Here is a 72,089-nt window from a genome sequence, read left to right on the forward strand (position 1 = left end):
TACATATACATATATATGTGTGTATATATATTTGTATAGATATATAGATATATACACACACACACATACATCTTTAGAAATGACTATATTAGTAATTGAGACCCTTATTCCTTTTTGGTATATTAGGAATCTTTCTTTTAGTCAAAGACTGCTTTGGAGTATATGCCTAGCAGAGGATTCTCTGGGTAAGGTGTAAACCATCATAGTTTATTTGAAGAATTCCAAATTGCTTGCAAAAGGGTTGTGCGAATTCACACATGTACAATAATGCACCAATATATCTATCTTTCACAATCCCTCCAACACTGACTTTTCCTATCTTCAGCTATGTTGGCTCATTTGCCAGGCATGAAGTAAAATGTCAGGGTTGTTTAGATATGGATTTTTTCTTTCATTGTGTTAATAATTTGTAAATCTTTTTTTGAGACTTCTGTTTTTACCTCTAAAGTTAACAGAGAAGGTTCTCCTTGGTTTCCCCAATTATTGCTTCATAGATAAGTGTCCACCTGGGCTCAAACAGCTGTTCGAATCATAGATAAGATCCTTCATTCCTCTCAGCCAAACTTGAGTAAACTGGAAAACATTCCAAACATATAGCCTCATCCCCCTCGACCAGTTTCCATGCTTAAAAAATCCTCAAGTCTAGCTCATTGAAACAAAGATCATAGATAACATTTTTCTTCCTACTCATCAAAGTCATACCTTCTGAAATAGTAACATTTCAGTACTTTAAGAATCTTGACATTTTATCCATGTGGACCTTCCTTTACTGACAACAAATTATACTCTAGATTTTCTTAAATAGGTTTATGAACTACTGTGAGGGAAATTATCTATCAAGTTTTCAAATGATGAGCCTCTTCAACTTATGTAGTTGAGGTTTTGATGACAGTCTACTGATGAACCCATAGTGAAAACTTTTCCAGTTTGATAGGATTCATAAGAATCTGCTTAGATTTTACTTACATGACTATTGAGAGCCCGCCATAACACAAGGAGACATTATGGGAGGACTTTTAATTGAGAATTAATAATACTAATGATTTGTACTAGTAAAATACTTTCATATTTACTGTCATTTAAGTTCATAGATATTATCTGGGTCATAGGGATCTCAAAAATCAACTGATTTAAGCTCATTTTATAAATTAATAATAATATCTAGCATCTATATAACATTTTATACCTTACAAAGTCTTTTGCATATTTATGTCATTTTAAGAGGGGAAATGAAGAAAGTGAACACAAAGAAATGATTTGTCCCAGAGCAAATTAAAATCTAAGAGGATATGAATATTGGGCCTGAATTTCAATAGATTTAGGGTAGAAAGAGCCATCCACACACAGAGAGACTGAATGCAGATCAAAGTTAGCATTTTTACCTTTTTTGTTGTTGCTGTTGTTTGCTTGTTGGTTTTTTTCCCGAAGTTCAAAGGGGTAAATTCCCCTTAAAGGTGTGAACTAGAGAATTGTTAAGTACTGACTTAGCACTTAGTGAGAACCTAACACCCTTTCTCCTGTTTTTTCCCTTTTGATCTGATTTTTCTTGCATAGCATGTTAAATATGGAAATATGTTTAGAAGAATTGCACATTTAACCTACATTGGATTGCTGGCTGCCTTGGGGAGAAAGGAAAGGGGAAGATAGGGAGAAAAAATTGGAACACAAGTTCTTGGTTTTTTGGGAGTTTTTTATAGCTTTTTATTTACAAGATATATGCATGGGTAATTTTTCAAGAGAACACAAGTTCCTATGAAAGTGAATGTTGAAAACTATATTTGCATATATTTGCAAAAAGAAAATGCCATTTTAAAAAAACATTTAAAAATGCCCAGGCCTGGAATTAGGTAGACAAGTTCAAATATAGCTTCAGCCACTGGGTGAATTCTGGGCAAGTTATCTAACCTGTCTGCCTCAATTTCTCTAAATGTGAAAAGGAAATAATAAAAGAACCTACCTCCTATTTTTGTTGAAAAAAATCAAATGAGATAATATTTGTAAAGCACATAGCCCAGTATATGGCACAAAATAGGTGCTAATAAATGCTTGTTCTTTTCAAACCTTGGAACTCAAATGATCTGGTTCCATATTCAGTGTTCCTTCCATACACATCTCTGGAATTTCCTTATTTAATCCTAATAACTCCATGAGGTCATTGGTTAATAAGCAGCTAGGTGGCACATCAGATAGAGCATCTCAATGGTTCCTTCCCAGAAGCAAGACTAAAACAAAAGAGAGAAGGAGGTGAAGCTCAGACCTCAACATTCATTACATGGCAGCTATACTTGGTGTCTGGAAGATGGAGAGGGGAACAGCCCAAAAAACTAAACTGCAAAAGGATGGTTAGTCTTTGGCATCTCTTCAATTTCTTTCTTTCTTTTTTTTTTTTTTTCATCACTCCTTTATGGAGTCTGTCTGGTGCAGGGAAAAGAATGTTAAATTTAGAGTAAAACTGGGTTCATATCCCAGCACTGTCATCTACCTGTGTGACCCTATGTCATTTACCTGGGTAATCCTTAACCCCTTTGGGCTTTTCATCTACATAAGGAGGGAAAGAAGGTGTTGATTGAATTAGATGACTTCTTATGATCAAGAACTATTATTTTCATCTTTGTAGCTGGAATCATTTCATAAATGGTGAACTGAACTGAATGCTATTCAATCACAAACTGGTGGGTGCTAAAGGGTTACAAAATATTGATTGATAATATAATGTCATGAATTGCGTGCGCACACACACACACACACACACACACCCCTCGCACCCCTCCATTTCTTTTTTGCTTATGGCTTCTGGATTTGGATCATGTCGTTTGTACTGATCTGTGGTTTGGGAATTGAGACAGCTATGGTTTGGATAGTTGAACAGAACTGGAAGGGACCTCATCATCATCACTGAGATCATCTATTCAACCCCATTATTTTACACATAAGAGAAAACTCAGGTCCAAAAAAGGGGTTCTTGATTAAGTTCAAGTGACTGGTAAGATATAAATAAAATAATAATAGTGCTTTTATATAGTATCTACTATATAGTACTTTGACATATTTTATATATAGCCGCTATTATATAGCACTTATATATCTATTATGCATAATATCTACTATATAGCACTTAAAATATTTTATATAACATCTATTATATAGTGCTTATATATATATTTATATATAGCATCTACTATATAGCACTTATATAGATACATATTTTTATATGGCATCTACTACATGCCAAGCACTGGGTTAAGTGCTTTATAAATATTATCTCATGTGATTCTCACAACAACCTGGGAGAATAGGTGTTATTACATCTATTTCATAGATGATCTGAGGTCAATTGAAATTGTGAGTTATACAAAGTTATATAGCTAGTGTAATGCCAGAGAAACTGAGCAAGATAGAGATGAGAGTATTCAATACAAAATTTATTAAATGGAGACATTTACTGGGACCAAATGGATCCATGGTTTGGTCCCAGGGCTGAACAAGACTGTTGTCTCCAAGAATCCAGCCCTGAATGTCTGATAACAAGATTCTTTTATAGGGTAACAAGAACAATGACATAATGGGGAAGGTACCTGGGTAGAGATGACCTAATGGGGGGAAGAACTTAGAATGAGGATGACATAATAGAGGCAGGCATAATGGAGGGAGATACTGGAGAGGCTCCTGATGGTCTAATGATATCTAAAATGGATAAAGACCTTTATCCCATCAAACATTAAGAAAGAATGATTATAGCCTGAGGCAGAGTAACTGAATAGGACAATTAGGGAAACTGGGTCAGGACATTAAAAGAAAACTGTGGCACAATACTAGTTTAAGGGAAGATTTGCACTCAGATCTTCTTGACTCCAAGCCTAGAGCTCTATCCATTGTACTACTTAAATGAAAGATGATATAATATAGAGCTCTGATTTATTAGACGACTGGAGTACTGATCCTGGATGTGCTATCCATGGGACACTGGATCTTTCTGAGTTAACTCAGTTAGCTTCTATAAATACAGGGATTGAGATAGATTATAATAAAACACTAACAAAAGAAGAGATCAATATAATAACTCATCTATATAGCATTTTTGAAGAATTGTCCTCATACTGAAGCTCTACAAACTTAAATGACGTGATTGTGGTCATACAGCTAGTAAGTGTTTGAGGTGGGAACTGAACTCAGAAAATCTCCAGGAAGTAGAGGGAACACACTCCCTCCTGAGGCAGCCCATTCCATCCAGGGACAGCACCAGGGGCTTACACCTTCTCACTTACACCCAACTGACATCTCCCAAGTTCTCTCTTCTAAGAGCAAACAGTACATCTCATCCCTCTTCCACCAGACAGTCTTTCACGCATTCAAAGAGAGTTATTGGTCATCTGCTAAGTGTGGGGACCCCTTTTTTCAGGCTCTATTACAATCATCTGAGTTCACATTTGAAAAATATTTACTCACATTAGCACAAAACATCATGTGCAGCTGTGTCTTAGTGCAGGCTGAAAGCTGAAGCCACCATACTAGTCCAGCTGCAGTTCTTTATGGAAGATGGGGAGGGGGCAATCGAATTCACAAATATTCTAAGTCTTGACCTCAGCCAAAGTTTATGTAAACCAAACTTTCCATTCTCATTTCCCTTCTTTGATTTTACTGCCTTAGGCTTTTACTTGATTCCTACTTGGTTTTTATCTTATCTTTTATCTTCCTATAACAGGAGTGGAGTGATTCTACAACACTGATTTATGTTCCTTTTATGTCAGAATAGAACCCTTCTGACACATGATTGTCACCGAATAATAATAACTAGCATTTCTATAGTGCTTCAAGATTTACAAAGCACTTTATAAATAATATTTAATTTTATCCTCTCAACAGTCCTGGGATGGGAGTGACATCTATTATAATTCCCATTTTACAGTTGAGGGGACTGAAGTAAAAGTGAGTTGTGCAAAATTACACAACTCCACAACTCTGAGAGCAGATTGGAATTCGGCTCTTCCTGATTCTCAGTTGAACACTATCCATTGCTCCACCTAGAGTGGAATGATTGGAGAGCTGATCCACCAGTTGCTCTCCTTTCCTAATAACTAATTGAGTCTCCTGACATTATCAATGGGAAGCATACTAGATTTGGAGAACCCAAATGAAATTAGGGTTTCTGGTGGTCAGGGAGTTAAATGAAGTGAAGTGGCAGGTTCAGGGTTCAGGGTAGGTTTGGCTCCCCTGCACCCCCTTGGAATTCGACACAAGGATAGGGAATTTTGGGGAACCCCCTTCTGGTGGTGCAGAAGTTCCCTGTAAAGGAATTTACAGATCTGAAAACCTAGATTGATAATAGAGATTTATTATGGGGATTGGAAGTATAAAGTCTGGTTAAGGAAATAGGTGAGGATAAAGAGAGGATAGCACTGGAAAAGAGTATTCCAGTGGGCAGAGGCTCCTTGGGATGCCAAGCATGGCATAGCTAGCATGTTTGGAACCTATGCAAAGAGAGGGCTTTAGTTTGGCTCTTTTTATAATGAGAGATTTAGCTAAAGGGGGCCCATAGGTGGAGTCCCAAGTTGGCTCAGATCCCATGGAGGCTGAGACACTCCTGGATCTCCTATTGGAATTCAAAGGGATGCTTTTGACCAGGATTTGTAAATCAAAGGTCCTAGCTTCCTGGACTGATAATGCGTCAGCCAGGAGGGAATCTGAAAGGAATCACAGATCAATCTGAAAGAAATCACACATGCAGTTTCTTAAAGGGACCACAACCTACTTAAAATCTATAAACATTTATTGTTCTATTACAATCAAGGTATAGTGCTAAGGGCTGGGCTTACATAGAAAAACAAAAGATAATTCCTGTCCTTGGGAACTCACAATCTAATGGGGAAAATAAGGTGGATATCTCTCTTGAATAGACATCCCCCTCCCACTCCTTCTCTCTCTCTCTCCTCTCTCTCTCTCTCTCTCTCTCTCTCTCTCTCTCTCTCTCTCTCTCTCTCTCTCTCTCTCTCTTTCTCTCTCTGTCCTTCTCTCTCTGTCCTTCTCTCTCTCTCTCTCTCTCTCTCTCTCTCTCTCTGTCTCTCTCTCTCTCTCTCTCTCTCTCTTTCTCTCTCTGTCCTTCTCTCTCTGTCCTTCTCTCTCTCTCTCTCTCTCTCTCTCTCTCTTTCTCTCTCTCTCTCTCTTTCTCTCTCTGTCCTTCTCTCTCTCTCTCTCTGTCCTTCTCTCTCTCTCTCTCTCTCTCTCTCTCTCTCTCTCTCTCTCTCTCTCTCTCTCTCTCTCTCTCTCTCTCTTTATTTCTCTCTCTTTCCTCTCTCTGTCTGTCTCAATAGCTTTTTATTCTTTAAATACACATAAAGATTGTTTTCAACTTCACCCTTGCAAAACCTTATGCTCCAAATTTTTCTCCCTCTCTTTCCCCCATCCCCTCCCCTAGACAGCAAGTAATACAATATGTTAAACTTATGAAATTCTTCTAAACATATTTCTACATTTATATGCTACACAAGAAAAATCACATCTAAAAGGGGAAAAATGAGAAAGAAAGAAAAAGCAAGCAAATAACAACAAAAAAAAAGGTGAAAATACTATGTTATAATCCACGTTCAGTCTCCATAGTCCTATTTCTGGATGCAGATGGCTCTCTCTTTCTTGAACTGACTGTGTAGCCTACTGTTTTCTAAGTTTCATTTAGAGTCTCCGCCCTCCCAAGGTGAAGCCCAATTCTACTTGAAAATGTAACTGGGTAATGAGCCACAGCAACTCCTTCCTTCCAAAATAATTAAATGAAAATGTACAAAGGCCTGTACTTTATTCATGCTCAGCTTCTTTTAGATTTTAATTTAGGACTCTTAAGTCAGGTACTATCGGTTATGTACAATTATCCAGACTACTCACCTTGGATCAGTTATTCTAATACTTGCCTCAGAGAAGAACTATGTTAACTAAAATAACTTCTCCAAAATCACAATGTATAGTAATAATGATGATGAATGAAAAAGTGCTAATACTGGGTTTTTGTACCCAGTTTTCAACTTTTTAAAGTACTTTTGTTTGTCTTGTTCAATCTAGTTTGAGTTTCACAATAGCCTTCACAAGCAAGTAAAACAGTTATTACCTACTCATTTATAGATGAGAAGACTAAGACACAGAGTGGGAAAGGCATTTGTGTAAGGTTCAGCTAAATTAGTGTCTTGATTTCAGATCCTCTATTCTTTCTATTATCAGGTATCACATGAATGAATATAACTGAAAGTTGGGGTAGGTCCACTGAAAACCAGAAAAGACCAATCAATCAACAAAGCACTTATTAAACACTTACTAGTACTAGGCACTGTTATGCATTAGGGATACACACACCAAAAAAAGTCAAATTGGTTCCTGCCCTCAAGGAGCTTACATTCTAATGGAGACATTAAAAATCTTCCCATTGGATATAGATGTAAATATAATAGGGCAGCTAGATGGCACAATGGATAAAGTATTTGACTTGGAGTCAGGAATACTCATCTTCCTGAGTCCTAATCTATTCTCTGACACTTAGTAGCTATGTGACCTTGAGCAACTCACTTAACCCTGCTTGCCTCAGTTTTCTCATATGTAAAATGAGTTGACAGAGGAAATAGCAAACCACTGCAACATCTTTTCCAAGAAAATCCAAACAGTGTCACAGAGAGCCAATGCAACTGAAAACTGACTTAATTTTTATATGTATGTGTATGTATAAAATATATGACATATACACACATAGAGAGTAATTGAAAGGTATTAAAGAATGTCCCTTTAGATGGAGATTTCTGATGTCTTTCTTCCTTTTGTTCTACTGTTATAAATTTGCAAACTTCTGTATGGATGGCAAACTCTGGAGTCGATGTATATGTTCATTTCTGTTATAATTAACCTAGTTTTCACACAAGTTTTGAGAAGTTGTAATTGCTTGTTGACAATGATCAGCAGGGAAGAATTTACTTGAGGGCAAGGCTTTGTACTTTTATCTCCCCGCTGTATCCCTAGCAAGCACAATTTCCCGCACATTTGTTACTAATCAGTCATTCAGTTATGGAAGACTCCTTGTGATTCTATCTACCTTCTGTCCATGTTGTTTTCTTACAAAGATGCTAGAGTAGTTTGCCATTTCTTTCTCTAGCTTCTAGCACATAGTAGAAACTTAATATATATGTACTAATTGATTTATTAAATGAAGGCACTCACTAGCAGTACAGGGAAAGCTTCCTACAGAGGGTAGTGTTTGACCTAGTGAAAGCATTGCAAATATGGGTAAGGTCAACCAGTGAAGAAATTCAAAAACCACAGGTGTAGTGGTATGTGGGAAGAAGCAGCCTGTGAAGTATGTGTAAAGTATTCACATACTTACAAAGTGAGTCGAATAAATATTTATTAAGTGCCTGCTATGTGCCAAAATACTTAATAGATGTTATATAATTTGATCCTCACAAGCTAGAAGGAAAATTTTATGATTATCCCCCCATTTTACAGTTGAGGAAACTGAGACATTTAGAAGTTTTTAAGTGACAAGCCCAGAGTTACACAGCTAGTAACTATTTGGATCCATCTTTGAACTCAAGATCTACCCACTGGACTGCTTTATCTCCATCTATTACATTTAGTCCTAAAGATAATAGGAAGCCACTGGAATTTATTGAGTAAAAGAGGAATTTACCTGCATTTTAGAAAAATCATTTTGGCTTCTGTGAAAAAATGGATTCTACTAGGGAGAGACTTGAGACAGAGAAATCCAATAAGACATTATTTGCATTCCAAGGCTTAAATTATTTGAAATTTTTTTCTTTTCTCAGCAATGGGCATTTTATTTTATAGAGCCCCGATTTCATCTTGGACCTATCTAGGTAGCAATTGTTTGGTCCAGTTTGGCATTTCATGCTTGATATATATGGCAGAAAAAAGAGGGCTGGAAAAATTAAAACAAGCCAACTTCTCTAAGGGGAGCTTGCCCACAAATGCAGGCACACATGGGCTTCACATGAGTGGATATGCTTTTAAATAAATGGGAAACCTCAGAGGAAAGATTATAGATTTCATAGTTCAAGGCCCAGTTTAGGACATCAAATTAACTGGAAAAAAAAAAAAAAAAAAAGATCGTGACCAGTTACTTCACAGCCCCAGAAACACATTTAAATTTCATTTTTCCTGAGCTGTTGTCTGGGAGTTCATGGTCTACACTCATCTCCACTCTGACTAGGTTCCAAAGTGTGCTGGCCTCCTTGAGCCATTTTTCAGTTACGTCTGACTTTTCATGATCCCATTCTGGGTTTTCTTGAAAAAAATACTGGAGTGGTTTTCCATTTCCTTCTCTGGATCATTTTACAGATGAGGAAACTGAAGCAAACAGGATTAAGTGACTTGCCCAGAGTCACACAACTAGTGATTATCTGAGGTTAAATTTGAATTCCAGGGCCAGCACTCTACCCACTCTACCATCAATACTATAACAACCAAAACAACCTAGTGATTTAAACCTATATCTCCATATATGACTTTGTGGACCAAACCAACAGGATCAATGCCATCAAGCTCTGGTCAATTTGATGAGAAAAAAAGAAGCAACTAGTTGTCTGACTAAATTCATAAGGCAAACAGCAGATGGCACCATATGTTTTGGTTTGTTTGTTTGTTTTTCCACCTGACTTGACCAGTTGGTTCAGTGTCCCCAGATTGGAAAAGACCCCAATTTAGTTGATAAGACAGTTGTTTGCCAACTGACTGTTGTGATGAACTGAAGGGGAACTTAGAGACTAGTGCTTAGCGTAGAGCCTGGCACTATGTAACAGGGGTTGGCAAATTACAGCCTATGGACGAAATGCAGTCCATAGAGTATTTCTGTATAGCTCTAGAGCTGAGAAAGATTTTGAAATACAATTAAACTTTATTTACAAATCTAGAGGCAGCTAGGTGGCACAGTGGATAGAGCACCAGCCCTGAAGTCAGGAGAACCTGAGTTCAAATCTAGCCTCCGACACTTAACACTTCCTAACTGGGCAAGTCACTTAACCTCAATTGCCTCAGCAAATACACACACACACACATACATACATATATTTACAAATCTAATAATAATTCTTAGCTTAGACTGCATAAAAACAGATGGCAGACAGGATTTGGCCCAGAATTTGCTTAACCTTGCTATACAGTGAATTAATGATGAGTAAGATTAAAATTCAGGTCTTGATTTGCATGCTCTTTACAGTAGAATAAAAGTCCATGAATGCTCATAAATGACAAGCTGAATTTCTACCAAATGACAAGGTCATTGGATAGTATTCAACAGCTTTTCTCTGCTCCAACCATCTGCTTCTGTGTGGACATCCAAATCAATTGCATGTATAGCCATAGGCTGGCTCTATAGTGGCCCCTCAAATACTTGAAAATGGATTGTTAGATATAGGCAGCAAAGGATAATGATCTGAGAGTCAGTCCAAGAATCAGTGAAAAGTAGATTCAAATTCTAACTCTGACACACATCAGCTGTGTAACCTTGGGCAAGTTATCCTAACATTTCATAGTCCTAGGCACGTCTCTGGGAAAATGAATTGCCAGTCTGCATTGGTAGTATAACTATTCTTTACTGGGGAATTCCCTAGTATTGATGAATTATGATCTGGATAGATTTAATAGAGAGATCTAGAAAGATGCAGAGAAAGGAGGAGATAGAGAAATGGAAATATAGATGATATATTCATAGATATAGTTATATAAACAGAGTAATGGGGTTGGAATCCTGACTCTGATTCTGCCTGTATGACTCTGGGCAAATCATTCACTTATTCTCTTTAGTCCTTAATTCCTTTATCCATAAAATTAAGAAAATGTAATTGATGAACTCTGAGGTTTAATTCATGACTAATGTCTCTTAAAAGCACTTTAAAAAAAAAAATCTAGGTCCCCGTAATTTCCATTTGAGGAGTTGAGGGGACAAAAGGGGGGAGAATAGAGATGTAAGTGATTCTAAGATGTTGATACCTCTGTCAGAAAAAGAAAATAAAGAAAGAAGAAGAAAAGAAGAAAGAGGAGAAAGCATTTTAAAGTTTGAAAAAACTATTTACACAAATTATTTCATTTAATAAACAAAATAAATAATTTTCCCCTTTTTCCCTGACATTTCCTCAGAAATAGTTTGTCTATCCACAGCTGATCAAAATACACAAGGGAGAGAGGAAGTAATTTCACATGACAAGAGCAGAAGGGAAGAGTCTTCATTTTCAGAGAGGACCAATGACATCACAGGGTAATAATCTTGACTTGCATATGAATTGGATGTAAGGCAAGTTGTGCAAAGTCACCAGCCTTATTCTCTCCTCCTGAGTCACTGAAGTCCAGTGGCGGGACAAACGTCAAGAGGACTGGTGATGGCCCAGGATGCATTTGGGTCACTTGGTGTCTTTAATGGCCAACCAAGCTCTGAGCACTCCACAATGCTTGCTTCAGCCTCCTTCACAATTATACACTGAAGAAGGAATCCAGATTTGTATGGGAAGTCAAGGATAGGGAAAGAAAGAAAAAGGTAATGAGTTTTATAGAATTAAAGATAAGGAGGGAAGGACAGAATATTCTAGAAAACAGAATCAGTGATCCAATGGCCAGCAAAATTGCCAAATATGTGTAACAGCATTGAGCAATGCCCTGATAAATAGTCCTGCAAGTCTACTCTCTGTAATTCCTAATTGCCTGAGAATGTGGAGCATGCATGCTTTATATCTGCATGAAGGGAAAAGGGATTTCTTCATATAACTGGAGGACAAAATTTGGAAAAGGAGCTGAGGGAAGGCACTTTTGAACTTTGGAATGGTAGGCTGAAGCTCCGGAGATGAAGATAGATGGGAAGCAGGCTCCCAGTTTGTCACTGGACTTCCAAATACCTGCAGTCCTGTAAACTGCTGAAAGCAAACTGCCTTTGGTTGAGATAATTCCCTCTTTCCTTCCTCAGGCTGAGATATTTTATTTTACTCCCTGCTAACGAACTCCATCAGGATTATTCTTTAGTTTAATCTAATCTGTATGATTGCCCTCATTCTGGTTAAAGTTTTGCTTAGATAAATGGCTTGCTGCTATTTGTGAAAGTCTTCTGTGTAATGAGCACTTGATGTGGGAAGTTGTTATTATTTTTTTCTTGGATTAATCAGGGAAAGTTCTTTTCATTCTGAATCAATTAGATTTACAGAATCAACTAGATTTACAGATAGTTGGGGGAGGGGGGAATGAGAGGGAATACATAAAATTCTATTCCAAGGTCCTTCTTAGTAATGGGCAAGAGAAGGAGCATCTGCCCAACTACAGCCTCCCTCCTACTCCCTGAAAAGGTGGAATCAAATTCTCTTTTGGAGAGGAACAGGCCAGATCTCATTTCAGATATCTCTATCCATACTGCATTCAAGCTAAGCTATCTTTATATTCAGACAGCAACCAGATATATAGCTTACCTATTTGGGGAAATATACTGCATTTCAGGCTTGGCCAAACCCACATGCTCCACTTTTATCTCCCTGAAAACAGAGGCTTTAGCCAGTGAATTGGCCAAACCTGTTGGGCCTGCCTGCCTTCCCGCCCAGAGCTGACTGAGTGGCAGAGCATTACAAATGCAGGTCTCTGCTGCCAACAGAGCTGGTGGCTATGAAAGGCTTGAATGTAAATGCTTAATACTTAGGCTTATGGGACTCAATAGAATCTCTAAGCACTTGGGTTTCAGTCTCCCTTTGCTACAAGTAGGAAAAAGAAAGGAGTCAGACTGGTTTTAATCTACAATCCTAACCATGTCCCCAGATATTCAGGGATTTGGAGAGGAATGAGAGAATGTGAATTCAACAACATGAAAGCTCTCTCCACCTATGCAAAACAGCACTTTCTCTTCAGTGTTAATAGTTTTAGAAAGTTGTCCTAAAATACTGAAATGTTAATTAATTCATCCAGGTCACACAATCAATATGATCAGACAGTGTATATCAGAAGTGAAACTTGAAGGTAAGTTCTCCTAACTTCAAGATTGAATCTTTCCCTATCAAAGAGGTAAGGAGTGAAAAAGTTGAGAAGATGAAAATCATGCAGTATTAGAATTATTATCTAATTAGAATATTAGAAGTATTATCTAAAGTAGAAGCATCATCTAATTAGAATAATTCTAATTAGAAGTATTATCTAATGCAACTCTTCCTCATTTTGCATATGGGTAAACTGAGTCTAAGGAAGATTAAAGTAACTGGTTTCCAGTATGCTGTCCCTGATTGTAATGCTAGCTTTCTACCACAATAAATGCTTGTTACACGGAAGGCTATGAGAAAGAGCAACAAACACATTTATCTAAGCAAAATTGTAAATAGAATCGGGGAAGACTCAAAGTCAGGGTCATGCATTCTCTGGAGAACAGTGAAAGTTGAAGAATTAGAATATTAGTTCTTTCTAGTTCTCAATGAGAAAGGGAGAACTAGTGTTCATTTTTCCAGATCTCAATTATTTGGGAGAATAATGTCACAGAGACGCCAAGACAATTGCACAAAAAAGCTAGAGAAACTACCAAAAAGTAGTCCTAAGGACTTTGTTCTAAGGAAGTAATCACCTAGACAGATGGCAAATTGTTGTTTCTCCACATGAAGCCATGGGATGTTGCTAACAATACTGCATCAAGAAGAATGAGGCAGGTACGAATATGAGTGATATCCAATGAGCATGAACTGACACTGACTAAAGGTTGCCAAGATCTAATAGGCAAAAGTTCTTTGTGCCATCTGCCCTTTAGCTCCATAAAGATAATAAAAAAAAAGCTTTTCCCCATTGCCTATTTGATTGCTTCTACCTCATAACTCCTCTGATTTTAGAAGCAGACTATAGAGAAGAAAGCAAAGAAATCCCAGTGTGGAGTCCACTACAGCTTACAATGGAACGTCTGGTCCTTTTAGTGTTTTTTCTTTATGGCTGTGCTATTCAGTATGTAACACTGAATAAAAAACATATTTGTTTGCTATAATTAATGTCCACATTCCTGAATATAAAGTTTTAGAGTGAGAGTAGATACCTATCCCTTAAACATATAGGAATCCCAAGGAGCCTGATGGTGGGAGCCAGAGACAAAAGAAAGGACGTTTATTAAAATTAATTATCTTCCATATTTTGTATGAAGAATACTTAAATAATATGTGTTATAAATGTAATTGGGTCTTTTCCCTTTCAGTTCAATAGGAGAAATGTTTATAACTATAAGGCACATAAAAAGGGATTTGATGGTTTGAGCTTACCTTGTAAACAGGGAGGTAACAACTCTGAGCCTACCTCTTAGCCCTAGAAAACATCTCTGCTACTATATTACATTTAACCACACTAATTGAAGCCCAATACAGGACACACTATGGACCTCCACTGGAAACTGAGCAAGCTACAATTTGAGTTCATTCATTACAGTCTCAGATCAAGGCACTTTCATTGCACAGGCACAAAGGAGAAGAGGTGAGTAGGGGGAGAAAGAAAGAGGAAGGAATAGAATTTGGGATAGCAAGGCTGTGTGATCTTGGACCAGACATTCTTGGTTCCCTTATCTGTAAAATTACTGTTCCTGGCATTTCTAAAGCATCATGAATGTATGAAACAGGAAGGAATGGATGAAAGGAGAAGTTGTTGGAGAAGTGAAGGGAAAGAAAGAGAGAATGAAGAAGGGAAGGAGGGAAAAGGAAGAAAAAAAGCAGAGCAAGGTAGGGGAAGGGGAAGGAAATCAAGGAAAGAGAAATAAAGAAAAGAAAAAGGACAGAGACCTTCAAGAGTACTCTCTAATATTCCAAAGTGGATATAAATAAAGCACTTGAGGAAGCAGTGATCATGGGTATGTCTTGAGACATCCAGAGCCCAATCTATTCCATCTCCCAGTTGCCTTTTTAGCAAGAACACAAATATGATATACAGGACAGCTAAAGGATGAGATAGAATAGTCTCCCGGGGGCACAAAGGCTTGACAACTAGGCAAAATGTGGTCATTTCTACAAGGGGTTGAGTAGTTCCAGATGGATCCCTCTTGCTCCAAATCTCCCTTCAGCCCTGAGATGGGCATTCCATAGCTCTGAGTCAGTGGCATTATGGAATCTGTAAGAACCTGGTATCTCTGAGAAGTCTGTTATTTAATCCTCAAAAGATTTCATGATTTTTCAATGTTATTGCTGCCTGATTTCTCTGTATATGTGTGTGCATGTGTATGTGTGAATAAATTTAATAGATGTTCCAACAAGGATTTATAAAGGAAATTGGTGTGGTTCTGTTATGAGGGAGGGTACAATAATAGTGGTGGTGGTAATGGGTGGGAAGGAGTGCAGAGAGAATCTTACTGGGAAATGATTGTGGTTTAAAAACCAATGCAGTAGAATTTTTTTTAAAGGAAAAGACTGGTTTGAGTGTCTCTGTGGACTTCTATCTTCAAGGAACCAATTGAAATCAGAAAGCTTAGAGTTTTATCTCAGTGGGCAGCTGTCATTCAAGACCATAGTATCTGAGTCTGAGTTCTAGAAGTTGGATTTAGTAAGCAATAATGAGATTGGCGATCATAATCAATAAATAAATATTTTAAAGTCTCTACTATATACCAAGAATTGTGCTAAGTACTAGATATAATAGCAATAACAATAACACTTACATGGTGTGTTATACATTATCTCTTTTTATCCTCACAACAATCCTTGGAAGTAGCTTCTATTATTATCCCATTTTACAGATGAGAAAACTGAGGATAAAAGCAGTTAAGTTACTTATCTAGGATCACATAGCTAGTAAATATGTGATGTTGCATTTAAACTCAAGTTTTCTTAACTCTAGGCTCAAAACTTTAGATCAAAATTCCAAAAATATATTCATGATATAAACTGGATCTGCTTAAGGGAAATGGAACTATTTTTGGCTTGTGTATCCTAATGGGAGAGTCAAATACCTGGAGGTTCAACTATCCCCTATTTTCTCCTTGGATGCAACAAAGAAACCATACCAAAGAAAAAGGAACGCTTTGTTCTGCTTTTCCTGGGTCACTGAAAGAGTGAGAGTAGCTTGTTTTAAATAAGCACAAGAAACTAATTACTCATTGCACAGCAGACATGGGAAAATAATTGTAGCCCTGCTATATGTGATCCCCATGTGAGGCACACTTGAGACTTCATCCCTGGATGTTAAGTTGTTCCTATTCCGATTCTCCTCTCACCCAGTGAGTGGATGGGAGTGAACCCCAGGCCTTGGTCTTCATGCCCAGGCTATAATAATCATACCTCCCATGTATGCTTGGGGTTTGTAAAGTGTCTGACACTCTCACAACAAGGTAGATTTTAGTATCCTCATTTTACTGATGAGAAAACTCATAAACCCAGCTCTGAACCAGATCTGCACCTACCTATTCTAGTTTCTATTGACTTCCTGACTTGACTCTATCTCTTGAAATTTTGTGATTGGTCAGGATCACTTTAATAAAGAGAACTTAATAAAGTACCATTCTGTTGGGATCTGACTGCCCCAACTTTCTAGAATCATAGATTCAAAGTTAGAAAGGATCCTATTACAAATGAGGAAACTGATATATGAGGGATTAACTGACTTGAACAAGATCACACTATCTATTTACCCCCTATGGTAACTTCCTTAATTGTGAGTCAAAATAATGATAAATATCATATATATATATATATATATATATATATATATATATATATATATATACACATATACATATATGTGTGTGTATATATATATATGCATACATATATGTGTGTGTATATATATATATATATATATGTATATGTATATATGTGTTTAAAGATGACAAAACTGAGGCCCACAGAGGCAAAGTGATTTTCTCAGCATCAACAGGAAACAGAACTTGGGTTTTCAACCCTTTTTTCTACAGGGCCAGAACAGAAGGAGAGAAAGAGTCTGAAACTTGAGCAGGAAAATTGGAAATCTCTCAAGCTCCCTCTTAACAAAAATGAGGGTCCTAGCAAAACTGCTCTGTATTGATGATCAGAGATATAACCTACTGCATTTGAATCATCCTTACTAGATATCTAGTCTATCACCACAGACTCCTTATCTATCTTTTTATTCCTATTCTTAACATCCCAATCCATCTGACCAATAGTCTTTCTTACAGATAGATAAATGATAGATAGATGGAGACAGAGGAAGATAGATTATATTTGGATAAATTGATGAATGGGTGGATGGATGGTTGGATGGATAGACGGACGGATAGATGTATAATAGATGAATAGAAGGATAGTTGGTAGATAGGTGATAAGTAAATAGGTGGATATCGAGATAGAGAAAGAGAAAGAGATGGATAGATAAATAGATGGATAAATAGGTGATAGTTGGTAGGTAAACAAGTAGATGAAAGATTGATAAATAGGTGATAGTTGGTAGGTAAATAATAAATAGATGGATAAATGAAATATGGATAAATAGATGATGGTAGGTAGATAATAAATAGATGATACAGAGAGAGATGGAGATAGATAGATAGATAGATAGATAGATAGATAGATAGATAGATAGATAGATAAAAGATGATAAATAATACATGGGAGAAAAGAGAGATAGGTGAAAGATGGATAGAGATGGTTAGATAAAGATGGATAGGTAGATGGATGGATAGATGGATATATGAAAGATAGCTTGTAGGTGGATAATATATAGATGGAGTGAAGGATAAATAGAAGTATTTTAAGCACTTATTGTGTAAAGCACTAAAGATATAAATGTAAAAAAACAAGAGAGTGCCTGCCTTCAAGAAGTTTATTTTCCAATGGAAAAGCTAGCGCATAAAAAGGAGGAGGAGGAGGAAAAGTAGAGTGAGGGTGGCACACAATGGCATGCTGGGGAAATGATCAGAGAGTAGTATGGTTCCCTGGAAAATAAGTCAAAAGCTCACCTATCAGGGATGGGGAGAAATTCAGTCTAAGTTTGTTTTAAAGGGTCAGGGGAAGGGGCAGATGAGGAAGTCGGCTGTAATATAGACAACACAGTGAGAAAATGGCCAAGAAGATCTGTTCATTTTACTCCTCTGTTCCAGTATTTCCAATGATCCCTAGTCACTGCCTAAATACAGTTTAAAGAAGATTCCCTGGTATTTCAAGCCCTTTGGCTATTTAAAGCAATCTGGCGCCACTCTCAGCTTTTTTTTCCTCTCTTTTAAAAATTTTTTTTTGTTAAAGCTGTTTATTTTCAAAATATATGCATGGATAATTTTTCAACATCTGCAAAACCCTGTGTTCCAATTTCCCCCCTCTTTCTCCCATCCCCTCCCACTACTCTCAGTTTTTAGTTTTTTTTCATATCACTCCGGTTATGCTCTAGCCCAGCTGCATTACTCTCCCTGGGCACCCTTCCCTCTCCTTCCCTTTGTTTACAATTTCTACTCAGCCTTCAAAGTTTAACTCAAAAGTCTTCTCTTCTATGGAACTTCCTCACTTGCCTGTCTTAGTCAGTAAAGACCTCTCCCCTCCTATCCTAAATAACACTATGTTTTCCAAATAGCTGATGTACTTATGATATAGTATTCTATAGATGTAGGTTACATATTATATGTATTCTTATGCCTATTGGGCTTGGGGTCAGAAAAAAAGTGGGCTTAAAACTAACACAATATTAGTGTGTAAACCTGGGCAAGTCACTTTTCAGTATTCCAATTACTTCATCTGTAACGTGAGAGAGCCAAGTTCAATAGCTTTTAAAGTTCTTTCTAGCTTTAAATCAGTGATCCTATGACAAATTGTAATATGTGCTGATAGAATGATCATATCACATAGACTTCGAGTATGTGAATGCCTATTTTGAATTTATGTACATATATTTTATATATTTTATGTATGCATATAACTATATATACATATATTTTATATATTTATGTATGCATATAACTATATATATATATTTCTACATCCATATACACTTTTAGGAAACTGAGGCAAACAGGTTTAAGGGACTTGCCCAGGATCACAAAGCTAGCAAGTGTCTAAGGACAAATTTGAATTCAGATCTCCCTGACTCAGGACCCAGCCTTCTGTGAACTATTGCATCTCCTAGCTGCCCCTCCAACAACAACACATATTTGTAGAGAGAGCTATATACACATGGATAGATAGATAGATAGATAGATAGATAGATAGATAGATAGATAGATAGATAGAGATCTCTACTTGTTCTTGCCCTATACATCTACTTGACTTCTCTTTAGGGAATGTCTTATTTAAACTTTTATTTCATCCAGTGCCAAGCACAATGTCATAGATAGATAGATAGATAGATAGATAGATAGATAGATAGATAGATATAGCTATAGATCTATATCTATAGATATAGATATATGTATATAGATATAGATATAGATATAGATATAGATACACATACATGCTTAATATTTGTATTTTGAACCTAATAAAGGAGTGTAGAATTTGAGTTTGAATTTTAAAAAATCCCTGGCAGGTTTCTGTATGTATGTGTACTGAAAATAAAGAATGACATCACTATTCTCTTACCTGATCTTTTGGGGCCCCAAGGCAAGCAGAGGAGGTAGGGAAGGAAGAAGGAAGGAAGAGAAGAAAGGGGGAGGGAGAACAGAAAGAAGGGGAGGGAGAAAAGAAAGGAGGGGGAGGAAAAAATAATGGAGGGAGGGAGGGAGGGAAAGGAGGAAGAGAAGAAGAAAGGGAGGGAAAGGAGAAAGAGAGGGAGGGAAGGAAGGAAGGAAGGAGGGGGAGAGGGAGTCAGGTGGTAGATTCTGCCATCTTCCAGTCCAGTGACTGCAGGTGCAAGGGCTAATGTCAAAGCCAAATAAACCATGGAATCCACAAGTCAGTGTTTCTTTGCCTTGTCAGGAAATACTGACATATTTTTAAAAGCTTGTAAAATCACTAAACATTTCCCTTTTCAGGAAAGTCAAAACCTCTCCCAGTTACCTGACTTCTGAGGACACATGCTTCCACCCGTACGCATGCATCCTTTTTTCCAATTCACTCTACTACACATGTGTTTCTATCCATATATCACACTCACGTAAGGGAACATATATCTATGTATTCCCACATTTCTCAGATATATGTTGAAACATGTCTCCATATGTCACTGACTTAGGAATATAAAAGCAAAGGGAAATACTCAAGCAGGTACACAAATAGTACAAATATGCATTCATATGCCACTCCCAGAGTCACCAACATGAACATCTGGTTACAAAAAACAGTTACATCAAACACATGTCATTTTCCCAAAAACCTACATAGAAGTATATACATAACCATTCATCTTTGTTCCAAAGGAACTCTGAATAAAGGTGGCTGAGTAGTCCTGTGGACAGAGCACTGGGTCTGGAGCCAGGAAGATATGAATTTAAATCTGGCCTCAGACATATCCTAGGTGTGTATTTCCTGAGCAAGCCAACCTCTGCTTGTCTCAGTTTCCTCATCTGTAAAACAGGGATAATAATAGCATCGACTTCCCTGGGTTGCTGTGAGGAAGAATTGAAATAAATATAAAGTGTTTTGTGAATTTTAAAGCTCAATAGATGTTTTTTGTCATTTATTGTTCACTCATTTTTCAATCATGTCTGACTCTTTGTGTCCCATCTGGGATTTTCTTCACAAAAATACTGGAATAGTTTTTTTCTCCAGCTCAATTTACAGATGAGGAAACTAAAGCAAAAAAGGGTGAAATGGCTTGTCCATGGTAACACAGTTAGTGACTAAAGCCAAGTTTAAACTCATAATTTCCTGACTCCAGGCCTAGGAGTCCAATCACTGTTCCAACTATTGCCCTTATATGTTATGTGTGTGTATGCACAGATACACACACACACACACACACATATATAATATATATACATGTGCACATTTATATGCATATAAGTATGCATACAAATATACACATATGCATAAATGTGCATATAAATATGTGTGCATTGATTGTATACATATATGTGCATTGTACATATATGCATAGATGCCTGCAGTCTATATAATGCCGACAATACATATATAACAGCATATATGTACATGCGTTTATGTGTATATTATATACTACATATATTATGTACACATACACAATACATATGCACATGTGTATGTAACAACATACATGTGCACACATATATTATACATTACAAATCTTCTACATACACATCTATTGCAGAAACCTGGGAACAAATAGGAGCCTGGGTTATTTCCTCCCAGAATATTTAGAGGAATACAACAGGGAGATGAGCAGCTTGACTTCTGGAGGCCCTTTGGATCAATGCTTCCTTTATGGGTCAAAATAAAGAGATGAATCAGATCATAATAGTCCAGGCAGGGGATTCTTCACCTTCCTTGTATCCTGGATCCCTCTGACAGTCTAATAAAGCACCAGATCCTTTCTCTAGATGTTTTTAAATGTTTAAAATAAAATACACAGAATTATAAAAGGAAACTAAAGATTAATAAAAACAAAGATTTATTTTTTTCCCCATCCGAATGCCTGCCATCTAGGGGAGGGGGTGGAGGGAAGGAGGGGAAAATTTGGAACAGAAAGGATTACAAGGGATAATGTTGTAAAAAATTAGCTATGCAAATGTACTGTCAAAAAATGTTATAATTATAAAATTAATAAAAAAAAATTTTTCCCCATCCATGTTACCAAAATTCCTTTTTAAAAAATCTACCCATGAATCCTTTCAACTCTCTGGTTGACTCCCAGTTTAAAACTCCAAGGTCACCCACAGCTTCATGGGCCATGATGGCAAGTCCTCTGGACTTTTGTCTTGCCACTGGACAGTGATGGCTCTGAAAGAGAGAGTGAGACTAATGATTTTATGCAACTCTACTTCATTTTACCCCAATTCATACAAGTCATCATCACCTATGATGTCATCAGTCATCTTCAAAAACTGGGACAAACCACAACAGGTTAAGAAACCCTGCTGTAATGGAAAGAGCTCTGGCTTGCTTCATCTACACCATGAGCATGTACATGTACACATACAAGCACACGGCTCAAAGAAACCTCTCGTGCCCACAGAGAAGTAGCAGCAGGGCAGGAGACTCAAAGCTGATCTGATTATCAGCTCTGTTTCGGGGTCAGCTCCAGGGATAACAGGGAAAATTGAGGGGCAGCAGCAGCAGCAACCTGTGTAGACAGATGTCAGAGCCTGAGGCAAAGTCAGCCTGGGGCAGCAGGTGGCACCATAGGGCTGCCAAGTTGGGGCCACCAGAGCAGAGGAGAGGGGAGCGGAATCCTCCAGTCCTTAGACCTAGGCATACCAGCTTTATTATCCTTACATAAACTATTACTTTTGTATATGACAAGATTTGGGGTTCCAGAAGAAGAAGCTGAGATGGATGAAATAGGGAGACAGAAGGAGATTGAAAAATGACAGAGAAGAAAAAAAGAGGAGGACTTAGGAGAAGACTGAGATGGAAAGAGGAGGAGATTAGAAGAGAAGAGGAGGAAGACTGGAGTAGGTAAGAAGGGGAGAGGAAAAGAAGGAAAGAAAAGGAAGAAAATGCAAAAGGAGAAAGTGAAGGGGAGAAAATGGGGTAGGGAAGCAAGAGAGGAGGAAGATGAAAAGAAAAGGGGGAAACTAAGACGAAGGGGAGGTTGAGGTGAGGAAGACACTGAAAAGAAAGGAGAGATGAGATATGGGAGAATTTAAGGGGCTTAAGAGAGGGTGGCAAGGGGAGAGATTGACAAGAATGAGATAAAAATGAAAAGGGAGAAAGAAAAAGAGTAGAAGAAAAGAAGAGAAGAGTGAGGGGAAAGGGCAGGGGAAAAGATTGGAGAGAAGGAAGAAGAAAAGAAAAAATGTAGAGAAAAGGAGGAAAGAGAATAAAGAGACTCAGATCTAAATAAGGATTGGGGAGATAAAAGGAAATGTAGAAAGAGATCTGATTCTCTGTTCTGTATGTATCTCTTCTGCTAGGGTTCTCTAAGATGCAGAACATGGCTACAATTCCAAAGATGGAGGCTGATTGGCTTGGGACCAATCCCCTTATTAGAGTTGGAATCCATAAAGCAATTGTATGTAAATTTATATGGATAAGTATGCAAATCTATATTCCCTTGATCATCCCAGAGTGATGGAAGGAGCATGCCTCCTCCAGTGGCAGCCCCTAACCTAGCTCAGGCTTTGGCAAACAAACCGAGTCCCCACATGCAGTTGTCAATCTTACCAACTTGGAAACGCCCTACCAGACACCCACATGGGAAAAATAATTCCCAGCAAGAGCCAGGTGACAGCAAGGTGAGGAAATCCTGGGAAGGACAGAAGGGAGTCCAGACTCCAAGCACAGAATCAAATAGGGCAAAAGCTACTTGGTCCAGTCTTATCATGGACAAGGACCTCTAGTTTTCCCAGGAGGAAGAAGAAGACAAAACCATGAGCTGGACCTACTCTAGAAAAATGGCCTCCTTGAGGTGGAGACTAGTTAATTGTTTTCCTAGGCTGGGTCAGCTCAGCACTGAGGCAATAAGACAACAAGGTCAAGGAAACAAGGGCAGGGAGGTACCTTGGTTTTCCACTTTGGAACCCACTTCCTTTAATTTGTAGACCAATGAGTCAAAGACTGTGTCCTCCTTCTCTGACTAAAAGCCATATGCCAAGAATTTTAGAACGAAGCCAGTTAGGAAAGTTAAGCTCATTCCCTGCTATGCCAAATAACTCCTTTTTATGTTTCCTAAAGAGTTATCTTAAGTTTCACATACTAGTCTAGTATATTCTGATTCTCACTTTGAACTTCACTTTCCTCATATGCAAAGTGAGGCAGTTGAGCTAAGGAACTGAAATCCCATGGTTCTTTTGTGACCAAGACATAAGACCAAAGAATGTTTGAATTAAAAAAAGATCTTAAAGATCCAAGTCTTTCATTAAGAGATGAGTAAACTGAGGCTCAGAAAGGGAAAATAATACACACAAGGAATTTGTATCCCCTCTTTAGATGAAAACATCATGATTCTTTTTTCTAGTTTCTTCAGTCCTTCAGCCCTGTCTGCTTTCCCAATATCTTTCCTAATAGAAGACCCACAATAAATGACAACCTTTTTATTAGTTTTCTCTTGACCCTAATCCAATATTCTTATTGTGTTTTCAACAAAGTTCACTCTTTCTTCTCTTCCTTCTCATATACTTAGTTGCACTCATTTTGTATCCAATTGTACACCAATTTGTGCAATCTTGTACAAAGCTCTCCCACTTGGCCATTGAAAGCATTGCTCTCCTCTGAGACTAGAAAACATACCTGCTCACATGGGCCCTGACCCTCTCAGCCTTCCTACTCCAGCAGGAAGTTTTCTCTAATTTCCCATCCTGCTGGCCCCCATTGCCTCTCCATACTCCCCTCTGTAGTACTAGTTTCCAGAGCCCTGTGTAGCTGCTCCTAACCTATTTTTCGCTGAATCTACAGTCTGACATATGTGTCTCATCCCCTTTCTATCAGACCTGGAAGCTTCTGGGAGTATTTTCTCTTACCTTTGAGCTTCTACCTCACCAGTGCATAGGCCAGAGTAGGATCTAGGATATGAGCTATCCACTCAAATTTATCTCAGCCCTACCTGTTCCCTCAGACCAGCTCCTATTGCTACTTGGGAAATGGAGCTTCAACAGAGCCACTGGCTGGCATGCAGAGACAGGTAATTGGCAATGGTGGCTGAACAGCCCCAGAGGAAATATTCATGGGGAGGGCTGGCTTGATAGTCCAATGATAAAGAAACACTGTGTTGACATGCATTTCCCAAAGTATCTTTAATCCCCCTTACACCCCAGGTAGGGCTGGGAGGGGCAGAAACTCCTGGACTGATGATGTCAGGGTCTAAACCCTCCTTGTGGGGAACTCTGGGGAGCCCCAAGGCCAAAGCATAGAGCAGAAAATATAGATTTGGAGTCAGAAGACCTGGATTTGAATTCAGTCTTTGGCCTTCCTAGGTATGTGAGCCTAGACTCAGGTTACTCATCTGTAAAATGGCAGTCTAGAAAACCTCTCATGTCCAATTATTTCCTATATCCTATGATCTTTGGAAATATAGTCAACAATTAAGATAGATCTATATGTTGTTATTGTTGTTATTCAATCATTTTCAGTCATGTCCAATTCTTCATGATTCCATTTGGAGTTTTCTTGGCAGAAACACTGGAATGATTTGCCATTTCCTCCTCCAGCTCATTTTATAATTGAAAAAAGTGAGGCAAATAGGAGGACTTAAGTGACTTGCATTGTAAGTGTCTGATGGCAGTTTTGAACTCACAAAAATGAGTCTTCCCAATTCTAGACCCAGCATTCTACCAGATATGCCATTTAGCTGGTCAGTATAGAAATATACAAAAGTATTGAATTGTACATCACAAATTCTCATATAATAGTCCTGGTGTTGGTACAAAGAAGGGCTGATGATTGTGGGTTGAAAAGTAACTGAAGAGTTAATAAAGAGCTCAGTGAGAACTAATATTAAAGGTAGGGGAATAAGGGTTCAACGGGGGAGGATGAGGGGCAGTTCAGGCATTGGGAAACAGTATGGGACAGAGAGAGCACAGGCAGAGAGGGTGAGGGGAGAGAAATGGCAAAGTATCAGAGACGAGGCTCCCTAGAAAAGGGAACTGAGTCTCTTCTTGTCTATATCCCAAAAAAGATCATAAAAAAGGGAAAAGCACCCACATGTGCAAAAAAGTTTATAGCAGCCTTTATTATAATGACAAGGAACTGGAAACTGAGTGGATGCCCATCAAGTGGAGAATGGCTGAACAAATTAGGGGATATGAATGTAATGGAATATTATTTTTCTACAAGAAACGATGAGCAGGATGATTTCAGAAAGGCTTGGAGAGATTTACATGAATTGATGCTAAATGAAGTGGAACCAAGAGAACATTGTGCACACCAACAAGATTATGTGATGATCAACTCTGATGGATGTGGCCCTTTTCAACAATTCCAATAGACTTGGAATGAAGACAGCCATCTCCAGAAGGGAAATGGGACTGTGGGGACTGAATGTGAGTCACAACATAATATTTTCACCTTTTTGTGGCAGGCTTGTTTTTTGTTGTTGTTGTTTGTTTGTTTGTTTGTTTTTCCTCTTTCTCACTTTTTTTCCCCTTTTTTTCTTGTGCATCATGATAAATATGGAAATGTGGTTAGAAGAATTGTACATATAATGGATTACTCACTGTCTGAGGAAAGGGGGGGGAAGGAGGGAGAAAATTTTGAACACAAGATTTTGCAAGGGTGAATGCTGAAAACTATCTTTGCATGTATTTTTAAAATAAAAAGCTATTATTTTGAAAAAGAAAGAGAGAAAGAAAGACAAACTATGAAAAAAATCCTCCATTTGAAGTCACAAAAACTGCATTCAAATCCTACCCCTAATACAAATTAGCTGTATGACTACAAACAAGTTTCCAAAAGTGGGAATACTAATATGTTGTAGTCTCTGCCTTTGAGGTTAGAGATAATATATGCATGGAGATAAGTAAATAATTAGAAAAATTTAAGTGCTATTAAACTTAAGCTATTGATATTATCATCTTCCTCATGAATTATTGTATGGAGTCCAGTAATTTTTATTTTTTGACCAGATCTGTGATTTCATCAGTATACCAAGCTCCCAGTGAGGAACTTTCTCAGTCAAGCCAGAAGAGTTCATTTTTCTGCAATTTAATCTTATAAAGTGACTTGGAGCATGGAAAAATTAAGTGATTTGCCCAGAATCTCACAAACATGTCCAGACTCCAAGAATGGCTCTCAGTCTGTTATTGCCCCTGTGTCTGTCACAGACTATTGGGGAGTGGGGTGTCAAATGATGACTTTGTTATTATATCCTTCTCAGGATCCTCCCTCCTGAGGAACACCTCCCAGTAAGCCTTCTTCCTGCAATAGTCAGTTTCAAGTAGTAAAGATTTATAGACCTCTTACAATGTGGCCAGAATTAGACTGAGCAATGAGAGGGAGCCAAAAAATATTAAACTTGAAGAGCTTGCTATTGAGTTGAGGAGATAAAGTTTATTATAAACTTCCTAAGAATGGCCTCTATCCCCTTTTGCCCCCGTCCTGCCCCCGTGTATAATTTTATTTAGTTTTTAACAATATTCTAGCCTGTTGAGTTATTTAGTGTCACCCAGTTTCCATGTCTAGTGCAGGAACATTGTTTCAGAACTTGGCTCAAAGCATGCTACTGTTTCCATGAGCCTGAGGAATGTTGCCCCAGATCCCTCTGGTTCAGTTGGGTTTGCTACCATTTCTGTGGGTTCTTTGCTTTATATACACAGGCACATCTCTTGCCTAAATAGAATTCAGTTTTCTCCTGGGCATACTCCTTCAGTTTTCAGAAAAACTGTGTGTTCCCTGTGACTTCATAGGCCACACTTGGAATACCAAAAATGGCCTTAGACCATTGCCCAGACTCCAAGATGGCAGAAAGCCCTTGTTTTCCTTCTTTGCCTACTGAAATCATACCCATCCTTTACATTTCTAGCCTTCCCTGGTCTCTCCTGAAACACTCTTCTCCCTCAGATCTCACTCAGTGTTTTCTTTGTTCCTAATGCATTTATCAAGCCATATTGCATATTATAGTCACTTATATGCTAATTGGTGCAGTGGATTGAACGCTAGGTCTGGAATCAAGAAGATTTACATTAAATTTAGCTTCATGAGGCAGCTAGGTGGTACAGTGGATAGAGCACCAGCCCTGAAGTCAGGAGCACCTGAGTTCAAATCTGGCCTCAGACACTTAACACTTCCTAGCTGTGTGATCCTGGGCAAGTCACTTAACCCCAATTGCCTCAGGAAAAAAAAAATTTAGCTTCATACTTACTAACTGTGTAAACATGGACAAGTCAATTATACTCTGCTTGCCTCAGTTTCCTCAGCTGTAAAATGAGGATGATAATAGCATCTACTTCGGAGGGTTATTGTGAGGATCAAATGAGATAATATTTGTAAAGCACTTAACAGGGCAATAATAGATGCTTAATAAATGCTTGTTTCCTTCCTTCCCCCTGTTATTGTTTAGTCATTTTAGTCATGTCCAACTCTTCATGACTCTATTTGGGGTTTTCTTGGCAGCAATACTGGAGTAGTTTGCCATTTTACTCCAGCTCATTTTATAGGTGAAGAAACTGAGGCAAACAGGGTTAAGTGACTTATGCAGGAGCACATGGCTAGAAAATGTCCAAGACTTACTTCAAATTCAGGTCTTCTTGACTTCAGGTCTTGTTGCTCTTTTCACTACGCTTGCTAGCTTCCCCTTTTCTTTTCCTCTACTAGACTCCATGAGAGCAGGGGTAGGATCTTATTCTCCCTTTTTTCTGGTAAGGCAATTGGGGATTAAATAACTTGCCCAGGGTCACCCAGTTAGAAAGTATTAAGTGCCTAAGGCCAGATTTGAACTCAGGTCCTCCTGACTTCAAGACTGGTATTCTATCCATTGAATCGTCCAGTTGCCCCTTGGATCCTCTTTAAACTCTGTATCTTCCCCAGCCCCTTGAAAAGTGCTTGACATTTATGAAATTGAATTCTTTAATGATGCACATGAAATAGGCAGCTAGCACAATGGATAGAGCTCCAGATCTGAAGCCAGGAAGAATTGAAATCTGCCTCACACACTTACCAATTGCGTGGCTCTGGGCAAATCCCTTAACCCCATTTTCCTCAGTTTCTTCATTTATCAAATGAGATGGAGAAGGAAATGGCAAACGACTCCATTATCTTTGCTGAGAAAACCACAAGTGGGGTCACAGAAAGTCAGATAACAAATGAAATAACTGAACAACACTACTACCACATGAAATAATTAAGACTCAGAATGGGCTATTATAAGAGCATCACTTTATGAAAAGTTAGACATTATAAATCCCCAAAGAGGAAATCCAGCTGAGTACAGTCAGTCACTAGAGAGTGAGTAAAGAGTTCAGTTAGTGCTGGTGTGCTGGACTGGCTCTTTGGAGGAAACTGAGCTCAGATTATCAGAGAAGGGGAAAAGTTATTCCAGGCAGGAGAGAAAATAGGGGCCAAGGTGTGGAGCATGGAGCCAGGGAGTGGCTTCATAATAACAGCTCACATTCAACAAGATTTTAAGCGTCACAAAGAAGTTTTCTCATGACAGCCCCATGAGGTTGGGAGCGCTAGACATATTAACCCTGTTTTACAGCTGAAAAGACACCCTCAGAGACGAAGAGTCACATAGCCAAAAAGTGTCAGAACAAGACCTTAACTCAAGATAGCCAGTAAGTCTTCCAACTTCATGAGGAGTTCAACTAGGAGAAAAAATTCAGGCACAAAGAGCAGGAGACAGAAGGCTTGTAATGGGGCTTTGGGGACTTCTATTCATTAGTGTATCCTCTCCCCTGTTGGCCACACCTAAAGTTCTTTCCAGCTCTGGCTTTCTGTGACTCTCTGACCAATGCAAGCTGACGCTTCTGTAAATTGAGATTTCCCCAAACAGATGCAGGTCCTGACTCTGGGGGATTGTATCTCAGCAGGACATGCTCCCATTTAGACAGAAGCTGAGGTAACACCCAAAAGGCAACCAACCCATTTAAACCCTGAAGCACTGAAACATTAATATCTCTGTCAGGTTGAAGGAAATGTGGATTGGGAGGAGAGCAAAGGTAAGGTGCTCCTTTGTACAATCCCTGGCACACAGCATGCAGTTAATCCCTGTTGGTTGTACTGAATTAAATAGAATGGAATTAAAATATTGATGGGAGAAGCAAGAGGGTTGGAGACTCATAGAGAAGGTCCTGAGAAACTGTAGATTGTCCTTTGACCAATCCAGGAAGGCTTCTTGGCATCACAGTATTTCAAGAGCCGAAAATGATGGGAGAGGCATATTTGTTTAGCAAGTGTGAGGAAGGTAGAAAACATACTGGACATTCAATAGATACTCGAAGAAGGGAAATGAAAAAGTAGCTAATAGCCACATCAGGTCTCCAAATTTGGAGTAGAGGACTCAAACTCTAAACCCACCTCTCTTCCTCTGTCCAGTTTTTTTTTTTTTTTTCCAAGCTGGAAAATGAGGGGTTTGGGCCAGATCAACTCTAAAGTCCTTCCACCTCTCCTTTTAAACACTAATTTAACAGTGATAGAACTTCAGCCAAGATTCTTCATAGGGTTGAGCATCCTCATCTGTAAAATGAAGGGTTTTAAACAGGCAGGATGATCTCAAAGATCCTAAATCTAAATCTGAAATCATATAATCCTATGACTTTGTGACATCTTTGCCTTCTCTGCCACACCCCTGCCTCCAGGAAGGGTGATGATAACTCCCTTCTCCCTTTTCTTAGAACTCCACTGGAGGGCAAGAACCATGGTTTACTTAACTTTTTATACCTTTCCCCCTCCCACACACCCCAATGATACTTCTCAGTGGTTTGCACATTTGTTTTTGTTGTTTTGTCAATTAGTCATGTCCAGTTTGTTATGATGTTTTTCTTGGCCATTATGTGAGAATAGTTTGCCATTCCCTTCTCCATCTCATTTTACAGATAAGGAAACTGAGGCAAACAGAGTTAAGTGATTTGCCCAGTGTCACACTGCTATCAAGTATCTGCAGTTAGATTTAAAACCAGGCTTTCCTGACTTCAGGTCCAGTGCTCTATTCACTGAACCATCTAGCCACCCAGGTTGCACATAGTAGGTATTTAATAAATGTTTGTTGAATGAATGGATGAATTAGTTAATTAATGAGTGAATGAATGAATGAATGAATGACAAAAGAAAGGAAGACCTTCGAGTGGGGACTGTTACTCCTGTTGTAGTTCCTTTGGCCTATCACATCATGTTCACCACCTTGCATCCCCAGGGGCCTATGGCCTTGGTGGTCAGGAGAGATTTCTATGACATCCTCACTTCACTATAATCACAGTCCATTCCTACCCATTTCCAGAAATGGAAAAGTGATGTTTATTTGCTTTCTTTTGTTCAACCACAGAACAGACCACAATTATTAGCTGTGTCTTATTCAAAATGTTATACATAGAATGACAGCTTTTTCAATACCTGCATGAATTAATAGATGAATGTGTGAAAGTGAATGAATAAGTGAATGAAAAGGTCTGATCCTCCTACAATAAGTGCTTCCTTCCTCCTAAAATTATTTTGTAACTTTGCATTTTCTCTTTATTTACATGTGTACATATTGTACACATATTGAAAGGCTCCTCTTTCCCTTCCCCACACTGGTTCAGAATATAAGTACCTCAAAAACAAGAATTATTTTGTTATCTTTGTATCGCTAGTACCTAACACAGTTCTTTCCACACTTCTAAGTGCTTTGGGATTGCAGATCAGTGCTAATGTTAGTCAGAGTTACATTCCTCAAAGTTCTCCCCTCTCTGGACCCTTCATTTCCAATTAAGTCAAATGAGAGATAGCCTGCACAAAGTTTGCAAACTTTAACATGTGCTATTGATTGTTATCTTTCATCATTCTCATCACAGTCACTCCTATACAATCATAACTTCTCCCAGGACTGGATTGAACCTTAAAGGTTAATTTGCTGCATTCATCTGAGGCATTCAGCTGGACTAGCTGTTTTCAAAGTAACTCTATGAATCTCTCCTTCTTTGCTACTAGACTTCTCCTCATTCAGATGAAACTCATTTCTCAGAGAAGGAAGATCTGCTCCTTACCACCCAATGTCTACTCTTAGGAATAGGAAACCCTTCCTTAAATTTAATCTCAGTCTCTCATATCCTAGCATCAGCCAATTTCCTCTGATTTCATATTCTCTTCAGGAAACAGGAAAATGGGGAATATGAGGAAGCAGTGGCTGCTTTTGAGGAGCCTCCTTCTATGTGAGGACAGAGCCAGGAGGGATTAAAAAGGCTCCTGTTCCAGGTTTCTGCCATACACCTGCCACAGATCTCAGCAAGGTTAGAGGGCCTGCCAGCTTACTCCTCCCCATGAGCTCATGGGATGCATTTGCCAAGTTGCTGGCTCAGAGATCAGGTGCAGACAGCAATGTCTGGGCAGAAAGCCGAAGAGGAGAAGAAGGTGGCGAAAAGCTATGGAGCCCAGAGGGATGGGAGGGGAGGGGCCACATGGCGATGGTTAGGAGAGGCCCACTGAAGGACACCCTCTAATCTTGCTCTTTATGAATGCACATTTTTTCTTGGAGAAAATCCCACTCTCCATGACATGAACATATATGTATATGTATACATATATACATAAGTATATATGTATATATATGTATGTATGTATTTTATTATTCATTTATTATATATCTTATTATAAGCCAGGACTCTCAGTTAAAGGCTCAAAGGCTCCAATGCTCAAAAACAAGGTGAGTAATTTCCATCCTAGAACATTGGACATCCACTGGAGACTCTTTTTAACTCCTTTAACCCTTTCCATGATTCTGCAAATCTTCTATCACCTAAAAGGCTAAACAGCATCTTATTGGACAGTCTCTGGCTAGTGGCTGACTTTCTCTGTTCCTTCTGAGGTCATGAGATCATTGATCTAGAGTGGGGGAAATCCTCCAAGATTACGCCATCTCTTCATTTTGCAGATGAAGAAGCTTCAGATAAAGAAGAGGCCCAAAAGAGGGAAGTGACCTTGCCAAAAGTCATTCATCCAGTAAATTGCAGGGATAATTTTAAAACTCCAATCCTGGGACTTTAGATCCTCTTACCTAGTAAGTTCAATTCAATACTGCTTTCAATTCTCATCAAGTGCAATCCTATGGGAAGAGAAGACTGCTTGGTGACCACTGTGCTTGTCTCTGTTGATCTGCCTCTTTTTTACCAAGAACTTACATTTGTATGGCACTCAGGCTTTACAAATCACTTCCTTCACAATAATTCTTTAAGGTAGATCATGCAAGTCTTTGGGTTTGTTTTTTTGTCGGATTTTTTGGCAGATGAGAAAATTGAGGCTCAAAGTATCTAAGGTAACTTTCTCCAGCTAGTAAATGATATAGATGAGATTCAAACCCAAATGTCCTGACTCTAATCCAATGTCCTTTTTACCATCTTACTTATCTTAAGGACCTCAATTTTCTCCCTTTCCAAAGAGGAAGATGGAACTTTCACACTCTGTCACACTGCTCGTCCGGAACTCAATGACAATTTGGAGAATTTTTTTTTTTAAATCAGGTTAAGCTTGTTGAGCATGAAGCTTTAGGGGAAATGGCTAAAGATAGTCATTACTGAACCTTTATACACTGAGACCCAAAGTGCCACTTATGATGTAAGCATCACCTAGGAATAGGGACTGGAACAGAAGAGCAAATAAATGATCAAATGAGATAACATATATGACATGCATTGCAAAGTGTGAAGTGCTAGAAAATGCCAGCTATCATAAATATTATTATTTCATCAGTTTAAAGAATATTTGTAAAGAAGATTTGAAAATCTTCAAAAACTTCTTCTTGTTGTTCAAATACTTTCAGCTGTGTACAACTTTTTGTGATCCACTTTTTTCCTTGGCAAAGATACTAGAGTGTGGTCATTTCCTTCTCCAACTCATTTTACAGATGAGGAAACGGGTAAACAGGTTTAAGTGACTTGCCCAGAGTCACACAACTAGTAAGTATCTGAGACCAGATTTAAACTCAGGATGATAAGTATTCCTTATTCCAGGCCTAGCATTCTATCTACTGTAGCACCCTACAAACTATATGAATACCATTATCATTATTATTATTATTATCATTACTTCATTTACTTAAGGAACTCCCAGATGGAGAAATTCCTCTACCAGTACAGATTGCCATCTTTTCTGTTGCTCAGAGCAGTTACTACCTAGAGCACTGAGAGGTGGAATTTTTTGTCCAAGGTCACACAGCCATTAAGTAGAGGGACAAGACCAGAACACAGTTCTTCCTCGATTTTGAGTCGAGTATTTTTACATCATACCATCTCCCATTACAGAAACATCAATATCTACAAGAATTACTTTTATGTGCATTTAAGGGTAACTCTGGAAGGAGCAATTCAGATTGGACTAAAGTGACTTCTCCCACCAGCCCCAAGGTACTTCAGCATTCTCCCTCACTGGCCCCAGATCAAGAGCTGCCAGAACCATTCCACAGTCTTTGCCCGTTGCTTTGACAACAGCTGGCATACTGAGAAATATCATCACCAAAATTCCACAGAGAAGGAAGGAAGGAAGGAAGGAAGGAAGGAAGGAAGGAAGGAAGGAAGGAAGGAAGGAAGGAAGGAAGGAAGGAAGGAAGGAAGGAAGGAAGGAAGGAAGGAAGGAAGGAAGGAAGGAAGGAAGGAAGGAAGGAAGGAAGGAAGGAAGGGAGAGAGGGAAGGAGGGAGGGAGGGAGGGAGGGAGGGAGGGAGGAAAAAGGAATTCTTCCCACCCTCCCTTCACCAGCTAGCTTTTCTCTGTCCTCGGGATCTAGAAAATGATCTCTAAGTCACACTGCCATAATGTCAGTTTTATGAACTCCCACATTCTGCAGGATAAAGTTTACCTGATTAGGCCATTAGGAGAAGCCTGAGGCAGAGGATTATATCTGTTTTCTGTGGTTTTCTTCAAAGGTTCTGTCCTATCTCCCAAGCTCACAAGTGTCTCTCTTTCCTTAAGTGCAACTCCTCAATTTGGTAACATTGGAAATCTGCTAGAGCTAAAATGGTCCTTAGTGAACATTTAGTTCCAGGAGTATGCTGGTATATATTTAACAGCCAGCTTTGGGTGTGGGGTGGAGTTATATATGCAGGACACACTTAAAATTTAAACCTGCACTGTAACAATTTCTCCCATGGCTTTCTTAATTCTAGACAATCAAGAAAATATTTAACCAAGCCCTAACTGTAGTATTTGGCAATTTCCAAGGAGAAAATAAATGTTCATACTGAAAATTTAACTATCAGCTCTTGTGACCCCTTAAAGCTGGCTCCAGCACCTCACTACAATTGGTCCAAAGCCCTAATTTTATGGATGAGGAAGTGGGGACCAAAAAGGGAAAAAAAGTTTACCAAGATCACAAAGCAAGTCAATAATAACAAAAGTAAAATTTGTATGATCAAATTTGTCCTCCGATACTTATTAGTGGTATAACTTTGGACAAGTCACTTAGTTTATTTGCCTTAGTTTCCCCTTGTAAAATGGGGATAAGTAATAGAAGCCACCTCCCAGAGTTGTGAGAGTCATATGAGACAATATTTATAAAATATTTAATGTTGTGCTTGGCAATTAGTAGGTATTTAATAAATATCTCTTTCCTTCCCTTTCCCCTTCCCTTCTTTCATTCCATGGGTATACAGCATGGCCCAGTGGAAAGTGTCCTATATTAAGAATCAGAAGACCTAATTTCAGTCACATTACTCCTGTGATCTTAGGTCACATTTGTAAGAAAAAGAAGATGGGTAAGATGTCCTGCAAGGTTCCTTCTAGTTCTCAATCTATGATCCCATATTTTTATGGAGTCTCCTCATCTCTCTCCAACTCTTCTGACTCAAGTAGGCTATTCTTAATTTGGTTCTTGTCTTTCAGTGTCTGTGCCCTGGGCCTGTGTCCATTGCTTGCCATCAAACTAAAGCTTTGAGTCTGTTTCCTCTAAATCTCTCCCCAGCCTGTGAATCAGATTAAGCTTGCAGCATAAAAAGGTTTGGGACAAATGTGGAGACCTACAGTTGACTGACTCTAGGAGAAGCATTCCTCCCTCTGTGTTAAGGAACCTCAAAGGCCCTAGGCAAAAAGACAATTGAGGAGAGTATCATTATTATGAGTATCATTGCCTCCCAGATTCTTTATCTGCCTCCACTCCACCTGGATGGATCTCTAAAGTGAATCTAGCTACCCTCTCCAGCTATTTTCATAGAGAGAAACATGGAATGTGTCAAGAGGCCTCATTTGGGGTCAGTTCACTATTTAATGGAAAGAATTCTGGATTTGATCACTTGGTTCTTAAAGTCATCCTTAAAGGGAGAAATTACTGACAAAGGGCCCACATTCCTAGACACCACCAAAACCAACCACTAACCAACTCCCAGTGATGGACAAGTAAGTAAGTCCCAGAGCCAGAGTAAGGCTAATATCATCCACTTCAACCCCAGAACACTGGCCAAAACCCTCAAGCCATCTTTTGAGGAAGGAACTACTGAGAAGAAGAAGCCAATGTTCCCCATTGACTGCAAACCAGCTGCTACCCACAGGGCAGGTAAACTAGCCCAGCTACAAAAAGATATCCTGAGGGAAAGAAAGAAATATCACCAGATGAGTCAAACTAAAGCTCTCATCCACCTCTCAGACCCTGATGGACTCATGCAGCACTCAACTTTAGAGGCTGGGAATAAGAGCACACTCCACACACACCTACCCAGAGAACCAGGACTAGTCTAGCCTTTTCCCTTCAACCATTACTGAAGGGAGCAATCCCCTTTGGAAAAATTCTCCACCTAATTTACTATTGTGAAAATCAACCATTGACCAGAGGCTACCAATAGTAAAGCAAACCCAAGAGTCCTGAGAATGCCAGTGCCCTCTAGACCACCAATCCTATTTCCAGCCTAGCCTCTGTAGTCACCAAACAACCTCCCTGGGGATGGAACCTGGGAAATGCCTCTGCATTGCTGCAAATTCTTCCTCCTCAACAACCACAGCTACTGAACACCTACAAAAGAAAGTTCTCATAACTAAGACACTGTCAAGTGGCTCAAAAGCAGAAACAGAACTTTATCAGTGGAAACAGATTTTTAAAAGAGACGTTACCATCTGCTTTGTTGCTACATGCATGAGATCCTTCCAACTAACTGCAGCTGAAACTTCCTCTATGTATTGTCTATCCTGTAAGAATGTGAATTCTTTGAGAGCAAGGATTGCCTCTGCTGTATTATTTTTATCCCCAGTGTTTAGCATGGTTCTTTGGACATAGTAAATAATAAATGCTTTTTCATTGTTTCAGTTAGTCATTCATTCATTCAGTTGAAGTCTTAGGACTTGGGGTGCAATCCCAGTAGGGTTACTAATTCATATGATTAGGCTATTTCTTTAGAGAAGGCACTCCATCTCTACCTCCTTTCTCTTTCCCTCTCTTTCTCCTTCTTTTACTCTCTCTCCCTTTCCCTCTTTCCCTCCTTCTCTCCTTCCCTCCCCCACCTCTCTCTCTCTCTCTCTCAATCTCTTCCTCCTTCCCTCCCTTCCTCTCTCTCTCTTTATCTGTCTCTGTCTCTCTCTTCCCCCTTTTTCCTTCCTCCTTCTTTTCCTCCCTCCCTCTCTCTGTCTGTCTCTTGGTCTCTCTGTCTCTCTTTCTCTTTCTCTCTTTCTTAAACTCAGTTTTCCCATCTGGAAAAATGAAGATGTTAAAGTATATAACTTTGAAGTTCTCTTCACACCTCTAGACAGAAGAGGGGGAAATAGTTAAGAGAACATTTAACTCCATATAATTTGCACTTTGATTGCATAGGGTTTCACGTGGATAGAAATGGTTTGGATGGGGCCTTACAAATTTCTCTCAGGGTAGGAAAGCCTTGAGCAAGGCTGGTCCTCCTCAAACATCTTTGAATGATGTCACTCTGGTACAGACTGGTGGAAGTGTTTGGCCTCTGGTATCCATTGCTTCTTTTGCTGCCCATTTTCTCTCCATCCCTATGAACACCTTATCTTGCTCCTCTTTCTAAATCCTTTTATAAACAAGGTAGTACACTGGTATTTTCATTAACTTGTTATGATGCCATCATTCTGATAATCATGCATGTACAGTAATTCTCCATGGGCCCCATCATGATTCGAAATGCATTCACAGGAGAAGCCTGACACTGAAGACTCTTAGAATGAATCAATAAACTTTTACTCATAGGAGGCTTCTTTTAGGTTCACTGCTTCACAAAAAGGAAAGAAATGAGTCCATGGTTCAAATTGGGACTCATACACTTGCAGAGTTTAAATGGAATAATATCAGTCTTGTCTCTGCTTCTCTGACTCTATGTTTTGAAGCTTTCCTATGATCCAGTATCCAGCTCAGCTTTCCTGAGGAAATAAATAGTTCCAGTCTTTGAAAGGGGAAAGCTTTCTCCTTATCTCTATCTGCACATTCAATCACACAACAAACAGCTTGAGTTTTGTTGGCCAACAAGTTTTATCAAATTTTAAATAGCTTGGAAATGATAGCAACTGTTTAGGAAAAGAATAAAATTCCCACTGTTAGTCAGATGGCCTAAAGAAGGATCACGGTACAGGAAGTAAGTGGATTTGACTAACAGAAAAATTTATTTTTTAGGGGATGGGATGGAAAGGGAGAATAAGACCACTCTCTTATCCTCCTAGCTCATACCTAATCATTGCTCTGTATCTGGTTTCCACAACTCCTTACCTACCCTTATCAAATCCAGTAGCCACACCATGCCTCCTTTTTCCCAGAACCCCTTTCCACCTCAAATTCAGATACAGACCCTTTACATGCCAGACATGATGGATAAATTGCCCAGTAAGTAGGTCTGTTCCCTCCCCTCCCCCCCCAAGCCTCCAAATACAATGTTCCTATGGGTGGGGCCAAAAGACTGGTTACTCCAGACTTAACCCCACCCAAAGCTCACAGCTCTATTATCCTGTATCCCCTTAGCATTTATGTCTCCATATTTCACTCTGCTCATTCCTATTCATTTATTTACATACTGTTTGTAAATATTCATACAAAGCTTGACTTCTCCCATTACCTCATTATTCTGGGGATTCCCCTCTATTTACTAAGCCCAGTGAGCTGGGGAGATTAGCTTGACAGAAACACAGTCCCTGCCTTCAAGGAGCACCTGGTCAGAATTTGTGTCTATACTCAATCTCTCCTGCTACCAGCGACTAGCCTTAGACAACTCAGCTACTTGACGTAACATTTTGTCAATGAAATTCACGGCTCTGAGCCAATTTCTGCCTAAATTTTAGCTACTCCCTATTTATCATGTCAAGGAAGCCTGGATTAAAGGGAGTTTAACTCTATTGTGGTCCAATAGACATTGGCTTGGATCAGATACAAAGCTGTGACAGCTGTGACAAGACCCCTCTTTTGACTTTGGTTTACTAGGCTGGAAACTAAGGCATTGCACTAGATCTCAAAGTTTCCCTCCTATTCTAAAATACTTTTGGAGTAATGGAAGGCACTGAGGAGTAATAGCTTTCTGATGATGAGTCAGCTCCTCCTGCTTCCTTCTGTCTTTTGAAATTACTTAGTATTAATTGCTTATAAATTGAATTTACCTATCAGAAGTATATTATATTCCCCCAACTGAATATTACCTTCTTGAAGGCAGGACTGTATCATGTTGCATCTTTTGAATAACATTAAAAAAAAAAAATCCCTAATGCTGTTGATGTGGGGAAACTCTGTAAAAATTGTGTAAAATAATCACTGAAATCATGTCCCCTTTGATCTGCAAAAGAAGAGAGATCAGGGTCTCCCAGGCTCCAGAGTCTAGAAAGACACATTCTCTCAGGGTGAGATAAGCAACATTATTCAAGGACAAATCAACAACTTTCATCTTTTGGGGAGTCACATCCTCATTCAGGAAATTTTAAACCTTCAAGGTAATTTTTATTCAATTGAGAAATCCTGGGCTGATTATCAATTCAAACTGCCCCAGATTTGCTCATAAAGTGGGTCTTTTCCAATATTCCTTTGCAAAATTTTCTTCACTAAGAATATATGACCACCAAGGGAAAGCCTCTTAGTGAAAAATAAAATCTCCTCTTTTTTTGCCACAGACTTGGGAATTATCGAATTCTTTAATTCTTTTGCTTCTGAACCTGCATCTCTGAGCAGGAGGGATCTCATTCAGTCATACATCATCACTGTGGCTTGCATACAGTGGGTGCTTTATAAATATTTGTTGAATTGAACTTTCTTTTTTTTACATTTTACAGTATTACATTTTTACAGTATTTCACTGTAAATGCTGTAGTGACAAATTCTGCCCATTGGGAACCATCCCATGTACTGAAATTGCCCCTCTGTCATTTACTGACCAGCTAATTTGACATATAGTAAGAACACAAGTCTTACTATTTGAATTTGAGTATTAGATGTATAACTATGAGCAAAGCATTTAATTTCTCTGAGCTTCAGTTTCTTCCTCCATAGGATGGATTCTAGCATTGTCTGTCTCACAGGGTTGTTGTGAGTTACCAAATACCTTGTAAAGAATTATCTAAGTATAAATTATTATCATAATCCCATGAATTTTAAGGTAAAGCTCTGACAGGCATCTATCTTCTACCCCACAAATCACACACATTTGCCTTTGGCATGGGCTAAATGTCGTTGAAGAAAAGAAAATTAACTCCAGGTATAGTATTTCTTGCCTTATCAATGAGTAGGAGAGAGGTAGAGAGAGCAGATTATAAAACAAAAAATTTAAAATTAAATAATATTTTGTTTTCTCCAATTATGTATAAAAGCAATTTTTAACAATTTTTTTTGTTTTGAGTTCTATCCCTTCTTCTTCCTTTCCCCCTTCACTGAAACAGTAAGCAACCTGATATAGATTATATACGTACAATCTTGCAAGATATATAAGAAAAGAAAATTAACCTTATGGGCTTTTAAGCTAGGGCAGATCTACCAGGACCTATCTATCTGTTCAATGGTGGCAAGATGGAGCCCAGGAAGACATTTATGAACACAGGAATAGATTCACTCACCATCTTCCATTTCTGCCTCATAGAGTATAAAAGACTTCCAATTTTTTCTTCCCCAAACCCAAATAGGGTTTGTCCCAAATAGGACAGTCTTTCCATTCTTCAAACATCTTCTATAATCCTGACTCCTCTGGGAAGCCTACCTAGATTCATCAGAAGGAAAGTGACCACACTTTGACCAAACTTTATGTTAACTAAAAGGAATCATAGAATCCAGAGCTAAAAAGGACCTTAGGAAACTCATCAATCCACAACCATTTATTAAGTACCTACGCATGGAAACAACAAACATTAACTTGGACAGACTTCAAAAGATAGTGGAGGATAGAAGGGCCTGGCATCCCGATCCATAGGGTCATGAAGAGTCACACAGGATTAAACAAATAGTCCTTGGATAGTGATAAGACCTGAAGAATAGAACCCCAAGTGTAAAAAAAAATCCCCTGTCCTTAAAGTGCTAACTATCTGGAAGGGGAAAATAGACATGGACATATACAGGGATAGAGAAGATATTTTTCAAAATAGATACAAAGACATTTGAAGAGAGAAGGAAGTAGTGAATGGGGAGTTCAGAAAAGGTTTCCCATTGAAAATGATGGTTGAAAGTTCCCACTGAAAGTGATAGTTGAGTTGAGCCTTAAATGAAACTGGAATTCTGAAAGGCAGAGGGTATTCTAGAAGAAGGGCTTTCCAGGCATGGAGAGACAGGAAATGTTTGAGCTTAAAAAGGGGGGGGGGGGAATAGAAGAACAGTAAGACAGTCAGTCTGTTTGGATGCACTGTGTTTTGTGTGAAATGGGAGAAATGCACAATTCAACTGGAAAGGTAAGCAAGGGCTAGTTGACAGAGGAAAATATATTGAGCCCTGGATTTGTCAGCCCCAACAAACAGATAAAGGGTAAAATGTCTCTGAAGGGTTCAAGTAGAATCTCAAAGTTGAGTAGTTGGTGGCATCTTTTGAACTTGACTTTCTGGAATTTTGTGTTTTGGAGAATACTAGAAAAGAGGAGCCAAAAGAAAAGAGATTATTCTCTATATTGGAATACTCAAGCAAGGAAGAGTGGAATCTCCATTCTCCAGGTGCTACATCACTCCAATCTCCAGATACCAACTCCCCAGACACTATTTTTCTGAAATGGGCAGAAAAGTTGGGGTTACAAGGTGGCAAAAATATTGCTGAGAGCAGAGAGTGCTGACTGGCGAGCTAATTCAAGCTCCCTCCTCTCTTTCCATTCTGGGTAAGAAAGCAACTCTCCATTTACTGTCCAATTCATCACAATTCTGTCCCCTTTCCGATGGTGGGGAGGATTTCAAATGAGGAGAGTCAGATTCTTCCTCTGCAGTCAGAAAAATGAATCACCAACTCCTTCCTATACAACAAGCTATCCCCACTCCACCTCTATTATCCTTTCATTGTTATCATCTTATTCCCCTTTATAAAGAAAATCTGGCAGTCACTATGTCCCCTGATGCAGATAAATATTAAGGTTACTATCTACTAGTGACTCAAAATGAGATTCAATTGACTCCTCCACGCTAATTCCAGGGGGACCAGGAGTGATTAGCAGGAGCCACTTCCAGTCTATATTTTCCTATGTGCAGCTCAGTTTGATAAAGGCTTAAAAGATGAAAGCAGAATTATCTTCATTCCTGGCTTCACTTTCTTAACTACATTTTAAACTGGAGTGAAAGAAAGAGTTGGGGTCAGGAAGAATCAGAACCCAAAGGGGTTCAAAAACAAATCCTAGTGGAAAAGATATCTGAAGCAAGTCCAGGAAAAGTGTATCAGTGGAATCTTGACCTGAAGAAAACAGTCCAGGTGGAAGGTTGGGTATGGGACCTTCCCAAGTTGGCTACCTTCTGTGCTCCTACATTAGTTTTAAAGAGAGACAGCCTTGGGAGAGAATAGGTGATTCAAGTCACCTACAAGGTGTCTCTGGAGCTCAGGATAGGAGCCATGTGCCCTTCTCATCCCTTGCTGATGGCAAACTTGTGAAAAAGTGACTTTTATTTTTGGGGAAACACCGGAAGACGTGATGTCCATGTCTCTAAATCTCTGAAAGCTTTTTGTTTAGAAGAAAGATTAGACCTAGTCAGCTGGACCTGCATAGGTCAGAACTAAGTAACATGAGCTTAAGGATAGATAAAAAAGGGATTTAAGAGAAAGTCTTCTAACAATTTAGGGCAGTGTAGAAGATGGATGTATGGACAACTTCCAGGGCAACCATCTCTCCTTCTTTGAAGATACTCAAGTGAAACTATTTTACCCATTGCAGAGAATCCTGGTTAGCTATGAGTCTGGGAATTGGTGGCTCCAGATCCAAGGGTCTTTCAAGTATTGTACAGATTATCGTGTTTTGTTCTCAAATCCTCTACAAGTCTATTGGCATTTCTGCCCACAGATTGGCACTTGTTCAGTGGCTCTCTATTGCCTCTGGGATACAGAGATATATAAGCTCCTTAGTGTGGCATTTTGTAAGGAATACATTAGCCAAATGAAGAAGCCCAGAGGGAGCTGAGTCACTCTGCTGGAGTAGTTGTTGTTGTTAGTTAAGTCATGTCTGACTCTTCCTGACCCTGTTAGGGGTTTTCTTGGCAAAGATACTGGAGTGGTTTGCCATGTCCTTCTTCAGCTCATTTTACAGATGAGGACACTGAGGCAAACAGGGCTAAGTGACTTACCCAGGTCATACAGCTAGTAAATGTCTAAGGCTGGATTTGAACTCAGATCTTCCTGACTCAGGCCTGATTCTCTTTGTACTGCACAATCTAGCTGTCCTCTTTGTAAGATTAGCAGTAACGAAGCCCCTTTTACAGCTTAAGGAAAGTCTGAATATCAAATCCCCAGGAGGCTCTTCTCCCTTCGAATATGAATCAGCACAGTCCCCAGGTCCAGGCTCTTGGCTCTGTTATACCTATGCATAGTCCTGATGAGGTTCGGCTCCCCTCAATTCCAAGTCAGGGAATGAAAAATGAAGGGCAGAGAGTTGTGGGAATCCCCTTCTGATCAGTGTAGGTCCTTCAAAAATGAATTTACAAACCCAAAAAATTAAACTGGCAAAAGACATTTATTGGCACTGGGAAGTCAGCTTTTGCAGGCTGACTTCCTTAGTGGCAAGGTTCCCTGGAGAGAAGTAAAGATCTAGCAGAGAAATCCTGACAGAAAGGTAAAGAGGATAAGGTAGGGAAATGTGTGAGAGAGACAAAGAGAGGTTAACCCTGAAAAGAGAATGTCATTTTAGTGGGCAGAGAGTCCTTCTCAGGCAGCTATGTCAAGGGAAGTCTCTTGTCCTGCCATGATCCTCTGCAAGGAATTGAGCCCAGTTGCCTCTTTTTATAATTGAAACTTTGGCTCCAGACTGGGGGCAGTTCGAGTTGAAATCAGACAGAGATCTTTTCAAATTGAATGAGTAGGTCTAGACTAATCTTCAACTCAATAAAACACTAATCAGTAATGAGAGGTATTCGTGTCTAACAGAATGAAACTACTTGTCTTGATTTCCTGGGGTGGGTCTTTTGCAAAGAGAAGGATTCAAGGAGAGCCTCAAGGAGTTTCTACCTCATGGCCCCCTCCAAATCAGAGAGAGAGTTTTGGGGCTCCCCTCATCAGTCCTGTTAGATCCTTTCAACCTAGACTTTACTGATTTGGTAAGAAAGTGCCACATTTCCTCCAGAGTCCCAGTAGAGTGCTCAATTCTACCCAGGGATTCAGTGGACCTCGACAGTTTCCATCATGTTCCTTGATTGTTCTTCATACTGAAAGCATTTCCTTTTCAATAAAGCAGGCTGCTATACTGCCTTTTTGTGAGCTCCATGTTTCCTAATGCTGAACTTTGATCTTCCATACCTTCCTAAATCTATATTAAGACACATATAAAGCTCTTCATCATATGGTTTCAGTCTCCACTTCCAAGCGCATTGCAATTCATTATTCCCTTTCATGGACTCTATTGCCCAACTAAACAGGCACATTTGCTTTTTCCCTGATTCAGAATTTCATCTCCTGCTTCTATGATTTTGCATGTCACTCCACTTGCTTGGAAGGCATCCTCTCTTCATCTTTTAACAACCCCAGCTTCCTCCAGGACTCAATTACCATTCTATCTCCTATCCAGAAAGTCTCTCTCTCTTCAGTTTTTTTACTCTCTCTTCCTCCTCCTCAAATGATCACATATGCATTATACATGGTGTTCCCCAGTAGGCTCCTTGAAGACACGATTCTTTTCATGTTGTCTTTGTACCCTCAAGCCCCAGGAAAACAACTTGTATATTATAGGTAGTGGATAACTGGTTGTTAGATTGGAAGAGGAGAGGAGGGCAAGAGGAGGAAGAAAAGAGAAAAAGGAGAAGAGAAAATGGAGGGGGAGAGGGCAAGGAAGAAAAGGAGAACAAATGAGAAGAGAAAGAGGGGAAGGAAGGGAAGAGGAGAGGAAGAAAGGAGGAAGAAGAAGAGAAAAAAGAGAAGGAGGAGAGGACGAGGAGGAAGAGGAGGAGAAGATAAAAAGGCAAAGAGGAAGAAAGAAAGAGAAAGAGGAGAAAAAGAAGGGAAGGAGGAGGAGAGAACAAAGATTACAGAACTTAAATTTTTAAACTGTTGCTCGCAAGCCCATACAATATCTCATAACTGAATGTGAGGATCACAAAATTATGATTTATTATCAATAAATGTTTTATTTGTATACTAGTGTGTGTGTGTGTGTGTGTGTGTGTGTGTGTGTGTGTGTGTGTGTGTATCCAGGCTCACATAAAAATTTCTCAGGCCAAAGGGATCACAAGTGGAAAAAGTTTAAGAAGCTCTAGCATACAGCATATAGTTGGTCAGTCCTGGGATATTCACATTGTAGAGCCCTGTCTTAGGTTAGGGAAGTGGGTCAAAGTGAGCTTTCCAAAGGAAGAGATTTGGTCTTTGCCTTTGGGGAGCTTCCATTTCAATGAGAGATGAGGCAGATGAGGCACACACCCAGGACAGATATATGCATAAGTTCATGTCTAAGCAAGTACTTCTGCATGGGAATATATGCAGAAGTCCTCAGAGGATGAAGAGGGATTCCTTAACACTGTCTATCCAAAGCATTGTAGACCAAGAAAGGCTTCCTAGAGGAAGAGAATGGAGTTTGTTTGAATGGAGGAAAGGAAAAAGACTGGGGTTAGAAAGTGTGAAGCAGTAGTTTATGGAAAGGCTTAAGGGCGGGAGAAATTTTGATGAGAGTTACAAGAGGTAAAACTATAAGTGTGAGAGATAGAGAGGGTAGGGATCCAGGTGTGAGAGAGTAGAGATAATAAAAGTACAGGTATAAAGGGCAAGGAGTTTGGGTTACAGATGTGAGAAATATAGAGCATAGGGACACAGATGTGAGGGGTAGGGAGGAGGGCAAACTGGTTCATCTGTTTCTAAATGAGAATTACCAGAGGTGGGAGTTTTTGAGACTGGGGTGGCTACACTCAACGGGTAAGTAAATAGGGCTCTTCTTACCATGCAGTGGATCCTAAGCTTCTTTCAAAATTCTACTCAGGCACCACATCTGGTGGGAAATCTACCATGATCCTCCAAGTTGTTGACACCCTCTACTCATTTTGTATTTACCGAACTGTGTACATGTTCTATCTTTCAATAGAATGTAAGCTTCTTGAGGATAGGAGTCCCTCATTTGTAGCCCCCATGCATCACTCCTATAGATGCTATGCTTGATGGACTGATGGACTCAGGGTAAAATATTTCTGGACAAAGATTTGTAAATGCCTAGGGAATGATTGGTTGGTTAGTTGGCTGTTGTCCTACATTCTTGAAGAGGACCAAGATGACATCACTCTGTTAAAGTCAAGTTACAGTGTGTCCAACTGTGACTGATCATACCAATATAAGCTCAGAATGCTCTGCCACAAGTCAGGTACTTTCAGATTCTCTAAGCCTTGCTTACATTTCTTCTGAGCTACTTCAATTCTGTTTTTCGCATAAAGCACAGCACCTTCTTTGATAAGGGTATGCTGTGTGCATCAGTCCTGTGCCAGTGTCTCCCATATTGTGAAATAATTTCTAAAGTTCTTAAGAGAAATCTTAAAGTCGAATGAATGAAGTAGTTTAGGATAATCACTTGCCTTCTGGGACCGGTGTTACTCTAAAAGATTAAATAAGGGGAAGTAGATAATAGTGGGAAATAAAGGTGGGGCAGCTGGGGATTGGGGGCACACTGTTGAATAGTGCTCAAAAAGACTCAGCAGAGAGCAATGGAGCCCTTGGTGTCAGTGTTTGAATGAATCTGCCCATCTAGCAACAAATACCTGCCTTTTCCCTTCTCTAAAACCATCCCTTACTTTCCTTTCCTCTTCAAGGTCAACATTTGTTCTGCTCTCACCCACCTCACAATGGATGATGAAGTATGCTATCCATCTCCTGGCAAAGAGAATGGACTCAGGTTGTGGGAGGAGACATGCATTTTTGGTCATGGCCAATGCAAAATTTTCTTTTTGCTTGACCAGCCATATTTGTTTCAAGAATTTTGTTCTTCTTTCTCTATTTTTTTCTAGTGGAGGGTGAAATGAGAGGAAGAGAAAAATGGTTATTTGTTGATTGAAAATTGAATTGTTTAAATAGACAGAAGGAGGGGTTTTGGCATTCACTAGATTATTAGCCTCAGGATTCTCAAAAGCCAGAGGACACGCAAAATCTTTTACTAGTCTAGGGAAGACAGATTGCAGAATGCTGAAGCTGGATGGAAGAGGCATTAAATGAGACCAAATCTAAAACTTTCATTTTACCATTGAAGAAACTGAAATGATTAATCTAATTTTACAAACCATGAAGTTGAAGTTCAAGGACTCTGACCCTTATCTACAGGTTTTTGAGGAGATTTTGTTGTTGTTTAGTCATTTTTCAGTTATATCTGACTCTTGTGACTTCTTTGGGTATTTTCTTGGCAAAGATACCAGAGTGGTATCTCTGGCTCATTTTACAGATGAGAAAACTGAGGTAAACCAGGTTAATTGACTTGCCTAGGGTCACACAGCTCCTATGTTTCTGAGGCCAAATTTGAACTTAGCTTCCTAAGTATCTTTCTGATTCCAAGATAGAGAAATAAACTTATGGAGGGGGACACAAAGCAGAGCAAGAGGATGGGAATGAGGAGAAATTACCCAGACACCAGACACAGGCAGTGGGCCTCTCAGGAGACAGAAGGCAGGGCATCCAAAGGTTCCTCAATTCCCACCCAGGAATGGAATTAACCTGGTTTAGCTCCCCAGTGCACAATGAAAGAGCTTAAGAGTTATTCTTCTGCTACCACCCCCACCCCACCAGGCACTAATGTCTTGAGCTTGTCAACATCTCTCCTGGCTGCCTGAGTGCCAGGCAGCAGCTCTCCAAATGAAGGGGAAGGAGCGGGTCATTAGCCACAAGAGAATGTATCATTAGGGAAGATATGTTGCCATCTCTCAGACAATGGCAAACAGTCATTAAGGACTGTGTCATTAGGATGAGGCAATGTTGGGCCAGCCACAGAACCCACCCAGGGAGCTGCCCCAGCTAGCACTGCTTTCCCTCTCTCCCCCTTCCCCCGGAAGCCTGCCACCCAGCTCTCCAGAGGGGCAAAATGCAAAGCCACACCCTCTCCCAAGATCTCAGACATACAGACTGACACAACATCCCCGAGATCTACCCTCCCTCCAACTCCAGAGACCCAACATACAGTCACTCTACCTAAGAATACAGACCCTATCCCAAAAGAGACCAAACACACAATCTCCTCATCCTGCACCATATACAGATAGCCCACAGAAGTCACTAAACACACAGGCATCATCCCCAAGTCCCCAGACACAGCCACTTCCATTCTAGAGGCTCAGGTACATGGTTATACATCTCCCCAAGGTCCCAGACACCACCAGCCCATATCATTAATTCATAGATCTATACTCCCAGAAAGCTCAGACACACAAATACCCCCACCCAAGGACCCTAACACAGAGACCCTCTCCCGAAGGACTCAGACACTCAGGTACTTCTCAGAAGGTCCCAGATCCAGACCCCACCCCACCCCTTACCAAGGACAGCAAGCAAGCACAGACTTTCTCCCAAAAGATTCAGACATACAGACACTACAACCTCAAGGGCCTAAACACACTTCTCAAGGATTGCAAGGACCCCTTATTTCTAGAACCAAAAGAAAGTTCTAGGAACCAGTCTAAAATAAAGGCTAAGTAAACTCAAGAGGTTAGAGGGAATAGAGGAAGATTTTACCAACTTTCCTTGCCTAGAACAGAAAAAGACACAGCCATGACTTTAGTCCCTGGACACCCTGCCCCATAGCTTGGCCTCCCAGGGTGTGGCCTCCAGGAAACATTAGAGCTTTACCTTTGTCCATATAGGGAATTAAAGCATCCCAGAACTGGAAAGTACCTCCCAAGTCATCTGATCCAACCTCCTACTTTTAAGGAGGAAAAAATGTAGCTCTCCTTAGCACGGGACTTGGAGTCATTACACCTAAATCAATGAATTAACAAAGATTTATTAATAATCATTACATGGCAAGCTGTATGGTACTCCTTAGTACCAGTGAGAAGACCAAAACAAAAGTGAAAAATGTTCCTGCTCTCAAGAAGCTAACCACATTCTGTGCCTATCCATATACCCTCTCATCTTGTTCAACTCTTGTTGATCCACCATACTCCAGAGGGTCCTCTCAATGTGTTCCTTCTCATCCTTCATTTTTGTCATGTGACCAAAGTAAATATAAAGGAGTTAAGGGGAGGGGTGCTAACTAGGTCAGAAAGGACCTCCAGTAGAAGATGGTAAGTAAGACTTGAAGAAAATTCAGATTTTATATACATAAAAATGAGTAAGAAAAGTGAATAGGAATATATGTGCAACAGCTATACAAAGGTCCAGAGAGGGGAAATGGAGGAATAGTACAAACACACTACTGAATAACAACAGTCCTCAGTGCCTATCTACTAAGACTGGAAATACAGTCTGGTCTGGGTTTTGAAGAAGAAAACAGGATTTCTTCTGTACCTAAGGCTAATGGGGAGACATTTATCTTTTCCCCCAAATCTTCCTCATTTCACTTGAGATTGCCATCATCCTTCTAATGACCCAGTTTGACAATATTGGTGACCACTCATTTCTACTGGCTCCACACACCCATCAGTTTCCAAATCTTGTGGATTCTACCTCTAAAGCAATCCTGGAGTCTGTCCCCTTCTCTCCACCCATGCAGCCACTCCCGATTCAGGCCCTCATTACATCTCTCCTTGACTATTGTAATAATCTTCTCAGTGCAGTGGCCTCCTGGCCTCAGATCTCTCATCATGCCAATCTACTCTCTGCACAGTCACCCAAAGGATTTTTCTATAGTGAAGTTCTGACCCCTACTTAGTAAACTTCCCTTAGCTCCAGATTATCTCTAGAAGCAAATATAAGATCCATGACTTGCCATTCAAAAAGCTCTTCGTGACATGACCCCAATCTTAGCCAAATTAGCCTGCTTACTCTTCCTCATGAACCTCTTTCCATGTCCTATTTCCATACTTTTGTGCTGACTGGAGTGCTCTTCTTCCTCGTCTCTGCCCTTTGAAATCCCTAATTTTTCTTTTTTTTCCCTTCCTCTTTCCCTCCTTCCTTTCTTTTCTTCTTTTTTCTTTCTTCCTTTCTTTATTTTCTTCTTTCTTTCTTCCTTTCTATGACCCTAGAGTTTAATAACCTTTATTAGTTTTAGATATATCCAATAGAAAGATAAACAAAAGACTTCTTCTAAGCCTTAGCTCAAGCTCCTTCTGTATGGGACTATTCCTTCTCCTCCGAAGTTACTTTGTATCTGCTTTATATGCGTTTTACACCTAAATCTATGTGTTTATGTTCAATCTTTAGGGCAGAGACTGTTTCCATTTTGTCTTTGTATTCCCCAATACCTGGGCAACTATGTGTCAAAGTGGATATAGTGCTGGGCTTAGAGTCAGCAGGATCTGTGTTCAAATCCAGCCTCAGACATTTACTATCTATATCCCTAAGCAAGTCACTTATCATGTTTGCCTTAGTTTCTTCATCTGTAAAATGAGCTACAAAAGAAAATGGAGAATCACTCTAGTTTCTTTGCCAAGAAAACATCAAGTAGGTCACCAAGAGTCAAACACCACCGAATAGCAACAATCCTCAATGCCTTGTGCAGTGCCTAATTAACTGAGGTTTGATTTGGTTGATTGATGGATCTAGAAAAGTAGGGCCTAGAAAGGTGAGTTAAAGAAGGCTTTCTGAAACAAAGGCCTACAGCTCAGTCCTGGGGAGGGGCAAAAAGCCAAAATTTCTGGGGAAAGAGATTGGGAAGATAAACCGAGTAAAAGTCAAATTTCTTCCACTGGAGAGAAGAGTTAAAACTGAAGAATTCCAGAAGACAATAAAGAAAATGAATGGAGAAGTCATGAAGTCTGACATGAGGACATCATCTCCAGGGAAAGGATATGTCATTTAGTTTCCTTATCTGAGAATGATTTCTCTCTAAGTTCCCAAGAGTCCTTTGTTTCTGCCACACTCTATTTTTGTATTAAATGTGTGTGTATATATGCGTGTATGTATATGTGTGTGTAAACACATATATCTGTACATGTGTGGCTATAAAGATATGTATTTAGTCATTTATATACATACAAGTGTGTATGTATATATGTATATGTAGGTACATACATATGTGTATATATCTATGAATGTGTATATGCATATGGGTATAGTAATATGTATGTGTGTACCTCTATAAATGTGTGTATGTATCTACAAATGTGTGCGTATATATATGTATATATATATATATATATATATATATATATATATATATATATATATATATATGTCTTGTATATACATATTCATATCCTCCCCAAACTCCTTAAAGACTGAAATGGGGATATTTATTTTTATATCTCCAGTGCCTAGCACTCAATAATGACTTAATCACTGTTTGTAGAATTGGACGGTATTGCATTGAAGTATGTGTGTTAGTTTTGGGGGCCGGGCCTGGCCCTGAGAGGAATTGGCCAGGCCCCTGTCCCTGAGATGGGAGTGAGACTCTTATTTTTTTCCTCCTTTGTTTATATTGCCCTGAGCTTACTACCCACGATCCAATGAGCTGCTATTAGCCTTCAGTAAGTGCAGGCTGCACAATCGATGACCTGGGAAGATAAACTCCCTGAATAGAGGAATCTGTCCCATTGAAAACAATCATTAGATCCCCAATCTGGCCTTGGTGTTTGTTTGCTTTCCTGGCAGACCTGCCCTCAGATGGCAGATCAGAGAGAAGCTGAGGTCATCAGATTCCTACCAGCCCAGCCTCCCATGAAACACCCCCTCACAGATATCTCCATGACCACCTGCTCTAGCCTCCCCCTCCATGCCAGCTCTCTGTACCTCCATTCCTCTCCACCTCCATGCTAGTCTGAGTCCACACATCTGTCCTCCCATCCATATTGGCTACACCTACATAACCCATGCCTTCCCCAATAGATTATCACTACCCCCACACCTGTTTTTAAAGCTTGTTCTGATTCTTTCCAGCTGCACACATCTATTCTCCCACCCAACCTTCATACCCAACATGCCTCACTTAGTGCTTAAGGCTTTAGTTCTCAGTATTGATCAGTACTCCAGATGGTCCCTATTGCTGCTCCCTTATCCTAGCCTCCACTCCCACCATGGTCAAAGTTCTAAAGTCAGCTCTATTTCCATTCCCACTGATCAAAACAATCAGATATATTTCACAAGAAATTAAAGGAAATGAGAAAGAGGGAAGATCAGACCCAAGCGAGACTTCCTGTTCCTGCTCTGACTCTCCCCAATCCCATCCCATCTGCTCATATCACTTTTTCCTTCTCTTCCCCCCCCCCACCACACTCTCAGCAATGATTTCCTCTTATAAATTCCACATGTCTTAGTTCTTCACCCTTTATATCAGATTATACTTATCCACATTGGCATCTTATTTCCTAGATAAACTACTAGGTCCACAACAGCAGGGACTATGCTTTAATCTAAATTTTACATCATGCCCCTCAATGCCCAATCACAGGGCTCCACGTACAGCAGCCTCTAAACAAAGGTTTGGTGAGGGAAAGATTCTTCTCCCAGCCAGTGCTCCAAGCTGTGCCCCTCTTCTCAAAGGAGAAAGCTGAAGCCTACCACATTATGGGGATTCTCCTCAAGTCACACAGTCAGCACTTAAAACAGTGCTCAGCACATAGTAGGTGCTTAATCAATGTTTATTGACTGACAGATGACAGGTCACTAGCAAGGCTAAATTATAAGTACTTGTCTCTTTCACTACCTGGAATGTAATAGGTTCTTGAATGAAAAATGAACTTGTTGATCATTAATTCAAGATTCATCTCAGATCCCGATTCCTACATGAAACCTGTCATGATTTCCCCACCCTTTCGCTCAGTAATTTCTCTCTTCTCAAATTTTCCTCAAGCTATTGATTTAATTTCTACTTTATCCTATCACATTTTACTTGACATCATATTTGTGTGTGTGAGAGAGAGTATGTGTACATCAAGCACATTTCCCTATAGACAATAAGCTTCACTAGGACCCTTAGATCCTTAGTACAAAGCACAATGCCCCCCTCCCTCTTCGAACACAAAAGCATACATACTTATATAAGTAGGTGATTTTGTTGTTGTTGTTGCTTAACAAATTCATATTAAACTGGACTGTGTCACAGACCCTCAGATTTGGAAAAGAAGTTAGGTGCCTTCTGTTCTAACCACAGCTGCACAGGGATCCCCAATTAGTGACCACTCACCCTTAAGGTTAAAGAAATCTAGGTAAGAAGAACTCACAGTGTGGTGACAAGGGACAAGTGATGGATCACAGGTTAAAGAATTCAAGACTTAACTCTATCCCAAATTGGACTCTCCTCTATGATATTTACTACCTATGGGACCTTGGACAAATAATTTACCCTTTCTCTACATCAATCTTCTCACCTCTAAAGTGAGAGGACTAAACTTGAGGCAGCTATGTGGTATATTAGACTAGAGTTCTAAACCTGGTCAGTAAATCCTAAGTTCAAATCCATCTTCAGGCACTTACTAGCTGTGTGACCTTGAATAAGATTTAATCTCTGTTTGCCTCAGTTTCCTTAACTGTAAAATGAGAATAATAATAGAACCTACTTCCAGGTACTGTCGGGAGGATCAAATGAGATTTATTATAAAGAGGTTAGCACAGTGCCTGGCACATAATAAATGCTATATATAAAGTTATCATTATTACTACAAGGTCCCTTCCAGTTCTATCCATTCTCCCAATTCTTCCTGCCAGTTACATAGGACAAATTTAGTTCCTTTTCCACATTTGAATACCTAAAAATATTCATCAGACATATTTTCCTCTAAATCTTCTCTTGTTCCAGTAAAATATTCCTAGTTTTCCAACCAGTTCTACTGTCGCAATCTCCAGATCCTGCAATCTAGGTTAAGTTAAATTGATAATGAAGATGATGTTTTATTTGTTTGGTTTTTTATTGTTATATAACACTTTATGTTTTTCACACATCTATGTATAGTAATGTAGAGTGGGAAATTTCCTAGATTTGGAATTCCATCTTAATTTTGTCATTGTGTGAATTTGAACAAGTCACTATCCCTACTCTGACTCAATTTCTTTATATGTAAATTGAGAAATTTGGACCAGATGACCTCTAAAACTCCTCCAGCTCTAAATCTGTCATCTTCAAATGGTCTTAAGATTCTGGAGACCACCAAGTGAGGCAAACACAATAGGTCTTACTATTCTCATTATACAAATGAAACTGAGGTTCAGAAGTTGTGACTTCATAGGATCATAAATCTAGTGCTGGAAAGGACATCAGAGGCCAATGCCCTCACTTTACAGATGAAGAAACTGAGACCCAGAGAAGGTCTCACAGAGAGTATATATCAGATGGGGAGATTTAAATCCAGATCCTTTGACTTATTGTTATCTTACTCATGGTTAAATAGTTATTAAGTGTTGCAGTTGGAATTTAAAATCAATTTTCTTGACTAAAAGTATAACAATATTTTCTATTATTACAATGGAATTTAATTGATTTGAATTTAATTTAGAGCTACCTGTCTGGCTGACTACCAGACAGCTGGCTGGCAGACTGGATGGATAGATGGATGGATGGATAGGCGGCCTCAGGAGCAAAGGATCTCAACTCACCCTTAGAGTTTCCTCCCAGCTTCTGCAAAGTTGCATTAACTTATGAGACAGCTACAGTAGGGCCTGGCAGAAAGATTGGCACTATTGTTGGAGTCTAGGCTGGGTGTGAAGCTGAAGCTCCATAGCTACAGAGTAGAGACAGCTCTAGCTGTGGTTTCGGTCCATTATCAGGGCAGATAAAAGAAATGTCAGATTGCTAGTGAAGGAGCAGTTGTTAGTTATTCCCTTATTATTCATTGGCATCTGCCCTACCACTCCCCTGGCCTCCTTTGACAAATTACTGCATTTTGAAGTTTTCTTTGTCCCCTTTCTGAGAAGAACTGGGAGGGACTGGAACCAACACTGCTTTTTGTTATTTGTTGTAGAAGGAAAAGGAGGTGAAATGGGTCAGGTATTACTATCTGATGTAAAGGCAAGAGATTTGATGAACTAGGTTTCCAAGGTTCAAGATAGGGGTATTGTGAGGGAGAGGGGATAATTGTGTGGGTTTCTGATCCCCAGTAGAAGACTCAAGATCCAGCTCATGTACTACCTTCCCTCATTCCCTCTCCCCAGCTAAAAGTGATCACCTCCCTCCTTAAATTTTCCCAGATATCTTTAGCTACATTTCTCCTTGGCCCCCATCACTCTCTACCTTGTATTATATTTATCTGTAGACATTTCATATTTCCTGATGGACTGTAGTCCCCTTAAAAGCAGGGTTTATATTTTAAAAAGGATCATAGATTACAGGCAGCTACGTGCTATAGTGAATAATGTGAGACTCTAGCATTAGGAATATCTGAGTTTGAATCCTGCCTCAGATATTCCCTGTATGACCCATTCACTTCACTTTTCTCAGCTTCAGTTTCCTTATCTGGAAACTGGGTATAATGTAATAACACCTACTTCACAGATATATATATATATATATATATGTATATATATATATATATACATATATATATATAAAGTGCCTTTTAAACCTTAAAGTACTCTATAAAAATTACCAATTATAATTATTATCTAGTCCAATCCCTTTATATGACTACTCAGAAAACTGAAATCCAGAAGTGACTTGCCCATCACCACACAGGTAGTAAACAGTAGAGCTGGGATCTCAACCCAGAGTCTTTAAAGCCAAATCCTATTTGCCAAACCATCCTGCCTTCTTCTAAAAATATTGGTTTTATCTGTAAAGATTTACATGAACCGATGCTAAGTGATATGAGCAGAACCAAGAGAACATTGTCCACAGCAACAATAAGATTATGTGATGATCAACTGTGATGGAGTTGGCTCTTTTCAACAATGAAGTGATTCAAGACAGTTTCAATAGATTTGTGATGGAGAAAGCCATCAACATCCAGAGAGAACTATTGAGAATGAATGTGAATCAAAGCATAGTACTTTCACCTTTTTTTGTTATTGTTGTTGCTTTTTTTTCTTTCTCATGTTTTTTTTTCTCTTTTGATCTGATTTTTCTTGGGCAGCAAGATGAATGTGGAAATATGTTTAGAAGAAATGCACATGTTTAACATATCAGATTGCTTGCTATTTTGGGGAGAGGGAGAAAAAATTGGAATACAACATTTTGCAAAGGTAAACATTGAAAACTTTACATGTATTTGGAAAAACAAAATACTATTTAAAAAGAAAAAAATTAAAATGTTGGGTTTTATATTGACATATGCAGAACTGGAAATCAGGCATATATGAGGCATTTTATACTTCATTTATTAATGTTTAGTTCAATTTTTGCAAACAGTAAGTGTTCCTTGCAGTCTCTGGTGTTGGTCTTGTTGGGGAGGAGAAAGGAGAAGAGAATTAAGAAAAAGGAAAGAGAGCAGCACCTGCCCTTGGAGAACTCCATACTGAAGGATGGATGACACGGGACACACACCCAAGGAATAGATAGCAAACTGATGATATATGACAAGAATGTAGACTATGTATGGAAAAGCTAGAAGAAAAAAGTTGAAAGTCAGTCAGGTAAGTCTTTCTGGACAACAAGCAAGATTAGAGGGAAGGAGAGTTCTAAGGTTGCTGGGCACTAGCCTGGTGCTGGTTGCATTGCAACTAATCTCACTGGGGATCCTGAGAACTGAGGAGGCTGCAGAACAAGAGGCGGTGAATGGGGAGATGGGCCAAGAAGGATAAGCTGAAAAGTGAGGAGAGCAGGTTCCGAGGCAGACTGAGGTGAGAAGACAGCCTCATCTGTGGCCTGGCATCTCCTGCAAGGGAGTAAAAACAAGAGGACGGAAATATTTCCCAGGGAAACAAAGAAGGTTTTGGCCACCTCCTCATAGTCTTGATTTCTTCTTCTCCCTTTTCCCTCCCCATGGGACCAGACATAATAAGTGTTGGAGTGGGAGGGAGAGAGGAAGCTAGCCAGCCACCCTGCCCCCAGTTTCCCCCTTGTGCAATCCCTTTTCCTGCTCCTCTCCACCCAATAGCAGGCAGGGCACACATGCCTGAAGTGCCATTGGCATGAACCCAACACCCACATTCCAGAACTGGTGATGGCAGTGCCTAGGCTGGGGCTCTTGAAGGAGTGATGGAGCCAGGGCCAAAGACTGCTCTCTGTAAACCTCCTGACTGTGGCCTCAGTTCCCTGACCTGATCTCCTGGGAACTTTCCAAAAGGAGCTGGCTCACAGTATCTATCTTAGGTATCTTCTATTCACAGTGACAATTCCAAGGAGTATGAGGAGGAGGGAGGAAAACAAGCATTTATTAAGCACCTGCTATCTGCCTGGCACTGTGCAGAGCACTCTACAAATATTTTCTCATCTTATCCTCACAACAATCCATGAAATAAGTACTACCTACCTCCAAAATGGGAAATCTAAAGTTTAGGGGAATAGCAGTAATTTATGACAGTTCTTAAATTTTTTCTACTCGCAACCTCTTTTCATCCAAGAAATTTTTACACAACCCCAGTATACAGGTATCTAAAATAGGTAAACAGATAAAACATATATTGATAATAAATCATAATTTCATGGCTCCCACATTCAGTTATGTGACTCTATATGGGATTGCAACCCATAGTTTAAGATTATCTATTATATCTTTTTAATCTAATTAATTTAATTTAATCTAATTTAATTAATTAATTTAATAATCTATTAAGATTATAATATAGATTAAGTTAATCTATGAGATATCATAAGAATAGGTAGGGGGATTAAAATGTGATGAAATTGGAAATGCCCTCCTACATCAATCCTATGGTCAAGCCAACCCAAGATTATATTTACAATGAAGGTACTAAAAAACAATATGGTCCATGAGAAAGAACACTGGATTTGAAATTGGGCATATTCCAACTGTATGATACTGGTTATGTAACCTAGAACAAGACCATATCTCTATGACGCTCCATTTTTTCTACCCAGAATATAAAAAGACTGAGCTAAATGTTTTCTAATGTTCCCTTATAGCCTAAATCCTATCCATGGGACAGCACATGGGATAGATTGTCCCACCCTTTACAGCTAATCTAAAATTTAAGAAGGTATTTCCCATTTTCTCTTAATAACTCATTCTCAACTAGTCAGACAGGAATTTATCTCAATCCTTCTTGATCCTAGAAACATACTAATAATAACAAATATCTACCTCACTGGTCATTTAAAGCTTGCAAAGCTTTTTCCTCATATCAACCCTGGTATGTGAATAGTGTAATTTATAGCCATTTCACAGGGGAGGAAACAGAAACCCAGAAAGCAATGAAGTGACTTGCCTAGCATCATGAGCTAGTAAATATCTGAGCCTGGGCTTGAACTCAGATATTAGAAGGTTGGAAAGGAAAAGGAACCTGTGGATACTCCCTCAGGTTTGCAGATGTAAAGACTGGAGTCTGGAGAAGGAAGGTGACCTAACCAAAGTAACTTAAACATCAAGGGACAGTGTCTCCTAGCTACCAATTCCCTGAGTGACTCGACTATATGAGCTGCCTCAAAATCTGTATCCATCCCTTTAATATCTTCTTTCCTAACAAACTTTTCATGTAGAATGAGCATCCAAGCAGGTTTCCCTCCATCCCAGGACTCAAAGTAATTGTCACATTCATTCTCCTTTAGGGGGATACCGTCTGTATGGGGTTTACCTAGGGATGACTGTGACCACACGGCCTTGGGTAGTTAAAATTGTCCTTGTGTTGAAGATTCCAAAGGTTCTGTTATTCACAACCCTGCTCTGTTTCACACTTCTTTCCAAAGTCTAGAAAGTCTAGAACTAGAAAATTTATCCCATTTCTGCTTGTTCTAGTTTCCCTTGAGGTAATAGAGAAGAGCAGGACTTCTATGCTATTCTCTTCAGAAGATTGTGACTCTTAATCCAACCCAACTTTCTCCAGCCCTGGAACTTAATCCCCTACTTCTTACATAGTACAATAGAAAGAGAACTGGACTTGGTGTCTACAGATCCAAGTATGAACCATAGATTTCATACATCATAGTTGTATGAATGTAAGCAAGATCCTTACTTTTTTGAGCCACAATTTCTTCATCTATATGTACTCCCTTGAGCTCAATTCCTCATCTTAAATTGGTCCCAGTTTGGGTGCGCAGAGGTGGGACTTGCTATCTCAGGTTCTAGTGAGAATCTAACTAATCAGGTTCTGTGAGTGACTATTCTCTTAACACTAGCAAGTCCCCACCAGTGTGCTTCCTATTAATAATCACTCAGTTGACTCAGTTCTTAGAAATCTCATTTATACAAATAGAATGATAAGAGCAATAGTTACAAAACATTCTCCCCAGATCCTGGGGTATATTGTGTCATAAATACATTCAGATACCATGGAGAAGAGTGTACATAATCATAAATTACAACATATGGATGACATCGATGGCTAAGACAACTCACAACTCTGGAACTTCAGGGCTTTGAGCTTTGATGTAACTTCTCCAAAGTTCTCATGAAGTTCACTATAGGGCAAAGTATAGGTAATGCTTTATTTGTTCTTAAGATTAGCTGGTTCCTTGAAGCGCACAGCATCTCAGTTGGGTGAACAGATCAACTGAGCTTTCTTCACAAAGGACACAACATTTCTCATGGATAAAACAATCTATTCCTGGGCTGGACTGAGAGGGTTGATCAGCTCCTCATAATTCCTGCTAAAATGGTTCTTCAGAGGATAAAATCTCTCTATGGAAGGGTCAATTGACTGGACTTCCTAACCTCACTTTTAGATGGCAAGCTACCATCTCCACCACATCCAGCTACTGGTTTAACTGGGTATTACAGTATCCAGTGAATATGGGTTTTTGGTTCCAGCTAGAATATGATTATAAATTTCAAAAGATAAAGAGAACTTTAATTTTTAGTCTTTTTTGACTCCCTCGGGTGGGAGTCAATAGCCTGTCCTGTTTTGATCATTCTTCCTGGTTCACAAAAGGGTTTCCTCAGTAAAGGACTACACCCTTATTTAGAGTTTAAATTTCCCAGATTCTTGTAGGGGTCCTATGCAAATCAAATAATTAGAGACAACCTGTGCTTTGAGGCAAGTTTATTGTTGTCTGGATTTTTCATTTGTAATCTATTCAAAGCCTCTGATCCCTTCCAAGATTTTTTATTTATATCTGAAGTGACCTTACCTTTCTATTTTGTCATCATTGTTTTCACCCCTTTAGAACTTTCCACTTTGCTGAAGTCTAATCATGTCACACTTTCATGCTAAAGTGGGAGCAATTATATTTGCCTATATGTCTGTGTGTTGTTTTGAGGAAACTAAAAAGCACCATATATACAAAAGCTTTTGAATTAATACCAATTCTTCAAAAGATATGAACAATTTTCAGATGATGAAATTGAAACTACTTCCACTCATATGAAAGTGTTCCAAATCACTATTGATCAGAGAAATGCAATTAAGACAACTCTGAGATACCACTACACACCTATCAGATTAGCTAAGATGACAGGAAAAAATAATGATGAATGTTGGAGGGGATGCAGGAAAACTGGGACACAGATGCATTGTTGGTGGAGTTGTGAAAGAATCCAACCATTCTGGAGAGCAATCTGGAAATATGCCCCAAAAGTTTGCATATCCTTTGATCCAGCAATGTTACTACTGGGCTTATATCCCAAAGAGATACTAAAGAAGGGAAAGGGACCTCCATGTGCTAAAATGTTTGTGGCAGCCCTTTTTGTAGTGGCTAAAAACTGGAAAATGATTGGATGCCCATCAATTGGAAAATGGTTGGGTAAATTATGGTATGTGAATGTTATGGAATATTATTGCTCTGTAAGAAATGACCAGCAGGAGGAATACAGAGAGGCTTGGAGAGACTTACGTCAACTGATGCTGAGTGAAATGAGCAGAACCAGGAGATCATTATACACTTCAACAACAATACTATATGAGGATGTATTCTGATGGAAGTGGATATCTTCCATAAAGAGAAGATCTAATTCAGTTCCAATTGATCAATGATGGACAAAATCAGCTACACCCAGAAAAGGAACACTGGGAAATGAGTGTAAACTGTTTGCATTCTTGTTTTTCTTCTGAGGATTACTTTTTACTTTCTGAATCTAGTTCTTCTTGTGCAACAAGAGAACTGTTCAGTTCTGCACACATATATTGTATCTAAGATATACTATAATATATTTAACATGTATAAGACTGCCTGCCATCTAGGGGAGGGGGTGGAGAAAGGGAAGGGAAAAGTCAGAACAGAAGTGAGTGCAAGGGATAATGTTGTAAAAAATTACCCATGCATATTTATTGTCAATAAACAATTATAATAATAATAAATAAGAATTAATACCAATTCTGACCCTCATCCTTCCATGCATTTATTCCTCCACCCCAACTATCTTTGGGAATTTTTCTTTAGCCTTGAAAATTGGCCTCCATTCCCCCATTCTTGGCATTGGATTATTAAAAACAAATTAACTCCTAAATCTGAAATTTAACCTTCTCACTCATGGACTCCTTTAATGCCTTAGTTTGTGAGCCTTTGGGAATGTTCCTTACCAAGCTGAGCTGATTTTCATAAGAAAAACTTTTCTCTTTAGAAAGTTCTCATCACTTAGCTCATCTCCAAATTATCGATGACCATAGACTCAATGTATTATGTAGTTTTTTGGGGGGACAAAAGACTTACTTTCCAGGAAGTTTCCAATCTAATCATTCTATAGAATGTAAGCTCCTTAAGGACAATTTCTTTCTTTCATCTTTACATTCCTTCCCAATGCCTGAAAAACAGTAGGTACTTGACAAAAGTTCATGAAATTTGAATTTGTTGACTCATAGGGATCTAATTCTGGTAGTTATGAGAATTATTCAGATGTGAACAATGAAAGAAAGGATCCAGTGTTATTCTGGGACTTGGAAGCAGGGGACAAGGTAAAGATTGAGTGAGATTAATCTGCAAAGACTTCCTGCAGGTGGTACCTGGTTTAATAAAGGAATTCTTAACCTTTCTTTGTGTCCTAGACCTTTTTGGTAGTCTGGTGAAACCTATGAAGCTGTTTTCAGAATTGTAAGCTTGTTGGTTTTTAATTTATAACAGAAGAAAATTCTCATTTCAGATAAAGGTCAATTTCCCATGATCTTCTGAAACTTAACTATGATCTCCAGTAAATAAACCCTGATTTAATGATCCACAGGCAAAAATGTTCTCCCTCTCCTTCTGAAATCTTTATTTTATCCCATGAATTCCTTTTCTTTCTCCACACCCAACTGACAGTCTCCATACATTTTAGTTCCTTCTCCCTTTGGAAACTCATCCTAAACTATGTTATGCCCAATCATCACACAAATATTTACTGTGCCTACTGTGTGCAAGATACTGGTTTTGCTTTTATGAGCTAGACCTCTGCCCAGCTGAGGAAGCAATGTAAGGAGGAGAAGCTGAAACTATGACATAAGGAAATAACTTTCTCATACACCCCTCAATCTTGATGAGTTGAACTGAGCCACCTTCTCCACCCCCAGACTCTGTTAAATCTGTGAGACTCCTGTCTGTAATATCCAGGTGGCCATGACTGAGAAAGAGAAGAAGTAAACAAAATTATAGAAAAATCTAGAGGCAGAAAGAGGAGGGGTGTAGAAGAAAGGAAGAAAAGGAGAAAGAGAAAAAGGAAGAGGAAGGGTAAAGGAGACAGATAAAAGAGGGGGGAAGAAGAAGAGAGTAGGAGAGAGAATAGGAATCAGAAGACCTGCGTTCAAATCCTAAATCTCCCTAACCTTGGAACTTCACCTCATCTATAAAATGAGACAACTGCATTAGATGACTGATAAACTACTTTCTAATTCTATCACTCTACACACTGAATAGACTTTGAAAACAGTAACTTGGTGTGCCTTATACTGGAGGCATATCTCTTCCCAGATTGTAAGCTCTGTGAAGGCAGGAACCATTTTAATCTTCTGTGTGTATGTGTGTGTGTGTGTGTGTGTGTGTGTGTGTGTGTGTCTTACACACATACATACACACACACACACACACACACACAATGCTCAGTACTCTGGTGGGAATATAGAAAGATCATGTCTAATCTAAACTTTATATATACGTAGTGCTCTTTACACTCTAGCCCTTAATAAATATTTACTGTTCAACAATTACAATGATCAACTTTGAATGACTTAGCTCTTCTCAGCAATGCAAAAATTCAAGATAATTTCAAAAGATTCATGTTGGAAAATGATATTCACATCCAGAGAAAGAATTGATGGAATCTCAATGCAGTCAAAGAATACTAATATCACTTTATATTTTTCATGTTATCCCCCCCTTTGGGCCTGTCTCCTCTTTCACAATATAACTAATATATAAATATCTTTTGCATGATTTTACATATATAACCTATATCAAATTGCTTACTATTTTAGGGATGGGTGGTGAAAGAGGGAGAAAATTTGGAATTCAAAAATTTTAAATGAATATTAAAAATGTTTCATTACATGTAATTAGAAAAAATAAAATATCATTATAAATAAAAATAAATATTTGCTGTATTGCATTATAGCTATTATATTCAATTCAATTAATTGAATAAGCATTCATTAAGCCCTTTGCTGGGGCAACAAAGACAAAAGCAAAGTATTCTTATCATCAAGGAACTCATGTTACATTAGAAGAGTTAGACTCTATGATTCCCTTAAGGGCATAAGCTATTTATTATTTCTTCCATTTCATGACTTTTCTCATTTGATTTTAATAGATCACATGTCGGCGCAAAAAATTAAATGAGAATTTTGAAGGGGTTTGTGGAAGCTACAAATGTCATGTGAAGGCCAGCAGATGACAGAGAGCCTATGAACAAATACTTAACCCAAATTTAAAATAAGGAACTGTAAACACTCCAGAAAGGGAAAAAAAAATCAGATTTCTTCTCTGGTACAAAGGGAAAGCCAAAAAAAATTTGGATGGACTTTCTGGATCATAGGGGCATGCCCCTAACTCCGACAATGTGGAAGGGATAACTGTAGTTTCCTTTATCTTGATATTCTTGGTTGCTAGCTAACTCAGTGAAAGAAGGCAAGCAGACCCAGGGACTAATCCTAGCTTTGTGTGGCCCTAGGCAACTTCTCAATTCTCCAGGCACCTCTCTAAGACACTTACATTGCTTAGTATGTGCCTACCTGCAAAGGTGGAAGAAGTTTACTCTCTGAAAGTTCCCTAAATCAATTAAATCAGAAATCTAGCCCCGATTTTGTAAACCCAATGCCTCCCAAAAGAACCTTGCAAATACTGTGCTTGGACTGAAATTCCATCCCTCATTTTCTATATGTTTCTGTAAGGGGAGGAGAGGGGACAAGTCCTCATGATTTGGTAGCTTTTGTTTATTTTGGGCTTTTCCTCCTGCTGTTCCTGTTTAGCAGCTAGAACAGGCCAGAGCAACACCTTCCTTAACAGCATCTAAAGAGGACTCCACCAACCCTGAAGAGAAAGCCACAAACACTGGGCTCTGGCGTTAACTCCATATGGCCCAGAATCATGGCCCTAAGGTCCACCCTTCGCCAAGCTCAGGACTGGGACTTGGGAAAGTGGGCAAGTCACACACCTAAAGACAGGGCATTGGCAATAAAACTATATCAGCAATCAACCAGGGAGAGGGAATGATGGGGATCAGGCATAGTAACTAATGGAAATCAGATTTCAGAATAGCTAGAACTCATCTAAAATGGAATTTAAGTTTATAAAAATCAACTTTATAAGATAAAATAGAAGTTGAATTGTCTTCTGATGAAAAAGATGGATTGCAAACTCATGAATAAATCAAAAAGCTTTTACGTGCTTATTATGTGCCAAGCTGGATGATGTGATGGATATAATACTGGGCCAGACTCGGAAGGACTGATTTTCCTCAACTCAAATCCAGCCTCAGACACTTAACAACTGTGTAATCCTAGGCAAGCCTTTAACTTCGGTCAGTCTCAGTTCCCTCAACTATAAAAGAAGGATAATAATGACAACTATCTAGGTTGTTGTGAGAATCTGAGGATCAAATGAGATCCTCATATAGATCAACTATTTATAAAGAGAAAATACCCAGAGCTAAGAAGTAGAGTGTCTTGTTCACAGAACAGCCAATGTTGCTAGATCGAAGTAAGGTATAAGAAGATTGGAAACAAAGGGCTATCTTATAAAGGGGTTTGAATGCCAAACAGATAATTTTGCATTTGACCATGGAGGCCATGAGGAATCACTGTAGTTTACTGAGTTGGGGGTGGGAAGGTGGTCACATGATCAGTCATGAGCTGTAAGAAAATTACTTTATTATCAAAAGTGCATACCCTTTGATCCAGCAGTGTTTCTACTGGGCTTATATCCCAAAGAAATCTTAAAAAAGGGAAAAGGACCCACCTGTGCAAAAAAAAAAAAAAAAAAAAAAAAAAAAAAAAAATGTTTATGGCAGCCCTTTTTGTTCTAGCAAGAAACTGGAAACTGAATGAATGTCCATTAATTGGAGAATGACTGAATAAATTATGGTACATGAATGTAAGAAACGACCAGCAAGATAATTTCAGAGAGGCTTGGAGAGACTTACATGAACTGATGCTGAGTGAAATGAACAGACATTATACACAGCAACAAGACAATCAATCTATTCTAATGGACATAGCTCTCTTCAACATTGAGAGGATTCAAACCAGTTCCATTTGTGCAGTGATGAAGAGAACCATCTATACCCAGAGAGAGAACAATAGGAACAGAGCATGAAACACAGCATAGCATTCTCACTCTCTCTGTTATTATTTGCTTGCATTTTGTTTCTTTTTTCTCAGTTTTTTTCTTTTTCTTCCTTCTTGAGCTGATTTTTCTTGTGCAACCAGGTGGCTATGTGAATATGTATACACACACTGGATCTGGCATGTATTTCAGCATATTTGGCATATATTAGACTGCCTGCCAGGTCGGGAAGGGGATGGGAGAAGAAGGGGAAAATTTGTGGCAGGGGATTATGCAGGAATCAATGTTGGAAAAATTACTCATGCATACGCTTTGTGAATAAAAAGCTTTAATGAAAAAATCTTTAAAAAAAAAAAAAAGAAAGAAAGAAAAAAGAAAATTACTTTAGTGGCTGAATGGAGTTTAAATTGAAGTAGGGAGAGACAAGGAAGACAGACTCACCAGCAGTAATTAAGACATGAGGTGATATGTGTGCATTAGAGTGGTAGCAGAATCAGAGGACAGAAGGGAACATATTGGAGAAATCTTGCAAAGATGAAATCAACAGGTCTTGGCAACAGTTTGGATAAAGGAGTGAGGGAAAGATAGTGAGGAATCCAGGATGGCTCTTTGGATGTGATTCTGATGAACTGGAAGGATAATGTTGCCCTCACTAGTAATAGAGAAAGTAGGAGGTAGTAGGGTTTAGAGGGAAATATAATGAGTTTTGTTTTGGAGATATTAAATTTAAAATATCTACTGGACATCCAGTATATGACATTTAAAAGGCAATTGGAGATGGGAGATTGGAGGTCAGCAAAGAAATTGGGGTAGATTTGGGAATCATCAATGTAGATGTAGTAATTAAATCTATGGGATCCAGAATCCTGAAGAAGTTAAAAGGCATAATCTGGAGGAGGATTTAACAAAGGAGAGAGAGAGAGAAGAAGCTGATAGGTAAGAGGAGAACCAGGAGAAAGTAGTGTCCTGAAATCCTAGAGAGAAAAAAGCATCATAGAGAACAGAGTGAGCAGCAAAGGCTGCATGCAAAGAGATCAAGGAGGATGAAGGTTGAGAAAATGCCATTGGATTTGGCAACTAAGACATCACTAGTAACTTTGGAGAGAACACATTCAATGGAATGGCAAGCTGAGAAGTCGGATTGTAAGGGTTTGAGAAGAAAGTGAAAGGAGAGGAGAGGAAGTGGAGACACATTATCAATGGGCTCTGAAGAGTTTAGCTACAAAGGGCTGAAGAGGGAATTATGGTAAGTAGGAATGGAAACAAGTGGCAAGTGGGAAAAAACCAAGGGTGAGGTTTTTTTTTTTTTTTTTTTTTTTTTCAGGATAAGAGAGAGATGGGAATATTTTCAGAATGAGCCAGTGGAGAGGGATTTTTAAAAAGTGAAATAATTTGAGATGAGAAAAGGGGTAATCTCTTGAAGGAGATGGAAAGGAAGGAAATCACTTGAACAAGTAGAGAGGTTAGTTTTAGTAAAGAGTAAGACCACTTCATCATGTGAAATAGAGCGATGGAGAAGAAAGTGGCAGAAAGTATCTGAATGAGAGGAGATGAGAAAGAAAGAAAAAATGAAATAATTTTTAAAATTGTAACCACATAACAGAATTATTAAGTGGTATGTAACAGCCCATGCAAAGACCAGAAGAGATGTCATATAAAACATGAACAAAGCAATCTTACCTTAAGATGCCAAATATTGCCTCACAGTCTGATACCATTTCCTGAATTAACTAAGGGAAGAGGGAGAGAAGGTTTTTTTTTGTATCTCTCATTTGCTAAATCTACAACTCTGCAAAGTTGTCCCATGTATCCCTTTTAATCACTTTTTTTAATCACAAAGATGGAATCATCAGAGATGTCACCAGCGGGTAGGGACTGCTATTAAACTCCCAGGCCCATATAGCAAGACACAAGACCATAACATTTTAATCTGAAAGAAATTTTAAAAGATCATTTAATCCTATCAAGATCAAATGATATACTTGTAAAGTGCTTAGTATAGTACCTGATACATAATAGATGCATTTATTAAGTACCTAGTACATGCTTAACAAATGCTTATTCCATGCTTCCCTCATTTTATACAAAAGAAAACTTGGGCCCAGATAAATCCAATGATTTGTCCAAATTCAATCACTTCAAAATCTCCACTCATACCCATTAAAAAGCTTCAATAACTTAGTCATATTTTTTTGTAGATCTCTCTGGCAGTCGGTGAAGGAAATGGCTCAATCTTCTTCAAAGAATAGTGTTTTTAAATGCATAGGATTATGAAGGAAACAGTCATTTAAAAATTGTTTTAAGGTCCATGTATTCTAAGTTCAGAGCTCCTGCTCTCGGAATGTCAATTAAATTTAATTCCATAAACATTTTGTGGAGGCTGTAACCTACAATTTGAAAGTTCTATAACATGTAAGATTTATTAAGTCCTTCCTATATGCCAGGCACTGTGCTAAAAGCTAGGGATACAAATAAGAAAAAAAAAAGTCTATACTCTCAAAAAATTTTCAATCTAATAAGATGATCTTCCCAAGTTTTAGCAGTCATGTTGGTATTGAGTCTCTCTGAGTTCACCTGGACTTAACCTCAGAGGAAGACCTACAAAAGGGCTTGCTGGGGCTCTCACTCACCAGCCAGAATCTGCGCAAACCCTACATCACCTCTGGGCCATAGGGAGACTATTGAATAGGACATCAGCAGAAGTCCCAAGGCCAGGATGTAAGCCTAGGTATTACAAATCTGGTGCCATTCCTACCATACTATTCTGCTTCACTATTGAGTTAAGCTGAAGCCAGAGGAGTCCAGATATAGGGCTATAGGCTTGAAGCATCATGAAAGTTGGCCAGGTCTAAAGTTCAGATTGAAAGAAACTGTGAAGTAGTAGAAAGATCACTGTATCTGAAGTCAGGACCTTGATTCCATTCGTATCTCGACAGCTTATGAACAGTAAGACCTTGAACAAGTCACTTCTTTTGGATTTTAGTTTATTTATTGGACTGAATGGCTTATAAAATGTTCACATTTGAGGCAGCTAGGTAGCACAGTGGATAGAGCACCATCCCTGAAGTCAAGAGGACCTGAGTTCAAATTTAACCTCAGACACTTAACACTAGGAAGTTTTGTGTGACCCTGGGCAAGTCACTTAACCCCAATTGCCTCAGGGGAAAAAATGTTCACAGTTCTAAATCTGAGACCCACCTTCCTTTCCCTTCTAAGTTGCAGTCCTTAAATCTGGATCCTCCTTAAAATTCCCAGGATCAATGTTTTTAGATATCATCATTTCATAGGCTAGCAAGGCTCTGTCCCACAAACAAGGAAAGGATTGTTTTTTCACAAGTTGTTGCAGTAATGTCCAACACTTCATGGACTTATTTCAGAGTTTTCTTAGCAATGATACTGGAATAGTTTGCCATTTCTTTATCAATCTCATTTTGCAGATGAGGAAACTAAGGCAAATAGGGATAAGTGACTTGCCTAAGATCACAGTGTCTAAGATCATATTTGAACTCAGGTCTTTCTAACTCCAGGCCCAATAGTCTACCCACCGAGCCACTTAGCTCCTCCTTAGCTTGGCCATGTCCATATGATAGGAGTTTCGATCAAATCTAAACTCCTTGAGGGAAGGGGATTATTTCTCTTTTTTTAAGTCCCAGTATAATTACTTGCATGTAATGAGCCCTGAACAACTGAATGAATGGAATTAAATTGCATTGAAGAAAATGAGTATCCAGATACTCATACCAGTGAGATATTCACATTAGTGAGAACTGGTGTGTGGTATGATACTACAATAAGGGAAACAGGGCACCTGGTTAACAGCTGATTTTAGAAGTTTATTCACAATCTCTCAGCAAACAGCTCAAACGTTCTCCTACTCTGAAGTGACCTTCATATTTCTTTTTATTGTGTGTACTCATGTAGGGAAGTCTTGGGTTATAGGCTTTGTAGCAAGTTATCTGAAGTCTTAAGCACAAATAACACTAAAGAGTTTAGATGACAGTGAATGTGTGTGGTCAAAAAAGCTCTATTTTATCCTAAGAAATATTCTGGGTTCTTCCATGCTCTCTTGACATGTTGGAGTTGAAAGAGTTTGGTTTTGGGTAAAGCTCTACACGTCTACATGAAGCCTTTCTTTGACACCCAATCCTCTCTCCAACAAAAACTTTCCTTGCTTTTATTTTGTATGTATTTGTTGTCTCCCTAATGGACTGTAAGCTCCCTTGTCATGGTCTGGGGTTGAATATTTGGTTTTGGTCAGAGTTCAAGCAACATCTACATGAAGCCTTTCTTTGACATCCAGATGCCAGTCCCCTCTCCAACAAAAACTTTTCTTGTTTTTATTTTGTATATATTTATTATCTCCCCTACTGGATTGTAAACTGTGAGACTCCTGTCTGTAATATCCAGGTGGCCATGACTGAGAAAGAGAAGTAAAAAAAAAAAAAAAAAAATATATATATATATATATATATATATATATATATAGAAAAATCTAGAAAAAATCTAGAAAACCCCAGAGATTCTAATAAAAAGCTATTAGAAATAATTCACAACTTTAGCGAAGTTGCTGGGTACAAAATAAATCCACATAAATCCTCAGCATTTTTATACATGACCAACAACATGCAACAGCAAGAGGTACAAAGAGAAATTCCATTCCAAACAAATGTAGAGAGCATAAAATATTTGGGAGGAGCAGCTAGGTGGCGGGATAGAGCACCAGCCTTGAACTCAGGAGGACCTGAGTTCAAATTTGATCTCAGACACTTAACACTTCCTAGCTGTGTAACCCTGGGCAAGTCACTTAACCCCAGCCTCAGGGGAAAAAAAAAAAAAGGAATTCATCTACCAAAGAAAAGTCAGGAATTATATGACGACAATGAGGTAATTCAAGGCAATTCACATGTTTAAACTATATTGGATTGCTTGCTGTCTAAAGGATGGGGGAGAAAAATTTGGAACACAAGATTTTGCAAAGGTGAATGTTGAAAACTATCTTTGCATGTATTTGGAAAAATAAAATATTTTTTTTAACATGGAGATAACTCTCACTTCCCAAGATGGTTGTGAAAATCAAAAGAAAGAATATCTGTGAAGCATTAGCATGGTGCCTGGCACATAGTAGGTGCTTAATAAATTCATTCCCCCATCATTAGGCAGAAGGGCAGTAGAGTTATGAAGTTGCTTCCCTGCTTTGCAAAGTAGCCATCCCAGGCTCTTGGGCAGAGGGTGATAGAGCCAAGTTTCTTAGATGCTGTACCAATTCATCCGAAGTATGTTCTTTTCTTTGCACTCAAGCATCTCCTCTCCTCATGAGCATCCTTGTTGTCCAAAAGAGTTGCTGGACTGGGCTGAGTTCAGAATGGATTGCTCAGAGCCCAGCCCCTGCTATGGACATGTGGATGGCATTTTAAAACCTCAGCAGGTGCGGTGGGTGAGGACAGAATAGGGACACATATAAAACACTAAGATGGGGAGCAAAAGAACACTGGTAGAAGGAAGAGAAAACATCCAGGAGGGGTTGGGGATGATATTTTGGTCATCATTTATAAACTCTTTAAATTCGTTTTTATATCTATTTTACTTTCAAGGTATGAGTATGGGAGGAAGAATAAAAAGAGGGCAGGGAAAAGGGAAGACTCTGACAGTGAAAAATAAATCATTTTAGAAGCTGTTTTTCACTGTCAGGCTGGCACCTGAGGGGCCACCATCCACACCTGAGAGCCCAGGGCCAGGGCACAGTCTTGCCTCAGCTTTTCCAGAAGTATGTGAGTATTAATACGTCACCTCTCAGGTATGCTACTGAGGTCTGTGGTGAGAGCTGCTCTCTTTCTCCTTCCTTGTTGTGTCTGCCCTTCCTCTCTCCCACCCACCCACCTTAGGGCTCCTCCCCTCCCCTCCACCCCCGTTCGGAGCCTGACCTGGGTTTTGTTTGGGAGCCTAATAACCCACTCATAGCATACTACCTCAGGAGAGGAGGGGAAAGATTCAGGGAACTGGGGGGGGGAGGGGAGGGAGGAGGGAGAGAGAGCAACATCATCTAACAGGTTGGTCTGGCTGGGAGGCGTCACGCCTTCCCCGAGAAGGTAATGAGCACGGTACAACAGGTGTTTGCTCCTCATTACCCAGCTCTCTCCTCCCTGGTAGAGAAGACAGGAGGCGACTGCCAGACCCCGGCTGCCATATATCCCTCTGGCCCAGG

General features: G+C 39.2%; 1 protein-coding gene and 1 long non-coding RNA gene across 2 annotated transcripts in view; one reads left to right on the plus strand and one right to left on the minus strand.

The window, feature by feature from the left end:
* Positions 1–21,424: 21,424 nt before the first annotated feature.
* On the minus strand, positions 21,425–34,737 carry LOC141544320 (uncharacterized). The gene is made up of 2 exons (XR_012482578.1): positions 34,405–34,737; positions 21,425–21,770 (listed from the first exon to the last, which is right to left on the minus strand). It is a non-coding gene; the product is annotated as an uncharacterized LOC141544320 (long non-coding RNA).
* Positions 34,738–71,962: 37,225 nt separating this feature from the next.
* Positions 71,963–72,089, plus strand: part of KRT80 (keratin 80) — a 31,364-nt gene continuing 31,237 nt past the window's right edge. The window contains exon 1 of the mRNA XM_074270335.1: positions 71,963–72,089. This exon is cut by the window's right edge and continues 352 nt beyond it. Within this exon, the coding sequence (XP_074126436.1) occupies positions 71,977–72,089 (113 nt within the window). The 5' untranslated portion in view covers positions 71,963–71,976.

This window comes from Sminthopsis crassicaudata, chromosome 5, assembly GCF_048593235.1.
Source record: "Sminthopsis crassicaudata isolate SCR6 chromosome 5, ASM4859323v1, whole genome shotgun sequence".
NCBI classification, from domain to species: domain Eukaryota; kingdom Metazoa; phylum Chordata; class Mammalia; order Dasyuromorphia; family Dasyuridae; genus Sminthopsis; species Sminthopsis crassicaudata.